This window comes from Peromyscus eremicus, chromosome 9 (assembly GCF_949786415.1).
Source record: "Peromyscus eremicus chromosome 9, PerEre_H2_v1, whole genome shotgun sequence".
NCBI classification, from domain to species: Eukaryota; Metazoa; Chordata; class Mammalia; order Rodentia; family Cricetidae; genus Peromyscus; species Peromyscus eremicus.
The window spans coordinates 110,897,232-110,969,320 of record NC_081425.1 but is presented as its reverse complement, the minus strand read 5'-3'; positions in this window follow the sequence as shown (position 1 = coordinate 110,969,320).

Genomic DNA, 72,089 nt, shown 5'->3' with positions numbered 1-72,089 from the left:
CACTAGGAAGGTTGCAGTTTTCCCTATCCTTTAAGATCAAATTGCTCCCCGAGGCATATGACTGCATTGCACAGCAGTCTCCACCCTGGCTACTAAATTTCTCTGTATTTCACTCTTGAGAGTTATATCCTAAGGATGAAGGGATGCTTCTAAGGGAACATCCCATGTGTGTGCAGAGTTCAGCTTTGTACGGTCTGGCAGCTACCAGCAAGGAAGGAAGCCAACCTGTCACTTTGCAGTTAACCTGTCTCATTACATCATTTGCTGGCAGCCTTGGATGACATTTATTCTGGGAACTGGCCATATGTTTCTGAAAAGATAAGGCTTTTTCCTCCAGATATATTGGTGGCAATGAGATCATGACACGAGAGGCTAGGGTTGTAAGAATGAAACATGGTATATAGAGTTTAGGTCACAAGGAAGACACTCCAATTCCTTCAGAGCCATATTGACAATATGACAGTGTCTAGCTTCTTTCTATGAAGGCAACCAGTGAGCTTCTTGAACACTGTATGAGAAGATGTCCCTCAAAATGCTTAAGCCATTTTAGATGACAGTTACAATTAACCCAAACAAGTAGCGCCCTGTGCCTCCAGTGTATAAGCTGTGGGGTGCATTTGTTTAATCTCTTTTATCTTGAGCATATTTTTAGGATTGCTACTGCTCACAGTATTTTCTGTCATTCAGAGTAAACCTACAGTTTTCCTGATTAGGTTCTCACCATTCATGTTGATTCTTTTTAATTATAAATAAACTATTCTCCAAATCTTTGGTTGACCTCCATAAAAAGCCATGATGGCAGAGGTAATCGAGCATTTTCTATTCAAGAACTAGACTCACTGCTTTATATTAACCTTATCCTCGATTATTTTCTTCCTCATGATATAAACTACCATATTGTATTTTTAACTGAGAAGGCAACTGAGTCAGAGAGGTTAAGTAACTCACTGTAATCACACAGCCGTATTTTGTCATGTGATACTCTCTACTACTTTAAGATGAGTAAGAAGGCCGTCTTGTTACCCAGGGCTCTTCACTCATACCTATCAATTTAGGTTCCTTATATTCTATAATAACTAGGAACTAGAGCTGGGTGTAGTAGTGTGTTCCTTTAATCTGCCTCAGGAGAAAGAGATATTTGGATCTCTGAGTTTGAAGCCAGCCTGGTCTACATAGTAAGTTTGAGGCCAGCCTGGTCTACATAGTTAAGTTTCAGGACAGCCAGAGCTACATAGTGAGAACCTGTCTTGGAAAATAAATAAATAAATAAATAAATAAATAAATAAATAAATAAATAAATAAATAAATAAATAGTAAATAAATAAATTTTTTAAAGGAAATAAAACAAAAATAGATTTATTTATAGTTTGCCCAAAGCATGGAGAGAAAGACATTCAATTCTTCTTTACTGTGTCTATACAACTCCAGTGTCTAGAGAGGCCTGGGCTATCATAGTCTGTTGGCTAAAATCAGGAGAAAAGCCACAAGACAAATGTAGAAAATGAGTAGATTCAAACGTGGCCGTCATCTCAGTTCTCAGTCACAGACACAGTTTTTATTCAAGCCCTGAGGTAAATGGTCTAAACATTTTGTCTTACAGATTCCCTGTTGTGAATGAGAAAGAGTATGAAGGTAGAGTGGGGTGTTATGGAATTGGGGTGGAGGCTCCTTTCCTACTCAGGTCCTGGTAGAGTTCTGTGTTCCTGGTCCATTCCTTTGAGAATGGGGAAGACACCTTTTATATCTTCCTTTGGAGTAAGTTCAAGTTCAGACTCCCACCTATTAAATATGCTTATTTTGTCAGTAAACAAAAGGTAATAGTTTGATAGCCAAAGGGAAAGGTCCACATGTCTACTTTTAGAGTTGAGAATACCTCTCAATCTCATAAGGCTCTGTATTGTCGTTTTTGTTTTTTTTTGGGGGGGGGGGGGCAGCGCCATCAAGCTGCAAAATAAATCATACATGGAGGCTTATTCTTAATTATAAATGTGTAGCCTCAGCTTGGCATATTTCTTGCCACCTTTTCTTAACTTTAATTAACCTGTCTACCTTTTTGTCTCTGGGCTTTTTCCTTTTCTTACATCTGTATACCTTACTTTCACTCTTACTCCATGGGTGGCTGGGTGGCTGGGTGGCTGGGTGGCTGGGTGGCTGGGTGGCTGGGTGGCTGGGTGGCTGGGTGGCTGGGTGGCTGGGTGGCTGGGTGACTGGGTGGCTGGGTGGCTGGGTGGCTGGCCTCCTAGGGTCCTCTGCTCCTTGTTCTTCTGCTCTTTCTTTTCCTCCAAGATTTCTCCTTCTATTTATTTTCTCTGCCTGCCAGCCCCATCTATCTTTTTTCCTTCCTTGCTATTGGCTGTTCAGCTCTTTATTAGACCATCAGGTATTTTAGACAGGCACAGTAACACAGCTTCACAGAGTTAAACAAATACAACATAAAGGAATTCAAAACATCTCTGCATCATTAAACAAATGTCCCAGAGCATAAACAAATGTAACATAACTTAAAATAATAGCCTACAACAGCTCTAGGACATCTCAGCACAGGGCCATGGTTATATCACCAGATGCCAACCCAGTGCACCAAGTAATATCTTCCACAGGAAAAGCATCATTTAATGAACACCTAAGATTTGATCGTAGCTTCTTTTGTGGTTTTACAATGTGTTATAAGGACTTACATAAAATTCAGTATAGGGTCTGTGAGATGGTTCAGCTGAGTGCCGATGATGCCACCAAGACTGATGACCTGAGTTCTATCCCCAGGACAGTTGTGGTGGAAGGAGAGAACTGGTTCCTGAAAGCTGCCCTCTGACTTCACATGTGTACTGTGTCATGCCCTCCATGCAGACATTAATTAAATGTAAAGATAGTATTTTAAAATGTTAAAATTCAGTTTAAATTTTCAGGTATGTGCATAGATAAATATGCTTTTAGGGGACATCAGGGATGGTAAAACTGTTGCTATAACTGAATAGCAGAGAATGGGTGAAATATAAGAAATAGAATCTGGTCTGGAATCTGGGAAGTCCTAGAGCATGATGCTCATGACTCTCTTGCTCTTTGAAGATGACATTACATAGCAACACAGGACAAACATTCTAGTATCTTAAAATCCATTATTGATATTGTGGTATAAGATACAAGCTTTCACTGGAAGGGGAGTAAGAGAGTCACCATGGCCTGGAAACACAGATTTAGGTTACCCCAAATAACATCGTCCAGTGTGGTAACAGTTTCATGAGGTTTTTATAGTGACAGAATAGAACAAAGCCTACATGAAAGCATTTTTCAAGTATACTAGGGGAAATATCAGATAGGCCAGTTGCAACCAAGTGAGAAAGTCTCTGCTAGCTTTCTGATGTTATTCTTAGCTCTAGGGTTGGTGGGAGTGAAGGGTCCCATATAAATCCTGAGAAACACTCAAGGATTAAAGGCTAGAATAAAGAGTCTATCACCAGGCCTAAGCCTGAGTCTTCTATATACCAGTCTAAAGAAAGACCAGGAGGTGATTGCACACATCCTATGCTCTCGCCAATAGAGCATTAAGGATGCTCAGCTATTCTGTGTTAGCTACAGTGACTTTGTACTACAATACTGCATTGAACATCTATCCAAGATGTATACTCCCCAATCTTCATGATACCCAGAGTCCAGTCCTTTATAGAAAAACAAAAGCAAAAACAAAACAAAACAAAAAAGACTTTCGGTCTACAAAAATTAATACAGTAAATGTAATATATGTATAATTTCCACAAATTATACAATCCCTTCTGCTGCAGTTTCTCAGGTTTTGAATATGAAGCAAGCCATGGAAGCAGATGCATGCTTTAATGGAATTCCTACCTTGCCCTTGAGATGAACAAACTTCCTTTTCTTTGAACTAGTGGGTGAATCAATGTTTATAGGGAGCAAGCCATTGCCTGTTGTACAGATGTTAAAAGACATCATGAATGGTGATGCTAGTAGCTATAAAATGGTTTTCATTTATTGAGAGCTTAAACACTGTGCACAAGGCTTTGCGAGCAGACTTCTGGCCACATTTACAAACACTTTCTGTAGTAAATTCTGTTATTGCTGCCAGTTAACAGATGAGGACACTGAGACATCCAGCAAAATCCAGTGTCCCAGCTAGACATCAAAGCCAGGTTCTAAATTGGAGTGTGCTTCCCAATGTGATCATTATGTAAATAGATGCCTGGGAACCATTGGGTGGAGCAAGCACTGGCCTTAGCCATCCATCGGAGGAGAGTCTGCAATGAGGCTGACTTTCTGAGAGCAGAAAAGAGGATGAAGGAAGCCTGATGTTTTTACAGCACAGAATGGAAGTGTCAGGAGGAGGTAGGGGAAAAGAGAGGCAGTTTTCAGTGTCATGTTTCTTTTTCCATCTTTAAAAGCAGCCCTGCTATATGAGCAGGCTTGTAGGTGGTAGGCAGAGTAACACATTCACCCCTGAAAACAATGATACCCATGGCCTAATAACTGGAACCTGTGTTACCACATATGACAAATGTTTTGCCCACGTGGTCAGCTTAGATATAAAAATGGAGCCAGGTGGTGGTGGCGCATGCCTTTAATCCCAGCACTTGGGAGGCAGAGCCAGGCAGATCTCTGTGAGTTCGAGGCCAGCCTGGGCTAACAAGTGAGTTCCAGGAAAGGCACAAAACTACACAGGTAAACCCGGTCTCGAAAAACAAAACAACAAAAAAAAGAAGAAGACAGAGAGAGAGAAAAGTTTTTAAGCAGCCATGAATGTCTGTTTGTGTTGGCTCATGTGTTAAGATAAATTTATAAAGACAGATGGTCTTTCCTGGTTGGAACAGGAAGATTCACAAAGCAGGGAGAGATGAGAGAGAAAGGTGGAGCATGAAAAGGACTTACCGCTCTTGCTGGCTTTTAGAAGTGAAAAGAGTTAAGATAGGTGGCCTTTAGAAGCTCAGAACAGCCCTGAGCTAACAGCCAGCATGAAAAGGGCACCCAAATTTCAAGAAAGTGGATGCATCACGTTACCCAGGGATTGGGCTTCTCTTTTGTAGGTTTTTAATCTCACAGGTGAAAGAATTTAAAGTAGATATGGAAGGAAGCTCGAGGACCATGTTGCTAGTTTGATGGAAAAACAGCAGTGCAAGCAAGACGGAGTCGCAGAAGCACCTGAGAGCTGGGAGACGGAGGAAAGGAAGAGAGAGTGTCATGCCTTCTGAGTTAGGGTCAGCCTGAGAGGCCTGTGCACAGCTGCACAGGGAAAGAGGACCAGCGTGTCTTCACAGTGAGCAAATCTAGTGTCAGGGTTAGCATGCTTAAGGTTTGAGGACGAGACAGAAAGGAAAAGGAAAAGTTTGTTTTTAAAGTTAGAACTCAGGAAAGTAGGCTGGCAGAGCAGTGCAGCTCTGAAAGCATCTGCCTCCAGGGAGGGGCTACTAGCTCACTAAGCACTTACCTTGTTAAGGAATAACTATTCCTCCCATCTCTCTAACACGGCTTCAGCTGTCCTGAGTCGGGCTTTTCTGTCCAGCTGGTTGGCAGGCACATTTGGATGAACTCTTAAGGAAAGGGCAACAATAGGTTTATAATCTTATCTTGGGGGAAGAGGTAGTTTAGAATATCAAGTCTCCACCCAGGACCAGAGGTAGAACTCAAATTCTATTCTTTTTACCACATGAAAGCAGTCTTCACATAGCGGGGCTTAACAAAGCAGTATAGCTTCACCTCCCTCCCTTTCATATGGTGTTTAAATCTTTAGAAGAGACAATTGTAATGCCACCCCCCCCTCAGAGTATGTGTGTGTCCCCGTCCGTGCTTGTATATATATACATATATATATATATATATATATATATATATATATATGTATATATATACATATATACACACATATACATGTGTGTGTGTGTGTGTGTGTGTGTGTGTGTGTGTGTGTGTGTGTGTGTGTATACCTTATCGACCATGCACAGGTATTTAGAGATCGAGGAGGACTTGCTCTATCATGTCATCATCTGCCTCAGTCCCCTTACACTGGGCCTCTCAGAGAACTGGAGCTCACTTTTTTTTTTCATTTCGTCAGCTAGGCCAGTGAGCCTCAGTGATCCTCCTGTCTCTGCCCCAATACAATCCTGAGATTATAGGGGTTCCTGTATCCAAATCCATCTTTTTACACAGTTGCTGGGGATCCTAACTCATGCCATAGGCCTTAAGCTATAAGTGTTCTTATGCACTAATCCCAGCTCCAAATGTTTATCTTTCTTAAAACTGATATATTAGAAAGGAAATGGAAAGTGGTATCTATCCTCAGTGGCTCCCAAGGTTCCTAATGCCTGTATAGGCAGCTTATACTGCAACAACCAGAACCAGCAAGGACCAGAATTTCCCCCTATAGTCTCCAGAACTGAGTACAGACAACCCTGCTAACACCCAGATTTTAGCCTTGGGAGACCCGCATGGTGCCTCCCACCTACATAACTATAAGATAATATGTTTTAACTACTGACTTTGTAGCAGTGTGTTGACTATAATTGATAAGCAGTGTCTCAGGATGCAAATACACTGGTTAGAAAGGATTCTAGCTTGGAAGAGTTGTGAGAGGAAGGAAGCTAAAGTCCAGTTTTGTGTCAACCCCCCAGGAAGGTCATGGCCATCCATTGCTTTGTTATCAAATCTTGAAAAGGTACCATTATTCTTGAGACATGTTCCCTGTTAGCATTACTTTTTCCTTCTTAATCTCTGCCTAACCAACCCCTAAGTTAGCAAACAGAAAAGAAACATGGAGTGGGGGCTACTGCTCAGGAACGTTCTTTGACTTGCTCTCAAAATGATCTCTCTGTCTATGGGGGCCAGGGCGCTGAGCATCTTCAGTTTTTCTTTCATAGTCTTGAAAGACTAGAACCAAAAAGTAGACTGTTTTGCCCTATGATACAATTCAGGTGTCTGCAACTCTCAGAAACATGACTGGAGCAATTAGTGGTCAAGTAGGCTTTCCTCTCTGCCCAGATGTTTTTTAGCCATGCTGGAGGGCAGAAGAAATGATGCACATGACTGTGCCTTGAACATTGGTTCTCCCTAACTCTCAAAACCTTGACTTTTGTTTTCCCTCTGCCCTGTGTTTATCATGCACTGTCCCATTTCAAAGAGGGGGATGAATGTATTGTTTAATTTATGAGGATATAATACCATGATAGTATATTCCTTTGCCTGAAATGTATTCTTAAGCATTACCTTGGTCTGTACTTTAATTGAATTGGATAGAGATGGCACATTGAAATTGTTAAGGTTAACGACCCAATGATTTACAAGACAAGGCACATTTACTGGCAAATAGATTTTAGTAATTGTTCCGCTCCTTGGTGAGAATAACAGTGAATGCATCGATTCTCCACATCCTGGAGCTAGGGTATACACTGAGAAATGGGTCCCAGGATCCTCTGGATGCTGCAGAGGAACCTGCTTAGGATCAATAAAATTAGCAGACCCCCATAAGCCCTTCTTACTAAAAGTGATTTGACCCAGGAAAGACTCCAGGTGCCCTCAGGCAGAGTGAATAACATCTTCAAAGTAAAAATGATTCAGACCACTGCACACTCAAAACAGCTTTGTTTATTTTCCCCAATTTTATAAAGGTATGATTGACTAAAAATGGTATATATCCATGGTGTGACATTTAGAGTGTTAGAGTGCAATATGACATTTTGATGTATGTCTACATAGTGAAATAATTACCATAGTCAGGCTAATTAAGATATCTACATACGGTGTGTGTGTGTGTGTGTGTGTGTGTGTGTGTGTGTGTGTGTGTGTGTAGGTATGCATTTGAATTCCAAGAGTGACTCACAGCTGGATGTTTTGCCCTGTTGAATATATCTGACATGTGGTTATGAGAAACCATGTAATGTTTTCATATATGTATACATTATGCAATGTTTAAATCAAGGTAAGAAATTCTGTCTCCTCAAATGTTTATATTTATATTTCCTTATAATGAAGCATTAAGCATCTTTCCCAACATTTTTGCTGTATAAAATACACTGTTTATAATCTCCCAGTTGTGCATAGAAAGAGTATTTATCTTATCTAACTATGAAAACTTATATCTCTTTCCCCAATACCTCCAGTTCCTGGTATCTGTCACTCTTCTGTGTGCCTATGAATTTGATTCTAAGAGTTTCTGTGCATCAACAAGATTATGCAGTTTTTCTTTCTGTATCTGCTCCTTCACCTAAAGTTCCTGAGTTTCATCAATGTCACAGACAGAAATTCCTTTCTAAAGCTGAATAATATCCCACTGTATCAGAGGACCATATTTTGTAGTCTATTCATCTGTCATTAGACATTTGGGTCATTTCCCTAACTTGACATTCATGCACAATGCTGTACTGAACAAATGTCAGTATGAGTTTATGTTTTGTTCTAATTGAAAGAAAATAAACCATACCCAATAGCTCTGACATTTCCTTTTGGAGATTTAGTTAGGCATTTTACAGGGAAATAGTTACGTAATATGGTTTGTAGGGAATAATTTGATGTCTTTTAAAAAAAATCTTTTCATTGTATTGTATTGTATTTTGGATCAAAAAGTAGTTCAGTTCTGAGGTCCACTAGATTGACTCCCAATTCCCTTGCATCTATGAGCGTAGCACTACAAGGATTATCTGTGGCAATCTGGCCCCTGAAAATATATCTCAAAGTCTGAGCATTCTTTTTTGCTTGTATATCTTCAAGAATATTGACAGGTGACTTCAAATTTTCTTTCAATGACATCTCCAATTACCACTTATTAACTGTGACAAGACCATGAATAAAGATTAGATAGGGAACACTGGAGAGTTAGCCAGCATATCTCAATATCACACACCTTCAAGGCTCCTCACTCTAGGCTTGCATGGGAATGAGAGTCCTGCTTTCCTTCAGTTGGACCCTCTTTGTGACTGAGTGAAGTCAAGATGTAAGTGAAGTCAAGTTTATTGATTTTCTGTGGATGTTACTTATAGTGTGTGTGTCTGTGTGGATGCATATACATATATATGTGTGTGCGTATACATATACTTACACACACACACACACACACACTTCTTGAGACTACATATGGTAGGCTATAGGAAAGATAGGGTAGAAGCCAAGTTGTTAAGACCAATAGGACATAGAGTCATTGAGAGATGACATTAAAAGATGTCATTAAAAATAACTTGTGGGTCAGTGTGGTGTTGCATGTCTTTAATCCCAGCACTCAGGAGGCAGAGGCAGGCAGATTTCTATGTGCTCAAAGCCACCCTGGTCTACAAAGCAAGTCCCAGGCTAGCCAAGGAGACCTTGTCTCAAAAAACCTACTATAAAATAATATGGAAGGCAAGTTATCTGGTCAAATGTAATCTTTCCCCATGAAACCTCTCTCTGGGGATTATGGTTTTTTTTAATTCTTTAAACTGTGAAATAACACATTTAAAGTCTGGCATATGTAGTCTATTTACAGTTTCAATCAGAGGAAAGCAAGTCCCTGTGGACCCACCACCCACTAAAGAAATGGAGTACGCCTGAGGCCCCATTGTCTAGGAATTCCTCCGTAGACTTGCAGTCTCATTACCTCACACCTACAGAGTTCTCTGAATTTTGTGCAATCTTTCCATTTTAAAGAGACACAAGTCTCCTTCTGTCTCTAAATTGTAGAACAGTTCATAGTATCCACTTATTTTATTGAAGTATTCTGCATAGGGTTTAAACATATAAAATATGCCACAGTTGGTTTGACCACTGGCTGGTTTGGTAGAAATTTGTGTCATCTCCAGCTTGGGGCATCACTGATAATACTATAAGCATTTTGATATGTACCTCACATCACACAATAGCAGCATCCCTCTTAAACTGATACACAAGAGTGAGTCTGCCAGTTCACAGGCTATGCACACATTCAGTTTTATAGCCTATTGCCAAGTTGTTTTCTAAAGTGCTGGTTCCAATTTTTACTCTCAATGGCAGTGAATAAGGGTTCCTATAGCTCCATGCCATGTCTGATATCAGACAGGGTTACTATTCCTGGTGCTCCTCTGATGATGGCACTTCAGAGCAATGTTAGAGTGCAATTAATTTGGATTTGTCATGATATTGAGCACCTTCTTGTGGTGGCTCAGCTTCTTCTGTGAAAATCCTTTCTCATTCCTTATGCTGAGTTTTGTTCTTGGTTTTTAACTCAGAGGAGTTTTCCAATAGCAATGCAATGATAGGCTCATATGTGGTATAAATTTTATAGTAGACACATTAAGAAAGTAAAATAAAGCTGGAACTGTTGGCTTACATTATTTATATAGCTGCACATAAACTAGTACTGTTGAATATTAAATTAATATATTAATTAGAATTATTAGTATTAAAATTGTTAATGGGTTCTTTGAAATATAGTGAGGACTTCATGTTCATGGCAGGTCTCTATTTGTGCCAGCCACATTTCAATGCATCAAAGACCATGAGAGTTTCATGGCTACAATATTGAAGTTCAGAGACTCTATTTCGACAGTGTTGTTTTTAACTCCTATATACAGACTACTTTTTCAGAGATTATTTCTATAGTTTGTCACCAAAATGAGTTTATTAGGATGTACTTAGTGTGTGTGTGTGTGTGTGTGTGTGTGTGTGTGTGTGTGTCACACACACACATACACATATATATGTATGTAATATATGTATTATGCTTTGACCATCGTTAATCACCTATCCTGCTCCCCTCCCACAATTCCCCCTTTTTTTTAACCTCCAAGCCTTCCTTCTATTCTCATGAATTATTGCAATCTTTCCAATAGTTATTATTGTTATGTGTATATAATTGTAAATATATAAATACAATCTACTGTGGCCATTTAGTGTTGCTCATAAATATATATATTTAAGGCTGACCACTTGATGTTAATAACCAGTTAGGGTCCTCATCTCTGGGAAAGACTGATTCTCCCTCTCTCAGTAGTCATTAGTCATCTATAGCTCTTCATCTAGAAGTGAGGCCTTGTGAGATTTCCGCCATTCATGTTGGCATGTCTACTGATACTGTCATTGTTTCAGCTACTACATTGTTAAGATTTCACAGGTGCATTTCCCTGCCACCTCTAGAGACACAGTCTCATGACAAATGTCCTTGTTCTTTGGCTCTTACAATCTCTCCACCAACTCTTCCAAGATGTTCCCGGAGCTTTAGGTGTAGGGGCTGTATTGTTGATCTGTCAGTAGGGATGGGGCACTCAATGTTCACTTGTTCTCTACATTTGGACCAGCTGTGGATTTCTTTGCTGAGGTTAAGAGATACGTTTATCTGTGGATGTAAGGATTAGTATTTAGAATGCATTTAGGAATTACACTGGCTTAGGAAAGTGGCAATAATAGATTCTCCTTTAAACTCATGACCTCACCAGTCATGGGTAGTTGACTAGGTTTATAGTACTTGTAATGATACAGCGCATGGGAGGCCTTGGCAGGTTGGGCCAAGGTACCCCTGGTGGGTAAGGGAGACACATCATGCAGACATAGCAGTGGGCTGCAGCATGGAGTGGTGGGAATTCACTCATACCGTATAGACACATGTCCACATGGAAAGTTTATTTTGAGGGGAGGGGAGAGGGAATGGAGTGAAGAAGAAAGGAAAAAGAGGGAGAGAGGGAGAGAGAGAGAGAAAGAAGGAGAGAAGGAGAGAAAGGAAAGTACAAGTGTGTGTGGAGAAGAGAGGCAAAAGGGAAGAAGGAGAGGGAAGGGTTTTTTCCTCTTAAAGGAGGCTTTTCATCAGGACTCAGGACAGGTCCCCAAAGGGTCAAATAGAATGTCAACAGTACTAGGCATAAGTTCCTTCCTATTGAGTGATCCTTAAGTCCAGTTAGCCAATTGCTGGTTACTCCCAAGATAGAAGTGCCACTATTGAACCTTTGAGGATATGTTGTTGTGCTGGTCATCATTGTATTTTATTGGTATCACAACTAGGTAGTGAGGTTGATTGCTTTTCTCTCTTTGCAACTTTGATAGCACCTTCCAATACTACGAGAGCTGGTCCTTAGAGAGGACACTTCCAGGTCAGTTCCAGTTCAGTTCCTCCATGTTCTGGGTACAAAGTACATAGCATCTTTGATTTACCTTCAATTTCTGGTAGACAACCAAGGGCAATAGCAATAGCTTATATTGATTGGGAATTCTTTTGGACTACACTGACCAACAGCTGAAAAGGAGGCTTCTAATGTATGAATTTGAGATTTGACTATGGCTCTTTGGAGGGACATTATCACTCTAATTACCTAACTTGATTTAAAACTCTATTTATCTGTCTATCTATCTATCTATCTATCTATCTATCTATCTATCTATCTATCTATCTATCATCTATGTCAGCAACATTATTTATTACAGATATATATTTATGTGTATATGTATAACATATAACAGAAATATATATTTATTACAAATATATATATGAATGTGTATATGTATAATATATTTTTGTTCCATTTGCCTACATGTCTGCCTCTATTGAATGCCATACTGTCTTTAGTATTTTATCTTTGAAATAAGCTTTATCATAATGTAACTTGCAGTTTCTCGGTCCCACCCAGCCCCATGGTCCCACAGTTGTTTATAAAATATTACTCAGAGGCTTATATTAATTATAACTATCTAGTCTTCAATTCCATCAAAGACCCTAGAAGGATATATTCCCCGAGGAAAGAGGAAGTGCATTGCAAGCAATTTCCATAATTCTAGAAATGACAGAGACACCTGGCTCCCTAGACAGTCATCCAAAGTTCCTCTGTAACATCAGGGCATCAGTCTTCAGCCTACAGGCCTAGAGTCTCTGGCATAGCTTTCAGTGAAGCAGGAAATTTTAAGGATTTTTCTGCCCACTCTGGCAAATTTCATCAGTCACTTCTCCCCGTGTCCTGTAGAATGTCTAGCAGTTTCTTCTACAAAGCAGGAACCTGAAGGACCATCTCGCCTTGCAAAGTTCAGTGGTCACCTTCCTATGGGTGCCACATATCCAGTTTATACAGCATCCTGTCAAGAAGTTGAGGCAAGGGCACTTTTTTGCCCAGTGGTTAACTTTTGCCACAAAGAAAGTGAACTCCATAATGAGTTTCTTTGATGCACATCATTCTCTTTGAAGTAATTGGTGCTGCCAGGAGTAGACGTGTCTCACTGTCCAGAAAAGTCTAAGTTTTTAGAACATTTTAAATGCCATATTCTGTAGTCTTTGAAGTGTTTGAAGATTACCTACCTAATTGAAATATGTATACCTAGAAAACTTAACTAACGTGACTATAAATTTGATTATCCTAGATGACTAATTATTAATCTGTATTTAATTATACATCACAATTTTAAATGAGTTGCATAAACATAATACCTTAAACACGAGTAGAAATATACATACAGTATAACAAAATTGACCTTAAATTTGTATTAATAAATCAAAGTGTAAAGTATTTTGAAATTAACAGTTGGTTTTTGGATTAAAGTAGATTCAATAATCTACATTTTTCTCATCATTTCTATATCATATCCCCCTTTCTTCCATTAGAAAGAGATTGACTATGATCAATAACAATTTGTAACCAGCCTCCTAAACTAAGACAAACATCCATAATCCATTTTTGGGGAAATGTTGATGTAGTCCTCTATGCTACTTCCTGCTAATTGGGGATGCTGGCAATCTTATGGGGATCCGGACAAAATTTGAGATAATTGTCAAGTCCTGGGAAGAGCAGCTATAACCTTTGTGACAGATACCATCTATCAAGGTTCAGAAGGTCTCACTTGATCAAATCTGATCCATCTTAACCTTAACCTGGAACAAATCCACAGCCTCTTGCTTCCTGTGGAAACAAAACAGAGCCTCCTATCCAAAGCAACATATCCTTGGGCCCAAATTTTGAACTCAAGATACCTTTAAAATATATATATTGGTTTAACACAGCAGCTTCTACAATCAAATGTCTCTCTCTAGTTAAAAATCCCAAAGACAACATAATCCAGACTCTCTGTGTAATTTCTATCTTTATGTGGCTTATTATATTTTTATATATGATTTTATTTTTTAAGACTTTATTTTGTTTTTATAACTATATCCTTTCTCTTCTCTCTCTCAAGCCTGTGTATATTTTTATATACACTGTAAACTGTTTAGAGGGGTTTTTTTTTACATCTGAATCTGTTTTATTGTGTATCTAATCATCTTCTGATGGTTGCTTTAAACTGCAGCATGGCTAGGACCGAAGCAGCAGCCCTGGCTTCTGACTCCTCCCCGTTTCTCAGCTTCCTGACATGGCGGAGGCACATTTACTGCCAGCTCTGGGACCCATGCTCACCACCAACTCTGAGAAGCAGTTATGTGGCTTGGAGACACCTCTGTGTACGTTGGCAGGAATCTGCCATGCTGTAGATCAAGCTTGAATGCTGCAGCGTCTCTGTCCCTTGGCCTGCATGAGAGACCCGAACTAGGAACTGCTCTTGGCTCCATTTTAGAACACTTTTTCAAAGCTTTCTCAGGTATTAGGTAGAAATTCATCCCCCACATTGAGCACCAGATATAACCAGAAGTTTCTCAGGCCCACCTGGCCCCACAGTCCCACAGCCATTTATAAAATAATCACTCAGAGGCTTATATTAATTACAAACTGTATGGCCTGTGGCTTCAGCTTCTCATTAGCTAGCTTTTTCATCTTAAATTAACCCATTCCTATTCATCTATATATTGCACGTGGCCATGGCATAACTGGTCTGTTGGCATCTTTTTGCTCCTTTGTCGGTGGCTGGTGTTTCTTTTGACTCCTCCCTTCTTCTCTCTGTATCTGTGCTTAGATAATCATAAGTGCCTAGATCCCTTATTTTTCAGGATTTCTTAGTTTACTTTCAGAAATGAAATTGAAAATTGGTTTTTTATGATCTCAAAAAAATCCTCCATTTTAATGGATAAATTGTGAGAGTTCACATGGGGTAATTTGTCTCTCTGGCCTACATTTTTAAGAGACATTTTTAAGAGAGGAGAAAGTCCTACTACTCTACAAGTGACAGTTACATTATGCAATGCATATGAAGTCCTCAGCATAGTGCCAGGCACAAGCAAAATTTCCAGCAACTTAGAAAGTAGCTTTGTTGCCCTGTTACTGTATGTGGCCCCTGCATGTGTCTGCCCACTGTGGACAGTCCTGGAAGGTGTATAGTGTTACAGCCTGGGCACCTTAGACTTTACATTTTGTTGTAGACTTTGTGTGTGATGGTAATAATGACTGAAGAGTGCAATTTCTCACTGGGCAATAGTTCGAATGTTGTCAGACCTTAAGAGGAAAACACATATGCTTGTATTTGGAAATATGTGAGACTGGCATTTCACCCTAGTTTTTCACATCACCCTAGTTTTTTTCATTTCATCCTAGTTTTCCACATCATTTGATTATACTGTTCACACACGTGAATGTGTATGTACAAATATATATGTATGTATAATGCATATATATTTGCCCCTGCTGATTCTGTTGTTATTTGTGTATATATATGGTTTCAAGGCTAACTTGCCTTCATTGGACAACCAGTAAGGGGACCCATCGCCAAGGGAAGCTAATTCTCCTCCTCCATATCAGGTCATTTGAATTGTGACATTAGGAAGATTAGCCATCCACTCAGCCATATAGATGCCAACCATCAGCAAATAAGGTAACATTTCAAAGTAGGAAAGAATTGTGATTGCCAAATAAAAACAGGGCATATCAGCTTATTTCCTCCCTTTTCCTCCTCTTCCTTTCTCTTTACTCCTTCCGTCTTTTCATTTCCTCTCTTCTCTTCCCTGCTTTCCTCTCTTCCTCATCCTTCTTGCCTTACTGCCTCCTCTGTGTGTGTGTGTGTGTGTGTGTGTGTGTGTGTGTGTGTGTGTGAGAGAGAGAGAGAGAGAGAGAGAGAGAGAGAGAGAGAGAGAGAGAGTATATGTGTGAGTATGTGTATTTCTCCTTTTCTACATTTCTTTCTTAAGGCAAAAATCTCTCTCCGTGTTGGTAAGGCCAGCCTCAAACTACTGGGCTCAAGTAACACTAACATTTAGTCTCCTAAGTATCAGGGAATATAGTAAGAAAGCATTAGGCTCAGCTTAGCAATCAAATTTCTGCCTCAGAGAAAAAATAAGAGTTTCGAGGGGGTGGGGGTGACTATATTCCAATTATTGGATGGGATAAAGTTATACTACAAATTACTAATTTATTTGCAATCCCAATGCAGCTGACATCTTGTATTTTCATTGGATAAATCTGGCAACCCCACACAGGGTCTTCACTATTTCTTCTTTAAGTTGGAGTTGTGCACTTACATCTCTGATTGTATGATGACATTCAGCCAACTCTTCCTCATGTAACATTTACCTCCCAGACACCAAAGATATACTGAGTGATTAACTAGTGCAGGTGATTACACAGGTACTCATAGACTTGATCATGTCTTGAATGCTCAAAATTATAGAAAATCTTCTGTCCTGGAGCTGAAGGCCATAAGGACAAGCAGGAGCCTTCAAGGGCTTCTGATGAAATGGTGTGCTTGTCAAAGCCTTCAGTTACTATGGTGACATAAACCAGAGAAGCAGAGAAAAGCATGGGAATCTTCAGATTAACGAAGAATAAAAAGCAATGAGGGGAAAGAAGAGAATAATTGATGAGGAAAGCTATTGCCATTCCCTGGTGTCAGTAGGGGCTGAAGGGCATAAATGCAGGGAAGAAGAAAGGGCCCATTGGGAGAGGCAAGTGGTGTAACAAGACTTCATATCAGAATATGTTTTCTAAAATGAGGATTCTGAGGCTGAGCAAAGGCTCCCATGGGCCTCTTAGATTGATGAAGAGTCCCATTGCTGGAGTCATTTAAAATGAGACATGAACAAAGCAATTGAAAGTGAACTGCAGGGAACACTCCTTAGATATTTGTTGGGATGGACTTGGTAATCTGATAGGTCTCTTCCTTCTCTGGATGCCTATGAACCACTGGTTCATTTGAAGGCACGATGATTAAAACTCTCAGGGAAGCAGAACTTGAGAATTTAATTGAAAATAATTTCTATATAAGTGAAGCATGGTCTAGAAATTCATTGTGTAGGGGGTGGGAGTGGTACACCCACACACAACCCAGAATAAGGTGAGCACCTAGCCTCAAATCCTTGCCAGCATAAGATTTGTTACAACTATGATAAGCTGTTGTTATTCCTAAACTGTAGTTTCAGATTATTTTTCTGACACTTGGATAATTATGTGTATTTGGTTTTATTTTTCTAACTAAATAGTCTGTTCAGGACAATAGATCTCCTGGCTTACTCCAAAGCTCTAAACAAATATACTAAGTACCTGTGTTCTGAAAATACCTCCACTATGGTGTCTATCTGAGGCATGAAAATTACCCTCCTGATACTCCACACCAAGCCTACATGACCATCCCAATTTTTTTACTGAAAATCTGAAACTCAAATGCAGCTATCCTGGAGAAACACTAGGGGGTGGGGTGGGGTACATTAGATAAATGTTCAGTTTTCCTCCATCACTGACAGCCTCATGGGAGATGAATTACATAAGTGCTCTACCTGTTAACAGGCCTTGATTCCTGTCGCATTATTTTGCTACATCAGTTTTAATATTCCTGGTAATTGATGGTTTTTAAAGGCAATTTTGGTGCAGCTGTTATCTTCTGCTCTGCATCGTACTTGCCCTTGAATCAGTGAATTCAACTCTTTTCACTCTGTCCCTGCCTCTCCAGTCCTAGAGGCTCTGCCTGCTGGCCTCCACCTCCCACCTCTATCTGTTCTTTACACTGAAAGTACATTAAACTGCTCACTCGTTTGTTCAAAACCTGTCAGCTGCAGCCTGTTCTCCATAAGGCTTTCCCGAACATTAGTCATCACACCCCTATTACCTTTGCTATCTCCCTTCCGTCTGTGCTGTTGTTTACTTCATATTTTTCTTTAAACGAACTCACTCTTAAAACTTAAATGTATTCTGAAAGGGAACTTTATCTTTAAGTGAATGGAAAACCAGTACCATCTATCATAATAGAAGCTCAATATGAAAACACATGCACTGAAAACAAAACAATGTATGTTTTCCAGGCTAGATAAGCATTGCCCCTGGCTCTACACCTGAGATTGTATCTCTCCATGTTTACAAAGGTGTGAAATGATTTCCTTTTCTTCCATTTGTCTCTCCTGATTCATGGCCCTCTTCTCTTTTGCTCAAGCCCAAGAAGCCAAACCCTATGAATAAAGCAGTTTTCCTTAACTCCTGATTTTCAGTTGAGTTCTGTCTATGGCAACCCAGCAGTGTTCACAAGAGGGAAAAGTGATGACTCTAGGGTTTTGCTCCTAAATTTTCTACTGGAGGATCACCATAGATTGTCAGTGTCCCTAAGCCAAATATTACTGCTTACTTCAAGGTAACTTATGATATGTAGCTCTCCCCTCATTTCTTAACACCTGAGAGTGATGACAGTGGCTCCTTTAATCTTCGAAGGCAGGTGTATTTGTCTTTGTGATTGTCCTATGCCTATGTTTTTGTTATTACTTCCTCTATGACAACCTCCTTTGACTGTCCAGTTTGTATACACCATGACAAATACAGTGCTCATGGGTTGGATTCATATCAGATGACACTCTATTTGGCTTCATCCAAGATTAAAGAGAACTTGATGTATAGACAGTTCCTCTAGTGCTTGCTTTGTGCAAATACTAAAAGTTGTGTCCAGTATATAACTTTGTGAAAGGACATTGTCATCTATAGAGTTCATTCTTGAAAACCATGCACTTGAATTATAAAAAGAAAATCTCAAAAAACTTATAATGTTTTAAGTAAGAACCCAATTCTGTATTTGGCCACATACATAGCAATCCTTGGCATTGCACAGCTAATGACCATGGGTTGGACATGTCTGCAAGAGTAACAAATGTGTTCCTCACTCTGAATAACACCTTCTTATGCAATAAACATCAACATCACATGGGTAATTTCAGGCTGGATGGAGTCTTAGCCATCCTTTGAGCTCAGTTTCTTTCCAAATGAACCTCGTTCTCCTTGTACTTCCCCTTAATGCCTTATACCTGCATTTAGAACATTTCTTTTGCTCAGATAGACAACCTGTCACCATAGTAGATTTGGTCACAGTTCTAATGCTGACTTCTCCACAATGCCTGGAATGATGTATTTGGCTCTGTTAATAATGTCCCCAAATCCTGCATCATTTGCCAAGTACAGAGAGTTGTATTCACTTAGATCCCTGGCAGAATCTTACCTTGCATGCAGGCCTATTGGCCTTTTGGTCCTCTTCCTTGTGGCTTTTTCTCTAAGGCATTCAACTTGTTTCAGCTGGTATAATGATTATGCCTTCCTTTACTGTTCTGAAAACTTTTCTCATTCATGCATTTAACAAAAAGAATGAAACCAATAAAGTGCCAAGTACACGGTTGGTGTTAAAAATACTGTTATTTGTAAAACAATGGAATTTCTGGCCCTTCGAGTTAATAGCCTAAATAAAACTACAAAATCTTTAGTAACAAAAACCTTTGTAAGAGAGTCCCAAGCTCTGGTGTTCTTATCAGTAATTTATATATGCAACACAATTATGTAGTAGCCACTATCTACCATTTTGGATGAAACTGCCTTAGGTTTGGGGACTACCTTTCTCTGGGAGATAGCTTCCATGAGGGGAAGTAGCAGACAATGGGTAAGAGGTAACCTAAGCTCATGTGATCCTTAATCTTGATTGTCAGATGACCAGATTAAGAGTTATCTAGAAGATTTGTAAAGCACACCTGGGAGTTCATCTGTAGTGCATTTACAGACATGATTAGATCATGATGTCTCTGACATAGTCAATGCTTTCACCAGTTAGTGGATTCAAATTACAAGTAGACCATTGAGATGTAGTGAAAGCCATGGCAAGTGAACACAGCTAGAGCAAGTAGGTCATTGGCTGTCTTTGAAGGTTGTCCTGCTTTGGTTTTATGTTATTATGATAAAACACTCACCAAAAGCACCTTTGGAGAAAAGGATTTACTTGGCTTACACATCCTGATCAGAGTCCATCATTGAGGGAAGTCATGGCAGAAATTCAAGTAGGTGCCGAGGCAGGAAGCATCGATGGATACTGCTTATTGACTTGATTCCATGGCTTGCTTAGCCTACTTTCTTATAAAACTTATGACCACCTTCTCTGGAGTGGCACCACTCACAGTGGGCTGGACCCTCCCACTTCAATCATTAATTAAGAAAATGCCTTAAGACTTGCCCACAGGCCAGTCCTATGACACATGGATATAATGCTAACCAGCACAAAGGTCCATATCTGGCCTTGACTCCTTCCTTTATTCACTGTGCTTCTTTCCTGCCATAGTTGAAGAGCTTTGACCCATCATTCTTTCCCCACTATGATAACGAAACCTGTGGAGCTGTAAACAAAACAAACCCTGACTCTTTTAAATCATTTGAGTAGGTATATTATTCATGATGACACTAATGTAACTGACACTCTCACTTTCAGTTTTATAGTTATGTTGAAAATAGCACCTCTAAGCATCAGTCTCCTCATCTCCAAAATTGATTATCTCTATGTATTTTCCTCATATAGTTGTCATAATAAGTTAAGATAATACATACAAATGCTCATAATAAATCCCGGTGCCAATCAAGTATTCAGTCTGTCATTAGTGGCTGAGAATAGAATATTCATTAGCTAATGAAAGACTAGATATTTATTTTCCAGGAAAAGGCAAGGGTCATATTTGCTTAGGATCATCTGGATTGAAATTTATGTGAAATTCAAGTACCAGGGCTGTAATTGCACATAAACTTGGAGGAAACACATTACAGGAGGAGCCATGGAAAGAACCAGAAGGCATTCTGAGGAAATAGGAAATACTATAGGATGATCCAAATTAGAAAAATCATGTCCATGTTCCACTAAGATTCTGTACATGAAACACTTTCTTGGACATTTTACAGATGAGCTAGGGACATAGTATTAAGCATTTTGTCAACAAATATTTACTGTATTGAGTGCATTCTGTTTGCATGACACCTCAGACCCAGTGCGAATGATGAAAGTGTATGTAATTTATTTTTAAAAAGTTACTATCATACTTGCCCTGAGATAATTTACAAAAGATACATTAACATGATGGCTTACCTTTTTCTCTTGATTAAAGGAATGTAACTGATAAACTGGCAGTATTCTAGCTGTAGCTCCACCTACTCTATTGTTTTTTAAGTACTGAAGGGTAAAGGATGTTAGCTGGTAGGGTTGTTTGCCTCATTTATCTTTGGTAACAGGACAGACCTCCATTTCAAGGGGAGAAAGAGGAGGACAAAGAAAATCCCTGGTTTACCAGAAAGAGACCACCTCCAAGGAATCCCATGGGGTACTTTAGAATAAGAGGCAAATTCCTCTGGTAAGTATCATAGGTACCACTTTGAACATCCACTTGATATGAGCAACACTGGACTGATGGTATATATTTACTAGCATATTCCAACAAGAACTCAGAAGTAAGAACAGCTCTCCCTTAAGTCATGTGAGGAAACAGAGAGCCAATGAGAACAAGTTCCTGGTTCAAAGATAGCCAACGGATAAATAGTGGAGCCAGAATTCAGGTTCGAATTGACCCACACCCTACCTACTTTTCTGCAACCTTATGTTGTCTCTTAAGACAATCCTCCTCTAGGTATTTAATGAAGTTGGTCTGACATGCAAGGAGCTGAGCATTTATCCTGGAATTCTCTGCTTAATGCCACTTCAGTGCAGTGGGTGGAGTTCTTAGGATACCTCAGGCTCATTGTTCTATCCTGAGAAGTATGACACTTAGTTGTTGAGAAAAGTTTGTGTCTTAGCTTCTCCTTTCTGGAATGTTCAGTAGGCAATATTGTATTTGGACCCTGATGGATTCTGGATTACAAAATGGGCAGGAAATAACAAAAGAGAAAAGGTAAAAGTGACATTTCAAGTGCCCAAAGGTAAATTTGGTGTAGATTCTAACAAGTGCAAACCCATTGTTTGATTATTGGTCTAAATGCTACGATCACCCTGATTCTGAATTCATACCTGCTCAGGCAGAAGAATTCAGCCCAGCATCTTGCTATGCCCATGAAACCGGAGGAACACTTATTTCTGGTTTTGGACACTAATAAATTTGAGGCTTCTACCATACTTGACAGTCTCCTTTTAGCCAGAGAGGCACAGAAGACAAAATAGAAAAAAGGCAATTGGAGGACTTCATCCTTACTCAACTTCTTTGGCGTCTGCTACCCACTTTACAGGAGTTCTCAGATGAATTCATTACCTCAGTGGGGTGAAGAAACTGCAGGTTAATCAGAATGAGCTATGCCACCCAGCCACATCCTAGCTCAGGTGATGTTGCATTAGAAGCCTTCTATTGCTTTTAATATTGATATTAAAAATATTTAAATATCTTCTAACACAAAAAAATTTAAAGTAAAATTAAGTCCAGAAGAGTACCTATTTTGTTTATAGTTTTGTTGACTGTATGATTATGATAGAAGAAATAAGAAACCTTAAATTCTTAATTATCTTTTTTACTCATTTTTAAATTAGACTGGGTATGACTAAGAACAGACAGGAAGGCTTTAAGTGCAGTTTTTAGGGACATAGAAGCATGCCTCACAAGTATTACTGATAAAATGTATTATGTCATAGGACAGCTAATCTGTCTAGGGAAGGGCCTTATGTTTGTTTAAAAAAGAGCAGGAGAGCATTCAAGCTTTAGCTATGATTTATTTAAAGATAGCCCTGTCTGTCATAGCCTTGTCTTAACTCTGACATCTCAGACACTAAAGGATTTGGATGATGTTTATGAAGTGTATTCTCTGGGACTAGAAGAGAAGCATTTGTGTTCAGAGGTGCTTTTCTAATTCTTTTATGGTAAATAGGGTGAAGCAGCCTTAATTCTGCACAAAGCAACTATACTCATTGTATGTAAACACAATTATGTGTACACATGCACACACATTTAATAACAGTTTTATGTAATACAGATATACTCGCAGTCTTACATATGTGCACATAAACATACTCACAACATATATATACACACAAACACAGACACTCTAATGTGTACTCACACACATTCACAGTCTTATGCACACATACATATACACATATACTTACAGTCTTGTGTATTCACACACACTCAGAGTCTTATGTACACACACACTAGGAGTCTTATGTACACGTGCACACACATTGACAATACTGGGTAAGAGTAAGCTAGTACACAGATAAACACATAAAGTAATCTCAGGAATCAATGTGTGGAATAAAAGAGAATAAATCCTAAGAATGTGCTCACTTGTCCCCACTTGTCATTGGGTGTCAATGACAGATTCCCTGTGGACATGACAGTGGAATTGATGTTGATCTTATGACTTCAAAATAGGAAGAAGCTCTCCATGTGAAATTCAGAGAAAAGATTTCTATGTGAAGTGTTGACATAGGAAGTGGCAACTTCACTTAAGAAAACATATTTCATTACTTAATATTAACTTTACTTTGATAGTTCTTTTTTCCATTTCTAATTTAGTGTATATATGTGTGTGTGGTTATAATTATATTTTTATATAGCTCAACATCTACAGAATGAGAAATCAGATATTAGGGGTCTATAGAAAACTTTTTCTTTTGAAAGGGGTCATGAAATCCATTAGTAAGACTAAATATCGTTGAGAGTGGTAGCTTCTAGAACCTGTGGGTAAGTGTCCATGAAAACTCCCACAGCTTTCTGACCCAAGATTGTCAGCAGCACCTTTGTTGGCATAACTAAATGTCAAATTTATAACTTGGGCAATTAACTGAGACTTCTGGAAGGCTTCAGTTTTTGAAGACTTATTATTCTGGATACATTGGTATTTATTTTTGCCTCTGATTTTAATTATTTAGTATCATCTACAAAAAGAAAATTCTTCTTACTTCATAACAAGATACATTATCAATGCTTTATTTTGTCTGCCTCAAGGAATTTAGAAATGTTCTTTGAAATCCATGTGAAAATCTATGTTCAAAGGGTATTTCTATGGGAATATATTTCTAAGTTCCAGATCATGGATTTTTAAACTTACTGATATGTGGGAGCCCACAGAGGATTCCTAGTGAGATCTGAGCCTGCTTTACCAGCAGGGCTGCATAAGAGGATGATTGGACCACTGGCCTGGGTACCAGGTGTTTAGAAGGGTCTACACTTGGCTGTATCTATTAAGGTGGAGGTCTTTTGCCTTGCCCTATGGCATTATTATAAAAAGCCCCTTGAATAAAGTTCTGGGCCATTGGATATTGACTAAGGCCCTCCTAAAGCTTTTCTGTGTTTTTGTCCTTCCTCTCTTCAACTTGGTCTGTTTTTCTATTTGATATTTTCTTACCCCTCTCTCCTCAAGAGTACCCTGGAAAAAGTAGGGGAAGGTCCCCCACACTGATATTTAAAAACCCAGATCCCCAAAGATAACAGAATTTGTAATATCTCTAACTAGTATGTATCATTTAATAGTCTCTACAATCTGTCTAAAAGAATGTGTGGATTAAAATTACGTCTACAGCAAATATGGTCCAAACTAGGTCTCCATATTACAAGTCATTGGCTCATATAATTTAGATACATTAGGATACTGGTAGAACTGACTAGGAATTCAGATCTCAAGGATCAATTACTCTGAAAATCTGTGGTTAACTCCCTTCCTTAAGTGAGATATTCTATCAAGATTGGTTCATCTCCATGCTCTGTGCCAGAGAGCCTGCTTTTCATCATAAGACCAAGCATCATCAGCGGGCTTCCAGTGGAGCAGATGCAACTCTGCATTAACACATGAAATCCTTGCTAGCTCATTACACAGCTAGTTTTCATTTTATATATGCCACAGTTAAGAAAACTAAGGTTCTAAGGAAGAAATCCTTTACCCATTGTGAAATATGTAGTGATGGGCAGAGCTGAAACTTAAAAACTGTCTAACTCTGAAGACTGTTACTCCATCAGATGGCTTGCTACATAAGCACCAAGGAACTTGAACTCCTGGCTGAATCAACAGGGCTCACCTAAATAGCACTTTGATTACAGGGTTTGTTCCCTTGGCACCCTTGGTGGGATGCCTAGTCATGTGGTGCAAGACCCAATTGGCTCTGACTTGCCAATAGGCTCATTTTTAAGTGTCTCCTTCCTCTTCCCCCTCTTCTTGCCATTCACCCATGATCATCATTGCCATCCTCATATGTCTAAACTAGACCTGTCTTCAAATCTCAAGTTTGGACACTTTGTTGATTTCTGAGACTTTTGATAAATGTTTGCATTTGAAAACTCAAGCTGCTTTTGTGAGGTTGGTAATATGAGCTTAAATAACTAACACTTCTATATTTGGCTTATATCATTTGTACCAGAGCTGCTGGTCTAAGGAAAGGACTTATTGAGATTCTACAAGGTTAAAATTGGGACTCAGGAAATAGACTCCCCATCTCACAGGTCAAAAGACAGGCAGGCATGTGTGTAGTATGCACAGGGATAGATTGCTGCTGCACCTGTGTTTGATCTGACTGAAGACCTGTAGGAAATCCTCAGTGGGCATCACTGTAGTACTTCTGGTAACCAGCTTATTTGGCTTTGGCAATCCATGCTGGGTAATCAGTAGATGGGTCTCAGAGAACTCCTCTGGTAATAAGATGAAAACCGATTTGGGGAGAGTGAGAGGTAAATTGACAAAAACCAAACAAACACAAAATTCCCCAAAACAAAACCTCATGTAAAGTTAAAATGGTGTAAGGAAATACCTTGGTTATTGTGTCTCACATTTAATGGACTACAGAGTGCCCAGATTAAGCATTATGATGTGTTTATGAAGAAGTTTCCAGATGAGGGCCTGAGATAGCTCAGTAAGTAAAGTCATTTTCTGCCAAACATGATGACCCAAGTTTTACCCCTGTAACCTACACAGAGAAAAGAGAGAACCAAATCTTGAGAGTGCCCTCTGACCTCCATATATATAAAAAGAATTCTTAAATATAAAGAGTATGTGATCACTTTGGGTGGATATTTGCTACCCAGGTGCAAGCCACACCAGTCAGAATAGAAAAGAACCCTACCTATCCTTGGAACCCTCTCACATCCTGGGTTCAGAGCCTAAACTGATACAACCTCCCACCCACTACCCACCCCCACTGCCATGCCAACTCCTATGCTGATAGATATCTGCTGCTCAGGTGCAGGCAACACCAGTCAGCCAGTCAGAAGACCAGAGAAACCCCGTTGGACCAAAGGCCCTGCTAGCTGCTGGCAGAAATCCAACCCTCAACTCTGATGTAGACTGTCTGCTGGACCAGAAGTCACACCAGCAGTCAGAAATACAGACCACGAAGACTAGAAGACCAAAGAGGAAACAGAAAACAAGAAACAAAATACCTATCCAACAAAGACAAACCAAGAAATTGGCACCTAGACCTAAATTCATCCCAAACCCAGATGCCTGGACACCAGTATAAGAACAAAATCAACAACAGCCAGGGCAATATGATACCACCAGAGCTCAACAATCCTACTACAGCAATCCCTGAATTTTCCAACACAGCTGAAGCAAAAGAAAGTGGCCTTAAAACCAACTTTATGATGATAATAGAGGTCCTTAAAGAGAAAATGAGTAAATCCCCTAAAGAAATCTAGGAAAAATACAAACAATGGGAAGAAATGAATAAATTGCTTTAAAAAAGCAAAACAAACAAACAAAAAACAGGTGAAGGAAATGAATAAAATTATTTCAAGACCTGAAAATCAAAATGGAAGAAGTGATTAAAAAAAACACAAATGGAAGGAATCCTGCAGATGGAAAATCTAGGTAAACAGAAGCCGCAGAAGCAAGCACCACTAACAAATACAAGAGATGGAAGAGAGGATCTCAGGCATATAAGACACAATAGAAGAAATTGTTACATCAGTCAAAGAAAATGTTAAATCTAAAAAATTCCTGACATAAATATCCAGAAAATCTGGGACACTATGAAAAAAAATCAAACCTAGGTATAATAGGAATAAAAGAAGGAGAATTTTAAGCTCAAAGGCTCAGAAAATATTTTTAACAAAATCATAGGAGAAAATTTTCCTAACCTAAAGAAGGACATGCCTTTAAATGTACAAGAAGCTTACAGAACACCAAATAGATTGGATCAGAAAAGAAAGTCACCCCCACACACACATAATAATCAAAGTGCTAAACATACAGAATAAAGAAAGATTGTTAAAAGCTGCAAGGAGAAAAGGCCAAGTAACACATAAAGGTAGACCTATTAGAATTACACCTGACTTCTTAAAAGCCAGAAGGGCCTGGACAGATGTATTGCAGACTCTAAAGAGACCACAGATACCAGCGCAGACTATTATACCCAGCAAAACTCAATCACCATAGATGGAGAAAACAAGATATTCCATGACAAAGTCATTTTTAAACAATATCTAGCCACAAATCCAGCCCTCCAAAAGGTACTAATAGAAAAACTCCAACCCAAGGAGGTTAACTACACCTTTGAAAACACAGGCAACAGATAATCTCACACCAACAATATCTGAAGAAGGAAGAACACACACACACACACACACACACACACACACACACACAGAGAGAGAGAGGGGAAGAGAGAGAGAGAGAGAGAGAGAGAGAGAGAGAGAGAGAGAGCCACCACCACCACCACCACCACCAAAATAACAGGAATTAGCAATCATTGGTCATTGATATCTCTCATATCAATGGAATTAGTTTCCCGATAAAAAGACACTGGATAACAGAATGGATACAAAAATAGGATCTATGCTTCTGCATATAAGAAACATACTTCAACATCAATGATAAACATTACCTCAGAGTGAAAATTTGTGAAAAGGTTTTGCAAGCAAATGGATCCAAGAAACAAGTTGGTGTAGCTATTCTAATATATAACAAAATAGACCTCAAACCAAAATTAATCAAAACAGATAAGGAAGGATACTTTATACTCATGAAAGGAAAAATCCACCAAGATGACATCTCAACTCTTAAAAATCTATGTCCCAAACACAAGGGCAGCAAGAATTCTGAAAGTAACATCACTAAAGCTTAAATCACGTATTGAACTTCACATATTAATACTTCAGTACCCACTGTCACCAATGGACAGATCATCTACATAAAAAAAACTCAAGAGAAAAATAATGAAACCAACAGATATCTACAGAATATTTCACTGAAATATAAACAAAATACCTTTTTCTTAACACCTCATAGAACTTTCTCCAAAACTGACCATGTACTTGGTTACAAAGCAAGTCTCAGTAGATATAGGAAAATTGAAATAAACTCCTGCATCTATCAGGATTAAAGTTGGATTTCAACAATGACAGAGAGCCTACAAACTCATGGAAACTGAAAAAAATCTCTACTGAATGACTACTAGGTCAAGAAAGTCAGACAGAAAGAAATTAAAGACTTCCTAGAATTCAATGAAAATGAAGGCACAACATACTCAAACTAAGGGGACACAATGAAAACTGTGCTAAGAGGAAAGTTCATAGCACTAAATGACTTCATAAAGAAATTAGATCTCATATTAGCAACTTCACAGCACATCTAAAAGCACAGAAAGAAGCAAGCAGACCCAAGAGACAGGAGGCTAAAATCAGCAAAATAGAAACAAAGAGAACAATCCAAGGAATCAGTGAAAGAAAGAGTTGGTTCTTTGAGAAAATCAATAAGATAGACAAACCCTTATTCAAACTAACTGAAAGATAGAGAATATCCAAACTAACAAAACCAGAAACAAAAGGGGACATAACAACAAAAGTCAGAGAAATCCAATGAATCATCAGGTCATTCTTCAAAAAACCCTATACTCCACAAAATGGGGAAACCTATAAATAAACAAACAAACAAACAAACAAACAAACAAACAAATAAATAAATAAATCTAAAAACAATTTTTTTGATGGATACCACTTCCCAAAGTTAAATCAAGACCAGATAAACAATTTAAATAAACCTAACCTCCACAGAAGTAAAAGCAGTCAATAAAAGTCTTCCAACAAAAAACAAAACAAAACAAACAAAAACAGCCAAATGGTTTTAGCAAAGAATTATTTTTTATTAAGAATTTTTTTTTCATTTTACATACCAATCACAGATCCCTCTCTCTTCCCTTCTCCCATGCTACCCAGCCTTAACCCCCAAATCACAGCAGTTTCTCCTTAGAAAAGGTAAAGCTTCCCATGGAGAGTTATCAGAGGCTGGTACATTTAGTTGAGGCAAGTCCAAGCCCCTCTCCCTGCATCAAGGCTCTGCAAGGTGTATCCCCCATAGGTAATGGGCTCCCAAAAGCCAGATCATGCACCAAGGATGGATCCTGCTTCTAATGCTATGGGGGGCCTTAAGCAGATCAAGCTACACAACTATCTCTCTTATGCAGAGGGCCTAGTCCAGTCCCATGGAGGTTCCACAGTTGTTGGTCTAAAGTTCATGAGTTCCCATTAGCTTGCTTTGGTTGTCTCTGTAAGTTTCCCCATCATAATCTTGATGCTCCCTTGCTCTTCACTCTCTTCAAGTGGACTCCTGGAGCTCAGCCTGGTGCTTGGCTATGGATCTCTTCATCTGTTTCCTTCAATTACTGGAAGAAGGTAATCAATTTGATTACCTGGGTAAGACAGCTCAGACACCCTCTCCACTATTGCTAGTAGTCTAAGCTGGGGTCATCCTTATGGATTCCTAGGAACTTTTATAGCACCAGATTTCTCCCTATCCCCATGATGTCTCCCTCTATCATGGTGTCTCTTTCACTGCTCTCTCACTCCGTCCCTGTTCCAGCTCAACCGTTCCATTCCCTTAAGTTCTCATCCCCCATCCCCTACCCTCTATTGTCCCCTCACCCCCAGTTTACTCATGGAGATCTCATCTATTTTCCCTTCCCAGGACAATCCATGCATCCCTCTTAGGGTCCTCTTAGGGACTCTTAAGGTTATAGTCTGGTTATCCTTTGCTTTACATCTAGTATCCACTTATGAGTAAGTACATACCGTGTTTGTCTTTCTGAGCCTGACTTACATCACTCAGGATATTTTCTAGTTCCATCCACTTGCCTGCAAATTTTGTGATATCATTGCTTTTTTACTGCTGAGTAGTACTCTGCTGTGTGTATGAACTACATTTTCTTTATCCATTCTTTGGTTGAGGGGCATCTAGGTTGTTTACAGGTTCTGGCTATTATGAATAATGCTGCTATGAACATAGTTGAGCAAGTGTCCTTGTGGTATGATTGAGCATTCCTTGAGCATATGCCCGAGTGGTATCACTGGGTCTTGAGGTAGATTGATTCTCAAATTTCTGAGAAACTGCCATATTGATTTCTGAAGTGGCTGTACACGTTTACACTCCTACCAACAGTGTAGGAGTGTTCTCCTTGCCCCACATCCTCTTCAACATAAGCTGTCATTAGTATTTTTATCTTAGCCATTCTGACAGGTGTAAGATGGTATCTCCAAGTTGTTTTGATTTACATTTTCCTGATGATTAAGGATATTGAGAAATTCCTTAAATGTCTTTTGCCATTTGAGATTCTTCCATTGATAATTCTCTGTTTAGCTCTGTAGCCCATTTTTTAATTGAATTGTTTGGTATTTTGATGTCTAGTTTCTTGAATTCTTTATGTATTTTGGAGATCAGCCCTTTGTCAAATGTGGGATTAGTGAAGATCTTTTCCCACTCTGTAGGCTGTCATTTTGTCTTATTTACTGTGTCCTTTGCCTTATAGAAGCTTCTTAGTTTCAGGAGGTTCCATTTATTAATTACTGCTCTCAGTGTCTGTGCTACTGGTGTTATATTTAAGAAGTGATCTCCTGTGCCAATGCATTCAAGGCTACTTCCTACTTTTTGTTCTATCAGCATCAGTGTAACTGGATTTATGTTGAGGTCTTTGATCCATTTGTACTTGATCTTTGTGCATGGTGATAGATGTGGATCTATTTGCAATCTTCTATATGTTGACATCCAGTTATGCCAGCACCATGTATTGAAGATGCTTTCTTTTTTCTACTGTATAGTTTTGGCTTCTTAATCAAAAATCAGGTGTTCATAGGTGTGTGAATTAAAGCCAGGGACTTCAATTTTATTCCATTGGTCCACATGTCAGTTTTTATGCCAATAACCAAGCTGTTTTTATTACTGTAGCACTAAAATAGAGCTTGAGGTCAGGGATGGTGATGCCTACAGAAATTACTCTATTGTACAGGATTCTTTTAGTTATCCTGGGTTTTTTGATTTTTCATATGAAGTTGAGTATTGTTCTTTCCAGATCTGTGAAGAGTTGTGTTGGGATTTTGATGGGGATTACATTGAATCTGTAGATTGCTTTTAGAAAGATTGCTACTTTTACTATGTTAATCTTACCTATCCATGAGCATGGGAGATCTTTCCATTTTCTGATACTTCTTGATAATTTCTTTCTTCAGAGGCTTAAAGCTCTTGTAATTTAGGTCTTTCACTTGCTTAATTAGAGTTACCCCAAGGTATTTTATATTATTTGTGGCTATTGTAAAGGATAATGTTTCTCTGACTTCTTTCTCAGCCCATTTATCATTTGTATATAAGAGAACTCCTGATTTTTTTTAGTTAATCTTATATCCTGCTACATTACTGAAGGTGTTTATCAGCTGTAGAATTTTTGGTGTCACTTATGTATACTATCATATCATCTGCAAATAGTGAAAGTTTCACTTCTTTTATCCAATTTGTATCCCTTTGATCTCCTTTTGTTTTCTTATTGCTCTGACTATAACTTCAAATATTATATTGAATAGATATAACCAGAGCAAACAGCCTTGTCTTGTTCCTAATTTAGTGCAATCACTTTGAGTTTCTCTCCATTTAATTTGATGTTGGCTGTTAACTTGTTGTAAATTGTCTTTATTATGTTTAGGTACTTTCCTTGTATTCCTGATCTCTCCAAGACCTTTATAATGAAGGGTTGTTGGATTTTGTCAAAGGCTTTTCAGGATCTAATTAGATGATCATGTTTGTTTTTTTTTTTTTTTTTTTTGGTATGTTGAACCATACCTGCATCTCTGGGGTAAAGCCTACTTGATCACAGTAGATAAGTTTTTTGATATGTTCTTTTATTTGGTTTGCCAGTATTTTATTGAGTATTTTTGCATCAATGCTTGTGAGGGAGATTGGTCTGTAATTCTCTTTCTTTGTTGTATCTTTGTGTGGTTTGGGTATCAGAGTAACTATAGCCTCATAGAAAAGTGTAGCTGAAGTTTTCTCTAGTCCTGCCCAGCCTCACAGACCCTGCAACCACTTATAAAATAATCACTCAGAAGCTTATATTAATTAAAATTGCTTGGTCATTAGCTCAGGCTTATTATTAACTTGATCTTACACTTAAATTAACCATAATTCTTATTTATGTTTAGCCACCTGGCTTGGTACCTTTTTTCAGTTCTACCTTCACATCTTGCTTCCTCTGTGTCTGGTTGGTGACTCCTGACTCAGCCTTCCTGTTCCCAGAATTCTCCTCTCTGCTTATCCTGCATATACTATACTTCCTGCCTGGCTACTGGCCAATCATCATTTTATTTATCAATCAATGGGAACAATACATTCACCATCATCCATCAGTCCCCCAATATACTGTGTCTCTCAATAAAATTTGCCTGCAGATCAGAGGAAAAAGCCAGCCACTATATAGAAGTCAGGCAATGGTAGCACATGCCTTTAATCCTATCACCTGGCAGGCAGGGATCTGTCTGAATCTCTGTGAGAGTTCAAGGCCACATGGTGACACACACCTTTAATCCCAGCACCAACCATAGAAGTCTGGAGGTTTGTACAGAGCAGTTAAATAACCAAAAGTCTATTGGATTAAACCAGCCTGTTCTGGGTGATAGAAGAGCTGCAACAGAGAGAACAGGAAATTCAGGAGAAACCATAAAGCAAATTATTTGGCAAACTCCTATAAATGAACAAAGACCCAAATTAAAAATACAAATAAATGATGTTCTCTTGGAATGTCTTCTAGACACTAGTGCTGACATCACAATAATTGCAGCAGAATTTTGAAATCCACATTGGCCTCTTCAGGAGATAAATGTTCACCTGTTAGGGACTGGAACATTATCTCAAGTGAAACAGAGTGTAAGATGGGTTGAATGTATAGGGCCAGAAGGACAGAGAGGAAAATTAAAGCCATATGTGGCTAATATAGCTATGAATTTATGGGGCTGTGATCTGTTACAACAAAGGGTTACCCAGACTAACATTTCTCCAACCTCAGAAACAAATCATAAACTAACACATGTTTCTGAGAGAAATATTAGGAGATATTATAAAGAACAGTCATCAGGCATCCAGATTGTACAAGAACAAGGCACAACTGCTGATCTTTCAAATACACCAACAGCTCTACCTTTAAAATGGTTAAAAGACAAGCCTGTATGGGTTCAGCAATGGCCTTTAACAACAGAGAAACTGCAAGCTTTAGAAGAGCAGGTACAAGAGCACTTAAATGCTCAGCATTTTGAAGAATCAACCAACCCTTGAAATTCTCCTGTATTTGTTATTAAAAAGAAATCTGGTGAGTGGAGACTGGTAACAGACCTAAAAGCAATTAACAAGGTAGTTCAACCAATGGGCTCTCTACAGTCTGGAATTCCTTTACCTTCTCTGTTACCTAAAGGATGGCCTCTTATAGTTATCAATTTAAAAAATGTTTCTTCTCAATACGCTTACAAGAAAAGGACAGAGAAAGATTTGCCTTCACAGTGCCTACTTATAATAATTCTCAGCTGGTTAAGAGATATCAATAGAGAGTTCTTCCACAGGTAATGTTAAATAGTTCAACCCTGTGCAAATATTTTATATGACAGTCATTGGAAGAAATACATAATCATTTTCCTAAATCTATAATTTATCACTACATGGATAATATCTTACTAGCTGATTCAAGTGTAGATAATTTAGAAAGAAGGTTTGAAGAAGTAAAGAAAATTTTACCTTGTTAGGGATTATAAATTGCTCCTGAAAAGATACAAAGAGGAGATTCTATTAATTATTTAGGATATAAAATAGGTCTACAAAAAATTAGATACCAAAAGGTACAAATTAGGAGAGATACATTACCAACTATTAATGACTTTCAAAGATCATTCAGAGATATTTCCCATCTATGAACTGTAATTGGGGTAAAAATTTATAAACTGAGTAATTTGTTCAAAACCTTAGAAGGTGACAAGGACTTGAATAGTCCAAGCAAATTATCAGCTGAAGATGAGAGAGAATTGGCCTTGGTGGAAAAGAAAGTACAAGAAGGACATGTGGATCATGTGGATCCAAAGCTTGACTGCATTATGGTTATTTTACCCTCTAAGCATTCTCCTACAGGAATTTTAATTCAGAGGGAAGATAGTAAATTGGGATGGTTATTTCTACCAAATAAACAGAGTAAAATATTAAAAACTTATGTGGGAAAGAGATCTGTATTGGTTTTCAAAGGGAAATTAAGACTTTGTCAATTAGGAGGAATAGATCCAGCAGAAATTGTAGTACCTTTAACTAAGGATGACATTGAAAAATTATGGGCATAAAGTAAACCTTGGCAAAGAGCTTGCAGTAAATTTTTTGGGAGATATTAACAGCAAATATTCCAAAAGTGATAGAATTCAACTGATAAGGAGAGCTGATTGGATTCTGCCTCTCATTATATGGGAAACACCCATATCTGGAGCCCGTACATTTTATACAGATGCAAATAAACAATGAAAGGCAGGTTACAAGTCACAAACTTTAAGTAAAGTGGTTCAAAGTCCTTATAATTTGGTTCAAAAATCAGAATTATATGTTATTCTGATGGTACTAAAGGACTTTCCTGAACCTTTCAACATAGTTACTGAATCTCAGTATGCTGAAAGAGTGGTCTTACATATTGAGACTGCAGAAATTATTCCTGATGAGTTAGAATTAACTTTGTTATTTATTCAGGTATAAGATATAATCAGGAATAGGAAGCATTCCTTATATATAACTCACATCAGATCCCATATGGGTCTGCCAGGCCCTCTAGCACAAGGTAATGATGAGATTGATAAACTATTGATAGGAAGGATGCTAGAGGCCTCAGAATTTCATATAAATATCATGTCAATAGTAAGGGTTTAAAAAAGATTTTTCCATAACCTGGCAACAAGCCAAGGAAATTATAAGGAAGTGTTTTACTTGTTCCTTCTACAATCAGAATCCACTACCAGCAGGATATAACCCAAACAGTACTTAGAGGAATGAAATCTGGCAGATGGATGTGTTTCACTTTGCAGAATTTGGAAAATTGAAATATGTACACCACACTATTGATACTTATTCAGGATTTCAATGGGCAACTGCTCTGAGTTCTGACAAAGCTGATACATTTGCTAGAAGTTAGGTACATCATGGGTATACCTGCACAAATTAAAGCTGAGAATGCTCCAGCATATGTCTCTGGTAAAAATAAATAGTTTTTTGCTTATTAAAATATAAAACCTATTATAGAGATACCACACAAGTCTACAGGTCAAGCAGTTATAGAAAGATCAAATCAAACTCTCAAGGATATGCTAAATAAACAGAAAGGGGTAACAAAAAATCCCCAGAAACATTACATTAAACTATTAACTTTAAAATTTTTCAATGTCAATGAGACAGGAACAACAACTGCAGAGAAACATTGGATAATAGAAAAAACTACAGAATTAAATCACCTTATATACTTGAACGATGTGCTGACCTCAGAATGGAAACCAGGATATGTATTACATTGGGGTCAAAGTTTTGCTTTTGTTTCTACAGGAGAAGAAAAGCTATGGATACCATCAAAATTGATAAAGGTTTTATTTAAACAAGAAAGACCTCTTAATTAGAAGAGGTGATATTTCATCAACCAGCATAACCATCCAATTAAAAATTAACTTATACCACTAACAAATGCTTTTTATTTAATCAGATATAACTTGCCTAAAGGGAACCTCCCCAAAGTTAGGCTTGGGTAAAGGTTTTTGATTTTGTCTTTTAGGAGAATAAAGGCTAAGGAATCTGAAGAACACTGGAGAAATGAGACATCTGAAGGAAAGGGACAAATTATCTGGAAGAAATGACCCAGTAAAAGAGTAAATTGACCTACTGGTTTGTCACGTATAAAATTTTGTAAGTCTTCCTAAATGTTTTTTTCTGCTCTCCTCTACAGATACTTAACACAAATGGTCTTTTGTAGTCCCAGTTCAATTAAAAATTAAAGCTAGCTTTGGAGTTGGAGAATGGTTGTCTCTTTCTCTAAACGCAAGCATATTTGTTAAAAGGAAAACATAAAATCTCTGTATCATGTCAGAATAGCTATGTGATACGTGACAGAAGAAAACCAAAATTAAGGGACTATTCTATTGCCATTAATATCATAATTCTCTGGTTCTAATTTGATTCTCTAAAACTTTTCTTAAGGTATGAATCTCATATCAAAATTTATAAGATATATACATTAAACTTTTGTTATGATATTAATGGTCATATAGAGTACTAACTAATTCTAGAAAAAGGGCTTCATTTAGCTGCTTATACATGCTTTTATGTTGGAATCTCTATCAGTTTCCTGCAGGGAATCATGACCAAGCCTAACAGCAAATTTGAAGTCTCCAAAAAGATGATGGGTCCCCACAATGATGATACTACATGGACTATAATAATACCACTAAGCTGGCAAACATCACCCAAATATCAGCTTTGGACTACAAACTGCTCAGGACAATTTCAAGATGGCTATGGCTAGCTGAGATGATCCAGCTTCACAGATTATTTGAGCATTATGTAGAGACTGGGCAACAAATTATACAGCTACCTCTCCCAGGACTTGACAATTAACCCCAATTTTTTTCAGTATCCCTTAAAGATGCTTTCATACCCAAACAGCAGGCAGCAATTTTAAGAGCATGATGCCCACATTACCAAGAGGTGGGGCAGGTGGCTTTTGTTCTTTCAATGGGTTTTGGATAATTGTCATTGTCTAGGATGTTTGGTTACAAGTTGTTATTGTTAATGGTCAGGAAAAGGACTAAACAAAGTAAATTAGATTTAAGGTTCTTGTTTGTAAAGAAAAGAGGATATAGATAAAAGGTAGATTATTGAATCTACTCTGAAAAAATATAGAAATGTCAAAATAAAGGGGTGATTATTGAATCTACTCTGAAAAGAAAAAAGAAAGGATATAGATATGATATAGATAAAAAGGTAGATTATTGAATCTACTTTTAAAAAGGCAACTACTAGTTTCAAGTATTTTACATTGAATTGGATTTTTTATATTGTATACAAATTATGTATATTGATACAAATTTGAGATTGATTTTGTTAGAAAATGCTGTACATATATTTCTAATCTTGTTCAAGATATTGTACTTATACAGTTCATTTAACAATGTAATGTAATTTGCTAATCCTTGAATGTTATTATTACCAACTATTAGATATAAAGAAATGAAACTTAGTAGTTAGACATTACAATCAAACTTGTAGTCATATTAGGTATGTTTTCAAGGTCAAACAGAGATATATTTTATATAGATAGGTCATCTTCAAACCCTTCAGAAATCCACAGAATATGGCATTTAAATGTTTTAATAACATAGACTTTTTTTCTTTTTTATGATTATGAGACATGTCTTCTCCTGGCAGCACCAATCTACTTCAGAGAAGAAGATATGGGCATTGAAGACCCCCCACATGGCATTACTTTCTCTGTGGCAAAAGTTAGCCACTGGGCAAGAAAGTACCTTCACATTGACTGCTGACAGTGTGCTGTCCAAAATGGGCAAGCAGGACACAAAACAAAGGACTACTGCTCTTTGCCAAAACAATTGAGATTGCAGGTTTGGCAACAGGCATCCTCTGAGGCCAGGACAATATGGCATCATCACTGAAGTGTCTTTGCAATCCAGAAAAGGTACAGTTCCCCTTCTTTTGAAGGCAGCTGAGCAGGCAGTGGGCTGATGGCTCCTGGTGTACAGTGGAACAGTAGCTGGAACAGTTATTCTTGGAGTACTAACTAAGCTGATTGTGTCTGGCTTTTCAATGGTAGACTGGCATTTAACAAAGGAGATTATGCCACCCATAAGCAGAGAAAAATGGGAAACCAAATTCCAAAAACACCAGAAATTTCCAGAATTTAAAATTCTGTATCATGACATGACACTGGCTGAATTCAAGTTTATCTGGTAAATGGAATTCTCATGCCAAATGTGGGTTCGAGCTGTAAGCCTTGCATACATCCTGCTTCACAAATGAGTCTGTCAGATATGCTAAGCCTGTAGGCCAAAGATGATGCCCCAACATTGCAGAGAAATCTCAGGTGATTGTCCAGGAAGCTGGCTGTTTCTGTCATAACTCACATTTTTTTTTGGAAGTCACTTGTTTGCACTTCTTTTACTAGGTAATATTATTTCCTAGTCTGTGAGGGAGTTGAATATTAGATAGTTGTAGTAACAATATTTTTTGTTAAGAAATTCAGAAAAGAAACTCAGTAAGAGGTGTTAAGTATATAAGTTTGAAAGACATTAGAAGACAGTTTTCTGTTGGTAATACAAGATAGGAGAGAAAGTGAATTAGATACATTTTGGATTCACATAAATAGGATAGTTAATGTAATATTTTCTCTGAATTTGACAAATGAAAGTGGACTAGACATTGTTGGTGTATTTATTGCTTGTATGTATAGTATATAGTTATTGTACTTATTGTATATAGTTTTCTTATTAATTATTACTTTTTATTTTACTTTTTATTTTAGACAAAAAAGGGGAAATGTAGTCATGTATTGTGTCTCCCAGTATACTGTGTCTCCCAATAAAATTTGCCTGAAAATCAGAGGAAAAAGCCAGCTACTATGTAGAAGTCAGGCAATGGTAGCACATGACTTTAATCCTATCACCTAGTTGGCATGGATCTGTCTGAATCTCTGTGAGTTCAAGGCCACACTAGGAAACAGAGCCAGGCATAGTGACACACACCTTTAATCCCAGCATCAACCATAAATGTCTAGAGGTCTGAACAGACAAACAAGAAGTGACAGAGGTCGGCAGGAAGAGGAAGTGATGTAGCTGAGCTGAGAGAGCAAATGAGAGAACAGAACAGAAAGGCATATAGGTTTGGGTAGACAGGAAATAGCTTGCTTTTGGAAGCTGTGGAGGTGGTGAGGTGAGGTTAGCTGTGGCTTTTCCTATTCCTCTAATCTCTCTCAGGCTTTAACCCCAATTTCTGGCTCTGAGGTTTTTTTTTTTTATATTAACAAGACTGTTTAGTAATTTGTCTACAAAAAAGAGTTTGGCAGTGTTGCTCCTGTTTCTATTGTGTGCAACAATTTGAAAGTATTGGTAATAGCTCTTCTTTGAAATTCTGGTAGAATTTTGCACTGAAGCCATCTGGTCATGGGCTGTTTTTGGTCGAGAAATTTTCAATGACTGTTTCTATTTCCTTGAACCAAACAGAGAAAAACCCAAAGCCATTGCACTAAAATCATGAACAAGACAGGCTGTTCACTTTCTCCATATCTATTCAATGTAGTACTTGAAGTTCTCAATAATATGATTAAAGAAGATCAAACAGATTCAAATTAGAAAGGAAAAAGTCAAAGTATCTCTATTTGCAGATGATATGATAGTATACATAAGCAACCCAAAATATTCTACTAGGGAATTCTTATAACTAATAAACGTCTTCAACAAAGTGGCTGGTATGAAATTAACTCATAAAAAAAAACCTAATAGCCCTTATTGCAATTAAATTGCTAACAATCCACAGAAGTAGCTTAATGATTATAGGAATTTATTGGAGGGTTAACTTATAATACAGGAAACTCACAATACAGGAAATAGGGATTGAGGCCTGGTCCAGCACTGTTCTCTACAGAGCTCTGATCTGATCTGCACCAGCATCCAAGACCAAAAGGCAGTGAAGAGGGGCAAGCAACTATGCATCTTGGGTCTTAAAGGGATCTGTCTCAGCCATGCCCCAGGGGCAGGTCATAGACAGGTGTGGCAGTTACTTGTTGCCGCACTTTGAGGTCAAAGCTGGAACAGCTACCCACTACAAGCCCTCCTATATACAAATGATAAACAGGCTGAGAAAGGAATCAGGGAAACCACACCCTTCACAATAGTCACAAATAACATAAAATATTTTGGGGTAACTCTAACTGAGCAAGTGAAACTGAAACACCTGTATGACAAAAATTTTAAGTCTTCGAGGAAAGAAATTGAAGAAGACATCAGAAGATGGAAAGATCTCCCATGCTCATGGATCAGTAGCAAGCTACAGATTCAAGGCAATCCCCATAATAATTCCAATACAGTTCTTTTCAGAAGAACAATACTCAACTTCATATGGATAAACCCCCAAAACCAACCAAACAAACAGGATAGATAACACAATCATGTACAATAAAAGAACTTTTAGAGGTATCACTATCCCTGATTTCAACCTGCACTACAGAGCTATATTAATATAAACCTCATTGTATTGGCATAAAAACAGACAGGTTGATCAATGGAATTGAATAAAAGATTCAGGTGTAAATACACACACCTATGGACACCTGATTTTTGATAAAGAAACCAGAAATATACAATGGATAAAGACAACATTTTCAACACATGGTGCTGGTCTAACTGGATGACGGCATGTCAAAGAATGCAAATAGATCCATGTCTATCATTCTGCAAAAACCGCAAGTTCAAGTGGATCAAAGATCTCAACACTAAACCAGATACACTGAACTGGGTAAAAGAGAACATGGTGAATGGCCTTGAACACATTGGCACAAGAGACAATTCCTGAACAGAACACTGATAGTACAGGCAATAAGATCAAAAATTAATAAATGGGACCTCATGAAACTGGAAACCTGTAAGGCAAAGGGAACCGTTAATAGGACAAAATGGCAGCCTACAGAATGGGAAAAGATTTTCACCAACTCCACATTTGACAGAATGCTGATATCCAAAATATATAAAGAACTCAAGAAACTAGACATCAGCAAATGAAATAATCCAATTAAGTTGAGGTACATATCTAAATACAGAATTCTCAACAGAGGAATTTTAAATGGTCGAGAATCACTTAAGGACTGTTCAACATCTTCAGCTACCAAGGAAATGGAAATCAAAACTACTTTGAAATTTCATCTTATACCTGTCAGAATGGCTAAGATCAAAAACACAAGTGACAGTTTATGCTGGTGAAGATATGGAGCAAGGGGAGCATTCCTCCATTGTTGGTAGGAGTGCAAACTTCTATAGTCACTATGGGATTCAATATGATAGCTTCTCAGAAAATTGGGAATTTATCTACCTCAGGAAACAGCTATAGCACTCTTGGGTATAAAAGATAGTCTGCCCTATCACAAGGACTCTTCCTCAACTATGTTCATCAGTGCTCCGTTCATAATAGTCAGAAACTGGAATCAAGCAAGATGTGCCTCAACTAAAGAATGTATAAAGAAAATGTGGGACATTTACACAATGGAATATTCCTTAGTAGTTAAAAAAAATAACACCATGAAATTTGCAGGTAAATGAATGGAACTAGAAAAAAATCATCCTGAATGAGGTAATTCAGACCCAGAAAGACAAACATTTTGTGTACTCACTTATAAGTGGATATTAGCTGTAAAGGATAACAATGCCACAATCCATAGATACAGAGGCTATGTAATGAGCACTGAAGGGGAGACACATGGATCTCTCTTGGAAGAGAAAACAGATTTTTCAGGTGGACTGGGGGTGGGGTAAGGATGGGAACAGGAGAAATCAGGTTAGGGAATGGAGAGAGAGTGCTGGCAGAGATGACTATAATTGGGGGCATTTCAGGGGTAAGGTAGAAACAGTGCAATGGAAACTTCCCGGAATCTAAGAGGGTTATTCTAGCAAAGAATTCTAGTAATAGGAGATATGGGGCCTGAACAGACCATCTTCTGTAACCAGGCAAGGCTTCCAGGGAGATAATGGGGTAAGAACCCAAGTACAATACTTTCCACCTACAATTTGTCCTGCCTAAAAGATGTACTGGGGTAAAAGGTGGCACAGAACTCATGGAAGTGGCTAACCAATTTGAGACCATGCCACGAGAGGAAGCCCATGCCTGACACTGCCTGGATGGCCAGGAACCAGAGTCTAGATAGCCCAGAGGCCTAGGATAGGGCCTAACATGGCTGGGGGGAAAAGTTAATGAAATGAGTACTAATGATATTCTGATATACTTCCTGGAACCTTGCATAATCAGCATCGAAGAGGATTCATCCAGCAGCTGATGGGAACAGGTACAGACACCCATAGACAAACATTAGGTGGAACACAAGGAATCCTTAGAAGAGGGAGAGGAAGGATTGTAGGAGCCAGAGGGGTCAAGGACACCATGGGAAAAGACCTACAGAACAACTAACCTGGGGCTCATAGGGAATCACAGAGACTGAACCGACAATCATTGAGCCTGTATGAGTCTGACCTAGGCACTCTGCATACATATTATGGTGGTGTAGCTTGGTGTTCCTGTGGGACACCTAACAGTGGGAGCAGGGGCTGTCTCTGACTCTTTGCCCAGCTTTTCAACCCCTTTCCTCCTACTGGGTTGCCTTGACCAGACTTAATATGAAGGGATGTGTCTAATCTTATTGCAACTTCATATGCCATGTTTGGTTTATATCCCTAGGAGGCCTGTCCTTTTCTGAAGGGAAATGGAGGAGGAGTGGATCTGGGTGAGAGGGTAGGTCTGTGGGGGGTGGGGACTTGGGGGAGTGGAGGAAAGGGAGATGTAATATATAAGAGTGGAATAAATAAAAACAAATAAATCAAAAGTATCCTGATGAGGTCAGCATTTGGGCTACTGGGTAACATGAATTTCCCTCCCCTCCTCTGCCACCCCAAGTAGGTATGGACATTTCCAGTCCTCCATAGAGCAAAGGATAGAGGAAAGAGCACTGTACCCTTGTGCCTTTCCTTTTCCATTTTCTTCTTCCTGCCCCATTATTTAAGCTGGAACATCTTGTCTAATCTTATCAATGAACTGAGATTTACAACATTAGATTCTTAGCTTCTCCAGTCCTTGAAACTGTGCTCAATGATATCCTTGGCTTTCCTTGACCTTTGCTTTGCTGATGGCAGATCCTGGAATATCTTAAACTCAATAGAAATGTAAGCCAATTCTCTTTAATAAATCTGTATGCTTATAGACAAATGTGTACACAAATGTATTACTGGTTTTGTTCTTTGAAGAACACCAATTGCTATACATTTGTTATAGAAAACTCAGCACATGAAGAAAACCCATATATGGCTGATTTGATCACATGGCAATACTTCTGCATGGCTGTTTTAGTCTGATATCAATCAATCTATCAAACTGGTTCTGCTGGACTAAGAGGATGGAATGATGGTTTGTTATAAGTCAAGTGCTATAATAATGTGATGTTCAACCCATTAGTTAATTATATTTAAGCCAAGGTGAAACCCAAGCTTCAACTAGATGATGTTTCTTTAAATTTGTAGACTTAAGACTATTAAGGTATAAAATTGAAAGCATCACACAGTATTTGCCTTTAGGCAAGAATCATAGATCTTAACTAGTATCATAAATTTGAGTATTTGCCGAAGAACCTGGGGAATTTGAGACAACATACTTTTCTCTACTTTGTATAGCAGGCTGTTTGCTGAATTGCTGAATGAATTCACAGGGGACATGAATTTGTCCTTATGTTTCAGATAAATCTAGATAGCTTCCAAATTGGACTCGACTTCTACTTTTTTCTTCCCTTCCTCTGTCAGTTACTCCTCTGCTGAGATTCTCCTTGTCTCAATCCAGGCTGACTGTTAGCCTCCAAATTTCCTGGTAAGTTTTCTCAATTAATTGGCACCTTTTCTTTGAGTCTTGACATCATGTCAAGTGCTCTCTTGCAGGCATAGTAAACACGGTATTGGAGAATTCAGAAGAATACTCAGTTTTCTTCCCCCTGCCTTTCTTCCATTTCTCCTTACACTAAAATACATCACTTAGTCTTTCTAGGGAGATACTAGCAATCTGGCTTCCTCCCTCATAAAACCTACTCTGTCAATTAACACCTTACTACTCAAGGAGTGGCCTAAGAATCAGTATCATTATTACCCATGAGCCAGGTTGCACACTCTTAGGCTTTAGAGTTACTAACCAGGTGAGATATACATGATTAATTTTACAAGCACTGCTCTAGAGAACTTAAACAGATGTTATGATGATATTAAAATTAATTGAAGGAAAATTCTTTATATCTTTCTGTGCTCTGAGACTATTCCATGAGCTAAATAGATGAGTGGACTGGACAGTGTCAATAGTAATTAAAGAAGAAGGGGTCATTCATGATAGGAGGGAGTTGGAAGCATGGGAAATACTTTCTGTGTGATTATTTCAAAGCTCATGATGACTTAAATTAAGGCTTGGAGAGCTATTGCATGTGTGGTCTGAGGTCTACCACATGTCCAAATGGATTCCTAGTGTAAGGTTCTCAAACACTCTCTCATACCCTGTATCATACTTCTCTGAGTATAGTGTTTTCTTGCTGCCTAGATAAGGAAGCCAATTACAATTAATAATGGAGACATAGCAAAAGATTTTAAAACTTTGGTAAAATGTTGGTTTTCAAAATGGCAGTCTTTCAACTTTTACCAAACAAGTCCTATAGGAAATCCTCAGTGAGCATCACTCTGGCGCTTCTTGTGACCAGCTTGTCTGGCTTTGGCAATTTGTGTGAAAGTCAAAATGTTTATGAATTTAATGGTCTTGTACCAACTATCTAGGATATAAAAAATATGTAGACATCCACCTATGGGTAAAACTCTGCTTATGAACTTTATTAGTGCGTACAAAAAAGAAAATTAGCCCCAGAGTTGCCCCTGATTTTAGAAAAATGACATACTCTGTTCATTTTTAGATGACTCTAGTTTCAGTAATTTGGAATACAATGCTTACTGCCCAGAAAATTGCCAACTCCACTTTCCTTGTGAACAGGAGAACTTCTCATGAAATGACATGATGACTTTGTGAGAGACGAGCTAAGGTGATAATTCAGAGTGCACCAGAAAGCAGTGGAAAGAGAAGCTGATGTGGTGAGGCTCTAGATCCTGCACAGAAAGGGGAAAGTAACTATGAACAGCAAGGACACAATCACATCAATGAAGCAGATGGGTTTTGTTTACTTGTTTTTATTAAAAGCAGCCCTGCAAAGGAACATTTGTCTATGCTGACTCAGTTTCCCTTCTCTCCAGCTTCTGAGATGAACTTTGTGCTGATTCCATTTTTATAGACTTTTTTGTGATGTAGTACTTGAAGACTGAATGTGTCTATGTACACATTCATGTACCTGAGTGTAGATACACATTTGCTGTGGGTATTGCTCTGTATAAATAAAATGCTGATTGGCCAGTAGCCAGGCAGGAAGTATAGATAGGACAAGCAAAGAAGAGAATTCTGGGAAGTGGAAGGCTGAGTCAGAAAGATGCTGCCAGCCACCATGACAAGCAACATGTAAAGATGCCTGTGAGCCACGAGCCATGTGGCAAGGTATAGATTAATAGAAATGGGTTAATTTAAGATAAAATAACTATATAACAAGAAGCCTGCCATGGCCATACAGTTTATAAGTAATGTAAGTCTCTGTGTGTTTACTTGGTTGGGTCTTAGCAGCTGTGGGACTGGTGGGTGAGAGAGATTTGTCCTGACCGTGGGCCAGGCAGGACCAAGAAAACTCCAGCTACACATGCGCACATGCCTAACATGCATTCTCCATGACTATGTTTACATATATGCATGCATCTCCTGTTCTACTCCCCCCATGTAGCTTTCAGATTAGAATTTCTCATAGACATTTGATGAGAGATACTTTAAAGTATATGTATTGGGAGATACATTTATGAATTAGGGAAAAAGGGAAGAGGTTTTTGGGAAATATTCTGTTTTTCACTGAACTCAGGGATGTGCCTTGAAAGATAAGCAGCTCCAGTTTTTCAGGTTGTCAAGCCTTTGTTTCTTTTGCCTGTGGCAGTGCAAAGATTGAATGCACAGAGCCACACATTATATTTGGTTCACACAAACATGAGTGACTTCTCCCTTGTATAGCTTGATAGATACATTGTATTTCAATAGCTAAGGTGACCAGTGTATAGGACGCTAGGGAAAAGAAAATTTGCCCCTTTAAACTAAGACAAGTTGCATGGCTCAGCAATCAGGAATAATGGCTACTTTTTTAGAGGATCCAGGTTTGAATCCCAGTACCTGGATGACAGCTCACAATTGTCTGTAATTCCAGTTTTCTAGAGAATCCAATACCCTCTTCAGGCCGCTGTGTGGGCATCAAGCATACATGTGGCACATAGACATTCATGCAGGTAAAACACCCATACATATAAAATAGTTTTTTAAAAAATATATTAAAAGTTCCATATCTCTCACCATGCACAAAACTTAAGTCCTAGTGGATCAAAGATCTCAACATAAATCCAGTCACTCTGAACTTGATAGAAGAGAAAGTAGGAAGTAGTCTTGAATGCATTGGCATAGGAGATCACTTCCTAAATATAACACCAGTAGCACAGACACTGAGAGCAACAATTAATAAATGGGACCTCTTGAAACTGAGAAGCTTTTGCAGGGCAAAGGACATGGTCAGTAAGACAAAATGACAGCCTACAGAATGGGAAAAGATCTTCACCAACCCCACATCTCACAGAGGGCTGATATCCAGAATATATATATATATATATATATATATATATATATATATATATATATATATATATATATAAAACTCAAGAAACTAGACATCAAAATACCTAATCGTCCAATTGAAAAATGGGCCATAGAGCTAAACAGAGAATTCTCAACAGAAGAAGCTCAAATGGTAGAAAGACATTTAAGGAATTGCTCAACATCCTTAGTCATTAGGGAAATGCAAATCATAATGACTCTGAGGTATCATCTTACACCTGTCAGAATGGCTAAGATAAAAAACACTGATGACAGCTTATGTTGGAGAGGATGTGGAGCAAGGGGAACACTTTTACACTGTTCATGGGAGTGCAAATTGGTACAGCCACTTTGGAAATCAGTATGGCAGTTTCTCAGAAAATTGGGAATCAATCTACCTCAAGACCCAGCTATACCACTCTTGGGCATATACTCAAGGAATGCTTAATTATACCACAAGGACACATGCTCAACTATGTTCATAGCAGCATTATTTGTAGTAGCCAGAACCTGTAAACAACCTAGATGCCCTTCAACTGAAGAATAGATAAAGAAAATGTGGTACATATACACAATGGAGTACTACTCAGCAGAGAAAAACAATGACATCATGAGGTTTACAGGCAAATGGATGGATCTAGAAAATGTCATCCTGAGTGAGGTAAACCAGACTCAGAAAGACAAACAAGGTATGTACTCACTCATAAGTGGATACTCGATGTAAAGCAAAGGATAACCAGACTGCAACTCACAGCTCCAGGGAGGCTAGCTAGTAAAGAGGACCCTAGGAAAGATACAGGGATCTCCCAGCAGTGGAGAAATGGATAAGATCTACATGAGCAAACTGGGGATGGGGGGTGGGGTAATGGAGGGCAAGGGTTGTGGTAAAGAGAGCTTAGGGGAGCGGGAGGTCCTAGCTGGATCAAGAACAGAGTAGGAGAACAAGGAAAGAGATACCACGATAAATGAAGACACCATGGGGATAGGAAGAATCAGAGTGTTAGAGAGATCCCCAGGAATCCACAAAGATGACTCCACTATAGACTGCTGGCGATGGTGGAGAGGGTACCTGAGCTGACCTACTCTGGTGATTGGATGGATGAACACCCTAACTGCCATGATAGAACCCTCATCCAGTGACTAATGAAAGCAGATGCAGAGATCCATGGCCAAGCCCCAGGCAGAGCTCCAGGAGTCCAATCAAAGAGAGAGAGGAGGGATCATATAAGCAAGAGATATCGAGACTATGATTGGAAAAAATACAGAGACAACTAGCCAAACTAGTGGAAACACATAAACTGTGAACCAATAGCTGAGGAACCCCCATGGAACTAGACTAGGCCCTCTGGATAAGTGAAACAGTTGTTTAGCTTGAACTGATTAGGGGGCCCCCAGGCAGGGAGACCAGGACCTGCCCTTAGTACGTGAGCTGACTTTTTGGAACCTAGTGCCTATGGTGAGACACTTTGCTCAGCCTTGGTGCAGGGAGGAAGGGCTTGGACCTGCCTCAACTGAATATACCAGGCTCTGCTGAATCCCCAGGGGAGATCTTGCCTTGGAGGAGGTGGGGATGGGTAGGGGGAAGGCTGGGGGATGGGAGGAGGGAGGACAGGGGAATCAGTGGTTAATATGTAAAACGAATAGAAAATCTCTTAATAGAAAGAAAAAAATATATTAAAAAAGTCAATTTAATCCAAAGATAAATTTTCTCATGGGCTTTCCCAAAGATTAATCAAATGGAAACACTATTTGATGGAGAGGAAAGTAGAGTAATTTGCCAGGCATTACTGGTTATGAGCACTTCTGAATTCTTTTCTAAAACACAAGGCAAGAGAGAAACTGACTTACGGCAAGGCATTCATTTTGGAAGTATGTATGAGAGCATACATTAGGAATATCTCTGGGGTTTTTTTTTGTCATATGTGTGTATGCTCATGCATACACAATCATGAGTGTAAGCCTGAATGCACCACAGTGTGCATATAGAGGTCAAAGGACAGCTTTCAGTGACAGTCCTCACTTCCTACCTGGCACAGTGTTTCTGTGGTTCACAGTGGCATATAGGGCAGGCTAGCTGCCCTGTGAACTTCCAATGTTCTCCTTTCTCTGGTTGCATTTTGCAGTAACATATTGGGTGTGTATGTGAAACAGTGCTAAGATTTACATGGGTTTGGGGGATTCAAACTCTAATACAGCAAGTGTTTGGCCCACTGAGACCTCTCCTCAGTCCATATTTCAGGAAATACCTTTTGATGGGTTGTACTTTCGGTTCGGATTCTGATTTAAATGTAGCCAGTAGAAGAAGCAAAGTTCTTATTCATTCTCTCTCCCCATGTCCCCACTCCTAGGTTCTATTTTCTCAACACCCACTCTTGGGTAGTGTATCTCTTATCATAGACCATTATACTGAGAACTCTGCTAAGTTCCTAAGCTAGAGTTTACGCATCTGTAAGAATCATTTGTGAAATAAATCTGAAGCAGATTAGAAAATATATTGCCTTCTTGTTTATGGTGGACCATTTCAAGTTAGAAGAAAATGGCTGCAGTTCAACTCTGTTTAGATTTCCCTTAAACAAAATCTATCAGTTATCCACTTCAGATTTTCTTAAGTGCAAATTTGATCTTTAAAAAACAATGGATGCACTATAAATATTTAACAAACTGGAAAATGAAAACATTGAAGGGGTTCTTTTTTGTGTCAGAGAAGGCGTAAAAAGTGAGCCAGAACGCATGCCCATGTGTGTCTGCACATAAGCAGCTTCAGCTAGATTCAGAGCTTTACCAAAACTGTTTATATACATATTTCAGGCAGAAATAGTCCATAACTGCAAGATAGGAAACCCAGTTAATTGATACCTGGTGTCTAAAAAGAGTGAAAGATTGCTTTGTCAAAAAGGAGGAGATGAAAATTAAGCAGATATCAAAATTGCATACCCACCAGATGAGAACTTACTGCAGGAAATTGACTGTCAAGAAGAGGCACCAAAACAAACTGCCATCTGTGATTTCACCATTACCAGGTAGCTACAGTGACAGTCAACATACCAGCAGCAACGAAGGGGTCTGTCTGATGCAGCCTTGTCAGAAGCCAGCTGACATGTCTGAGCTCCTGAGGGAAGCATCAAGGTAGCTCCCAGCTTTTAGAATTTGAAGGATAGCTATTTGTTAGGAGCAGCCAAGTTCTTTATATATACTGATGTCAGTTACTAAAATCATCATTGTCATCATCATCACCATCATCATCTCTGGGAAACATTGTACAAAAAAGATTTCATTTGGCTCTTACCTCAGTTTCTGCCACAGAGCTCCTGAAATATATCGGCATTTCCTGGGCTAGCAGGAATGTCTTCAGTTACTTCTCCCTTTTAAGAGTTTACACTAATGAGGTGACTCTTGCTGGATCCTGGGAAGCTCAGTGAGAAAAGATGGCATTTAGGGGACAAAGGGCAGGAACTTTGAGCCACAAAGGAAGTGAACAGAAGGCTGGAAGTCCAGTTTCACCAATGATGTAACATAACCTTTAAAATCCCTCCTTTTATAATTTTTGGAGAGAGAATCTTGCATTATAGCTCAGACTAGCCTCAAATTCACTGCAATCCTCCTGCCTCAGCCTCTAAAATGCTAGGGCAGGTATAAACCAACATGCCTGGCCTCTTTGAAAATTAAGTCTTTTTCTTTTGTATTTGGTGTATGTCTCTCTGTCTCTCTGTGTTATGCATGTGGTGTGCAGGTTTTTGGTCATGTAAGAATTAGAAACAGCAGACAGCGGAAGACAATAGGATCCTCCTTTGTCTCTCCATTATATTGCTTTTTTTTGTTTTGTTTTGTTTTGTTTTTTTTTGTTTTGTTTTTTTTTGTTGTTTGTTTTTTTGAGACAGGGTTTCTCTGTGTAGCTTTGCACCTTTTCCTGGAACTCACTTGGTAGCCCAGGCTGGCCTCGAACTCACAGAGATCTGCCTGGCTCTGCCTCTCGAGTGCTGGGATTAAAGGCGTGCGCCACCACCGCCCTGCTTATATTGCTTTAATACGCGGTCTCTCACGGTTTTGAGTAGGCTGGTTGGGAAGTGAGTTCCAAGGATCTGTCTGACTCTGGCCCCCAACACAAATTAATTAATTTTATGTGTATTGTTGTTTTGCCTGCATGTGCCATGTCCCCTGGAACTGGAGTTACAGACAGTTGTAGGCAGCCATGTGGGTGCTGGGAATTGACCTGGGTCCTCTGGAAGAATAGCCAGTGCTCTTAACCCCTGAGCCATTTCTCCAGCCCTCAACTTACCTTTGGCTATCTCTGAGTTACTTGCTTTATACAAACAGTGATGGCAGTAAAATGCTTTCATGAGTTCTTTGAGTGGTTTGATAGGTATTAATGGGAACTCCTGAATTTGTAGTTAGCCAAGCAGATTGTGGAAGGCTTGGGACCCCCATTTGTGGCTGTCTTCTGAAATGGGGACAGTCTGGTGGAAATGAGTCCTTAACCTGTGGAGTTAATGATCTTCCAAGACAGCCTTTAACCAGGGATAGCATCAGGATTGAATTGCCAGATAGAGCTGGTGCCATAGAAGTAGCTGGTGTTGGAAAAAAAAATACATGTACAAAGAATGAAAGTAACCCAAATAAAGGGAAACTCACAAAAAGATTTCTAGAAAGCAAGACACTATAATTAAATTCACACTTACTACACTGAATCATGACATCGGCAAAGGTATCTGGGGCAGCACTGTGGTAGAGATATGTCCTCTGTACAGCTGCAAAACTTCAGCTGCCAAGACCCCCTTTCTTCCTGGTCCCCTGGAGGAAGCTTGTTTCTTTTATTTTTTATTTTTTTTTTATTTTTTATTTTTTATTTTTTAATTTTTTTTATTTTATTTTTTTTTTGGAAGCTTGTTTCTTAATGCCACTGCTAGAACATTAGATCACCCTACACCTAACCACTGTTCATTATCAACAGATTATAGCATATTTCTCAGTTGGCTTTTGGTACCCACAAGGCTGAGACCATGTTCATTTTTTCAAGATGAGAAGGAATCAGTTTTTGCAAGCATCTCCCTCAATTTAGTCTCCAAGATTTCAGATCCAGTTTTTTTATTTGTAATTTAGGTGTGGAAAGATGCACATAAGCTGAGGGTTACATGGAACAAAGCAACCAATGTCCGTAGTTGGCACTGGAAAACTCTGGAATTGTGACAGCCTCACTGAGCAAAAGTTCAGAGTTGCCAGGTGCCATTCTAAAGATACCCAGCAATTACAACATGGGACAGATAACTGCCCCATGCTCTAAGCCTCATGCTTTGAATCTTGTCATCAGTCCTTATGTGGAAGTCACTGTCTTTCTCCTTGAAGTTAGTATCTTAGTAGCCAGTTCATATCCTGTGTTATTACTTCCTAAAACATCTTTGTCCCCAAAGAAGTCTTTTTTACACAGGAGGTTATTCTTAGAGCTGTAGCTGACAAATCCTAGTAACTCATGATTATCTCATACTCACATAAATGCATCTGTAGTTTAGTGGCTCTGATAGCTCTGTTCTCAGCAACATATAGTCTATAAAGACTTAGTGGTTGGGAAAGAGACGGGGAAAGTATATTAGCTCAGAGTATATTCACTCAACTATTGATGTGGCCTTCAGGTCAGCATGTGGGAGAGTAGGCAGCACAGGGTGGGGCATGGATGCCTGGGGACTGATAGTGGTTGGGGGATAGGCTATTCCAAATTGCTAGCAGTGCAATCATAGATCATCCCTTAGAGACAGCAAATCAACACTGACTAATTCTGCTGTATCAGTCTCTTTAATGCCTGGATTCTGTAGGCAGTTCCTTTATTTTGGACACAGAGGCATGCCATCCTTCCTAAGAGTGACACCAATGCTGTATCATATCCATCTGTGAAACTCAGAATGCCCTAAAGTAGGCTCTCAGGTCTCCATATGCCTTTTCTTGATTAGAAGTCTAGATACAAAAAGACCTATTGTCTGCTGTCCCTTATTATAACACACTATAGTCCAGAGAGAGAGGGGAGAGGGAGGAGGGAGGGAGAGAGAGAGAGAGAGAGAGAGAGAGAGAGAGTTTTGTGTGTTTACAGAAATGAGCCAGACTTCGCTTTTTCTACACAGGTACTGGGAATAGTAACTCAGAACCTTGTGTTTGTGCAGCATGTGCTCTCTACCCATTGAGCAATCTTCGCAACCCCTTGAGTGATTTCCAGTTGTTTAGAGAGTGGAAAGTAAGTGGAATGGCGAGTCTGCTTGGCTTTTACTGGAGTAGGAATGGACAATCACCCTGCCTCCAAGGTCGCTCAGTTTGCTTGGCGCTCCCTGATTGTGAGTAGTAGACATCTGACAGTCATTGTTAGTCTTGGGCAGAGGCTTTTAGCTCCTAGCTTCCGGTTGCTTTGGGCAATGTATTTTCTTTAAGGAATAACTAAACTTCTGTTGATTACTGCCAGTGTGTTCCATGAGTCAAAGCCATCCTTGAAAACTTTGGGGGGACAAAGTTTACTTTCCAATCTTTTCTATGTCCCAATTGTTGAACGGTGAATGAGAAACCCATATTGTTGTAGTTTAAAGGTGGTGGGAAGGGAAGTAACACCATACAACAGAACACACTGGGGGGAGGGGGAGGGGCACAGAGACCTGTCTCTGTGGGTGAGAGTGGCAAGAGAGAGAGAGAGACAACAGCAGGGGCTTGCCTTTTATGAGGTGATGTATGTAGCACATGCACACAGGGAGTGACTTTAGCTGATGATGTATTCTGTCAGGACCCTTGAGCGCAGGCCAGTGTAAGTGCCTAAATACTAACATTTCTCCCTTTTGCTTATTATAAAAAAGGTGACTCCACAACTGTTGGTCCACAGTTCATGAGTTCCACTAGTTGGAACTCTTTGGTTCCACTAGTTCGGTTTTGTTGTCTCTGTAGGTTTCCCCATCATGATCTTGATGGCCTTGCTCATAGAATCCCTATTCTCTCTCTTCAACTAGACTCCTAAAGCTTCGTCTGGCTGTGGATCTTTGCATTTGCTTCTATCAGTTACTGGATGAGGCTCTATGATGACAGTTATAGGGCAAGACAGTTGTTTAGCTTGAAGTGTTTAGGGGGCTCCCTGGCAGTGGGATCAGGATCTGTCCCTAGTGCATGAGTGGGCTTTTTGGAGCCCAGTGCCTATGGTGGGACACCTTTTGAAGCCTTGGTGCAGGGGGAGAGGTTTGGACCTGCCTCAACTGAATGTACCAGGCTCTGCTGATTCCCTGCCTTGCCTTGGAGATGGTGGGAATGGGGGGGGGGAAATGGGGGAGAAAACTGGGGGGAGTGGAAGGAGGGAGGAAAGGGTGATCTGTGGTTGGTATGTAAAATGAATAGAAAAAATTTAATAAGAAAAAAAGAAAAGAAATCCTCACACATAGTAAAACAAGGTGAGGAAATAGAAAGGGGTGGCAGATGAGGCAGGAATGAGGGTGCTGTGTTCTCAAGACTGCTTCCTGATGGTCTAGGGGAGTTGGCATCTTTGAGGGACCTGAGAAAGCTGGGATGCTGACCAAGTCCTGGGATAGCTGGCTGTTTCACTTCACTATCCTGGTCTGTGGGATCATCCAGTGCCCCTTGGACCTGGCAAGATCCTGGCAGAGCAGAAAATAAAGTTTAGTTTAGGGAGAAATTTTTTTTCTTAGGTCTGATAATTGAGGGAGGGGAGTCCCAAGACCAGGGAAAGGTGGAGAAACTTAAATGTTGTGGTTTATCTGGAGTGCAGCTGACCTGTTTGAGGTGGATCCAAGTTGTCTCCTTGGAGCTTACAGGAATTTTTTGAGTTTGCAAAAAGATAAGTTTTAGATACATTAGCATTCCCAGTTTATAATCTGTACTGAAATTTACATTTTAGAAACAGCAGTGCACTCATCATGCCTTTGAGTCACTAGAAAATTACCAAAGGGAATTTAAAATCCAGAGCTTGTGGCTATGATAATAGTGGCATAGTGAGAGAGAGAAATCTGGGACTTGTTTCATTCTTTTATACATCTCAAATCACTTTCTCCTTATCAGCACTTAAGCTTTCCCATCTTCACATAAACAAACCTAAAAGCACCTGGTCCTTTCCCATCACCACAGCATCACCTTGACACCTTCTTTCTTTTCAATTCACCAGGAGACACAGATGTTTGATTACTAAGGGCAGTCATTGTAGAGAGTCTTTTTTTGAGTCCAGGGTGGTGTTGGTATCTCTGGGATGCTGTTGGTTCTCACCACTCAGGCATGTTTGGTGGTCTTTGTGCCTCCAGCTCTGTGGCTAATGGTTGGCAGTCCCATAACAATAGCTAAGTAGTTGTTTGATTAGAGATTTTTGAGTGTGTCATTGGAGATACATAGAGAAGAAACTGATGAAGCAGGATGTGATTAGTAAAGACAGGAGAATGAGGAGAAGGGTCAGGAATGAAAGCATCCACTTCCATCTAGGGTTCTAAATCCAGTAGAGTTGAACACAGCTGCAAGGTGAAGCCTCATTCTTCTGAAATTGAGGACAAATAGTTGATCTCAGTAATGGTATAGGATAGAGCTGAAATGACAGAGGAAGGGAGTGAGTATGTGATCAGGGAGAGGTGTAGGTTTGGGTGAGAGACTGGGGGTTAGAGCTGGACACCCATATATGTGCTCAAATGGAAAGGGGTTGCTTGGGGAGAGCCCAGAGCCTGAGAAGAGTCAGAGGTAGGAGCCTTACCCAATTGAGGTGGAGTTCCTATGACATTTTAACAAGGATGTGTTTTTAAGGAGTGGTCAGTTCGTTCTGTCTTTCTTGAGGACTGGGGATGGTATGGGATATGGAAGTGCCATGGAATGCTGAGGGTTTTAGACAGGGTTTGGGAAACCTGGGAGGTGAATTCAGGACCATTGTCTGACTGGAGGGAAGCAGGGATTCAAAATTGGGGAATGATCTCCCAGACAAAGAGGTCAGAGACTGAGCTCTTTTCTTAGTGGTTGGGAATTCCTCTACCCAGCCTGAGGATGTGTCCACTAAGACCAGGTGATACCTAACTCGTCTGACTGTAGGCAAGTGGGTAAAGTCAAGTTGCCAGTCAGTCCCTGGGAGGGAACCTCTGGCCTGGTGGGTAGGAAAAGGAAGGCTATGGTATCTGGAGTTTGAGTCTAACATTTGACATATTTTACAAGAGGTGAGTCTGGGCCTTGGAAGGCTGCAGCTCTAGTTGCCTTGTCAACTCAGTTATTTCCCTTAGAGATGATGGAGTTGTCAATCTGGTGAGATCAGCAGTAGGGAGATGGGAGGCTTTTATTATGGCCATATTTGATCTGAGTTGATTATGGATCCTCTTTTTGTTATAAGTAGTCCACACTCTTTCCAGATGGCAGCATGGGGCAGGAGGATATGAAAAGCATATTTGGAGTCTGTGCAAATGTTTAGGGATTGTTCTTGTGCCAGTTGGAAGGTATGGGTCTGTTAGTTCACCCTGTTGATTAGTGGTATGGGCAGGGAAGGTCTGTGCCTCAACTACCTCAATATCTGACACTATGGCATAGCCTGCTTTTCAAGCCCCCTCATGTAAAAAGAAGCTGCCATCTGTGCACCAGGTATAGATAGCTTGAGGCATTGTGCCCTTCTGTATGTGTGAGGGTTGGGGTAATAATTCCTCTAGGGTTTCAATATAAGAATGAGATGGGAGTAATTGGTATTTGATTGGGTAAAAAGTTTTGAGATATTGAGGTGTGGGAAAGATGGAAAGTAAGTATGGCATCCTCTACCAGTGCCACCTGGACAGAAAAATAACAGGAAAGGAGGTAGAATTTGTAAGCCTTCATACATTAAGAGATAGGACATGTTGTGAGAGGAGAAGATGGTGGTGGGTGACCCAGAGGTTAGTTTTTTGATTCATGAATTAGGAGCTCAGCAGCTGCTAAAGCACATGTGCAGGGTGCCCATCCCTGGGTGGTAAGGTCTAGGTTTTGACAGGTATGCTACAAATGCAAAGGAAGGTCCCAGTTGGTGCCCTAGAACCCCAAGGGCCTAGCCCTCTTTTTCTGTTACATAGAGGGAGAAGGGACAGGTTAGGTCTGGGAGATGAAGTGCTGGGACCTGAAGCAGAGTCTTTTACAGTTTTCTTAAAGGGCTTAGTAATGGGAGTGAGAAGGGGTCAGTGTGGGGGGCTGCCCCGGCCAGTGGGGTGTCAACGAGGGCAACCCACCTGTGGGAGAGAATGAAAGGGATGGGGAGACACAAAAGGAAGATGGCAAGACAGGGTTCTGATCAAGCTGCAAATTTTATTCTCCTCAGCAAGGCTTATATAGCATGGGAGGGGGAGGGGGCAGGAAGGAGGGAAGGGGTGCACAGACATGCAGTTGAGGGGAGACATGCAAGTGAAGGAGGACATGCAAGTCATGAGGCTGCAGGATGTTGTGCTAGGTGATAAGGTCACTGGTCAGGGCCCATTGTTCTGTTGCTATGCTACCTGACCTACCTGACCAAGAAATGTTCTTTATCTTTGAAGGCATCTGGTTTAGGGACTGTGGCTTGTTCTCTGGCCTAGCTAGTACTTTTCCATGGTTCATGTTTGGTCCCTGACAGGGGGCCAAGGGCTGCCTCATGTAAGGGATGGGCAAGGAGGGGAAAAGAGGGGATCCAGGAATGTAAGAAGCCAGCTATTCCTAGAAATGACAAAATCTCCTCTTCAGTAGAGTGAACTGCAAGAGACTGGATTAAGTGCTTTACATCCAAGCTAATGGCTTTGTGGGTTGGGTTAATGTTTAATCCCAAGTAGGTGACCTGAGGAGTGAATAGTTGGACCTTGGAATGTGAGACTTTATAGCTCCCAGTTGGACAAAAATTTAGAAGAGCAGAGGTGTTAGTTTGGCTAATTTGTAGAGATGGACTGAAAAGAAGGTCATCTACATACTGTGAGTTTAGATTTGAGGAGAGACAAAGATAACAGATCAGAAGCCAGAGCCTGGCCAAATAGGTGTGGGCTGTCCTAGAACCCCTGGTGTAGGACAGTCCAAGTGAGCTGGGTAGAGAGGTGGGTGTCAGGGTCAGTCCAGGTGAAAGAAAAAATATTTTGTGACTGATGCTAACAGGGATAGAGAAGAAAGCATCCTTGAGATCTAGAATTGAGAAATGGGAGGTCCCTGAGGGGATAGTGGAAAGGAGTGTGTAAGGGTTAGGCATAACAGGGTAGAGCAGGACCACTGCAGAATTAATGAGATGAGGGTTTTGTACTAGGCAGTAGGTCCCGTTGGCCTTTTTAACTGTGGGTATAGAGGTGCTAAAAGGAGAAGACGTGGGATAAAGCAGTTTTTTTCCTTAGGAGGTCAGAGATGATAGGTTTAAGTCCCCTGAGGCTTTAGAGTGAGAGTAGTTACTGGGCTTGGGTCATGTACTGGGTAGGGTTCTGTAATTGGACAACGATGAGGGGAATGGTGTTTAGCAACAGAGGGGTTTGGGATATCCAGACTTGGAGGTCCACCTGGGAGGCTGGCAGAGGAAATGATGTGTTAGAACCAGTAGGTTGGGTAGCCAAGAGAAGGAGAGAGGTTTCAGGGGTCAGGTGAATGGGGGGCAAAAGAAATAGATGCTCCCACTTTGCCTAAAAGATCCCTTTCCAGTAAGGGTCAGGACAAGTTGGCATCATCAGGAAAGAATGAGAGGAATACTCCTGAAAATGCAATTGTGTGATGGCATCTGGTGATGTATGTAAGGCTGTCTCCCTACCCTGACAATAGGGAAAAGAAGAGAGATGAATCCCCAAAGCTCCATCAAAGCTAGGTGGCCCCAGTGTCCAGAAGGAAGGAAATGGACCACTCTGATACTATAATTACTACCCAGGGATCCCTGTCAGAGATGACAGTGGTCAGGTCAAGGGAATCTGGGCCCCTTCAGTCATCCATGGCCAGGCCTAAAAGGTTAGCTGGAAGGTGGTGTCCATCTGATGTCTCCATGCCACAAGGGGCACAAAGGCAGTCATCATCTCAATGTCCCTCTTGGTGACACCTTGGACATGGAATGGGTAGCCTGTGGGGATTAGGGTAGGCCCAGGCCATGTGACCCATCTAACCATATTTGAAGCAGGGACCCAGTGGTCTTGAGTCCTAGGAGGCAAGGGAGCGTGGGCAGTCACCAAAACCAGTTGAATGGCCTTGGCCAGTACTTGGTATTCCTGTTTACATGCTTTTTCATTCTCTCATGAGATACCTTAATGGCCAGCACTAAGACTTCTGCCTGTGGGGTTAGGAGTCCTCTCTCCAGATGCTTAAGCTTGGCTGTAATGTCAGAAAAGCTCTGGGAAAAGAAATAGGTCATAAGGAGTTGCCTGCCCTCTAGGTTTTCAGAGTTTAGATTGGTATGCTGTAAGGGGGCCTTTATGAAGCATTCTAGGAACTAAAACAGATTTTTCCTGTTTGTTCTGGATGATTTCTTGGTGTTTTTCATAATTAACTGGCTTAAGGGCAGCGTTATGGAGACCAGCCAGGAGGCAAGTTGTAAACTGATTTCTATCTGGAATGCCCCCTAGGGTATTATAGTCCCATCAGGGATATTGGTCATGGACTGCCTCATCCATGGCTGGGTGTGCTTCCTTAGTTTGGTGAATTTCTTCTGCATGTGCTCTGGCCCACTCCCAACCTCACCTGCATTCCTCAGGAAGTAGACTGTTAGCTAGAATCATGTGTATATCATGGAAGGTAAGACTATATGATTGAGTCATATATTGAAATTCTTTAATGAAAGAAGCACAGTTAGACATATAAGACCCCAGTTTTTTCCCCTATTTTGAGACATATTAACAAAAAGGGGACATATACCTTAACCAGTCCATCCACCCTGACAAGCTCTCACAAAGGAAGAACTGTGGCTGGGTTGAACTAGGTAGCAAGAAATGGAAGGGGTCCTGTAGCTACAGTTTTCTTGCCTGGCCCACGGTCAGGGCAAATCTCTCTCACCTGCCAGTCCCACAGCCACTCAGACCCGACCAAGGAAACGCAGAGACTTATATTGGTTACAAACTGTATGGCCGTGGCAGGCTTCTTGCTAACTGTTCTTATATCTTAAATTAATCCATTTCCATTAATCTATACCTTGCCACATGGCTCGTGGCTTACCGGCATCTTCACATGCTGTTTGTCATCATGGCGGCTGGCAGTGTCTCTCTGACTTAGCCTTCCACTTCCCAGCTTTATTCTCCTCCTTGTCCCGCCTATACTTTCTGCCTAGCCAATGGCCAATCAGTGTTTTATTTATTGACTAATCAGCCACACATTTGCCATACAGACCATCCCACAGCAGGGTCCCATAGCAGAGGAGGAGCGAGTAACAGGGGGAGTGAAAGTGGGTGCCAGAGTTGGACATTTAGAATGGTCTGTTATTAGAGAGGTGGAGGGGCTGGAGGAGCTGAGGAAGGAACAGATGTGTGTTGAGGTCAGTAGAGTGGGAGCTCATAGCAGGGTCCAGAGTAGTGGAGGGTTCCTCTAGTTCAGACTTCATAGCTGGGAGGAGTTGAGTAGGGGAACAGGAAGAACAGAGGAAAGATTTGGAGCTATGATAAGAAAAGGTTTGGCCATAGGGTGTTGTGCCCAGGTCGCAAGACCTCCACGCAAGACCACCACAGAGCCATTATCCAATGCAAGCACACAGAGGTTTTTATTAACAAAACAAGCAAGCTTGATCCACCATCCAACATCCAACACAGTGGGTGGAGGAGAACGGGTCCTGAACACTCACTTTAAGGGGTTTATATAGGAAAAGTTTACATGCAGCTTGGAATTGGATGAGGGGGCTAAGGGTGAGACAGTTCTTTGAAGTTACTGGCTGAACTATAAGCATGAGGTTACTGACGACTAACAGGATTCAGGGTATCTTAGAGACATAAATTTTTTACTCCCTATGTCCTGCTTTTGTTGAACCCAGCATACATACATTCAGATTTATTGTTCCAGTCCTACTCTGCTCTAAAGTCAACTTCTGGTCATTTGAGTCCTTTACTCCCTATATCTTGTTTTGCCAAGTCTAGGTTACATAGATCTATTGTCCCAGCCTTAAGTTCAACTTCTGATCACTTCTAAAACTACTGGTCAGTAAATAACTTTGGAGGAGGGGAAGGGGAAGCATCTCTCAAGATGGCTACTGATTTTTCCCTTTCAAGGGTACCTCCTTCCACTTACCCAATCACTGATAAAAGTTGCAAAGGTCCCGTATAATATTGGGATCCAGGCTGCCAGTAGGTGGTCACTTTGATTGATTATCTAAGGGGTATTTAGGCCAGATCTGACTTCAAAGGTTAATAAGTTTAGAAGCCCTTAATTTGGGTGCTAAGTGTAGAGGTCTGAGGTTTTCCAAGAGGCATCCCAGGGAAGAGTGGGATATGGTGGAAGGTGAAGTTTCCATGAGTGAGTCAGAGAAACAAGATCCAAAAGCCTGAAATTCCTAGAGTCTCAGGAATCCAGGGAGGATTGGATTGAAAAGGCACAAGCTGTTCAGTACCTCATCATGCAAAGAATAGGGGCTAAGGGCTTAAAGCCTGGAAGAGACATAATTGTCTGGTACCAAGGCTTGCAGATGGGGCCAACAGGAGAGAAATCATGCTTGAGAAACTAAACTTAACTTGTGGGAAATGCCCAGGGGTGAGTTGTCAGTGAAACGAGTCAACCATAGCGTTAAAAACTGTGGTTGAGTGTTCCTCTGCTTCCAAGAACATCAGAGGGGTGCTGGATGCTCAACAGTCACTCCCGTGGGTCCAGGGAAGCATTTATGCTGACCAGGACGAGGAGAAGGGGTTCTTACCAATCATTGCTGGTGTTGGGTGGAGGGCCCAATAATCGATTAGGTAGAAAGCGAGCCTGTTGTAGATAGACTGGAAACAGGATCCCGGAGTGCCTCAGATCATCTGTGGGTTGGAGTAACAGCCAGGAGAGCCTGCCAGAGTCTTGGCACCAATGTTGTAGTTTAAAGGCATTGGGAAGGAAAGGAACACCATACAACAGAACTTACGTGGGAGGGTTACTAGGAGAGGGGAAGGGGCACAGAGACTGGCCTCGGGGGGCCAAGTGGTGAGAGAGAGAGAGAGAGAGAGAGAGAGAGAGAGAGAGAGAGAGAGAGAGGGAGGGAGGGAGGGAGGGAGGGAGGGAGGGAGGGAGGGAGGGAGGGAGGGAGATGGGATGGACTTGCCTTTTATAAGGGGATGTAGCACATGCACAAAGAGAGTGGCTGTAGCTGATGACATTCTGTCAGGACCCTTGAGAGCAGGCCAGTGTAAGTGCCTGAATGCTAACACATATCCTACATTTTGTTTTTGCTGTAGTTGTTGGATCCAGTAGAGAGAATGAGTTGGGCAATGGTATAAAGCCCTGAGCTTAGAAATCCCACCCATTTCATTATATTGTTTGTTATTGTAAGCTAGCTCATTCTTCCTGTAACTCATCTCTCTAGCAATACTTTACCACATGTATTGTAGCCATTGGTAACCAACACCTGTTTTCAGAACGGCTAACCAGGGTCAGCCTGCTAAGCTGCCCATAGGCACAGACAACCAGACCATCATTGTCTCTCCCCTGAAAGCAGCTCCATGTTGCCTGCTGCCCATCAGCTAGTGCAACTATGTATTGCTAGGTTTTTGTTGTGTTAACACCTGACTTTTGGGTTCCAACTTCTGTATTAGAATAATTAATGCAAAATCCCAGGGACTGAGAAACCCTGATCCTTTAGTAGATGTATTATTAGCAAATGTCTTAGTGTGAAAGAGACACAGGCCCTGGTTCTCCTAATCCATTTACCAAGATCTAATGTAGGAAAGAGTCCAACTGCAAAACACAGAGGGTAGTAAAGCTGAAAGCCTCAAGAGTTTCTAAGCCACACACACACTCGTGCACTTGGTCTACTGACTGCTCACTTGTTCACCCAGAACACCCAGGACTGGCTGATCCTGAAAGCCCTCTGACTCTCAATAAACTGGCTTTGTTAATGAGGGTCACAGCATGGTTCGGCTGTGGTCATCCTGCAGGCTCTGTGGAACCCTCCAGGAAGTCAGGAGGTGTCAGGTGTTCTGTAGAAGATCCTCTTTTCCTTCACTCTTTCTCAGAGATCAGCTCTCCTGTTTTCCCCTTCTCACAGCTGGCTTTTCCAGTCTGCCATGCTGGGGTAAAAGCAGACTCATGGTTGTATTTATTTAAACTATTAAGCTGCTTTTGCCATATTTTTTTTAAGTAATACATTTTGAGGCAAACTTGAAAAATACTAACTATATGAAGGATGAATCAGATCGTTCACTATTTTATAACCTAAGTATGATCTCATTAACATTTCATACTATTTCTTTCCTATTTTTCTCTCCCAGGCATATTTACTTACATGAAATCAAAATATTATACTCATTTTTGAGTCCTGGTTTTCTTAAGAATCATAAGCATGATGTACTAGTGCACACTTTAACTGAGGTAAAAATATACTGTACAATTGAAAATGCAAAGTGTATAATTCAGTGGTGGTTCATATATTCTCACTGCTGCCTAATTGTCTGTTGGGCTCCACTGTAGTCTGAATCTGTCCCTTGAAATTCATGTTGATTGTCCCTAGCAAAATAGGGATAGTAGATGTGGCCTTTTGGAAGATGTAAATTTAGGTCACTAGCACCCCTCATGGATAGACTGAGGTCACTCCACAAGGACTTCCAGAAATGGATCCTCTCTCTTCTGATATGGAGACACAACATTCAATCTCTCTTTACCTTCCTGCCTTCTACAGTGTGAAACACTGTAAAAAGGCCCTACACGGGTACCAGTAGCTTGAGCCAGACTTGTCAGTCACCAGAACACTGAGAAATCCATTTGTGTTCTGTATGAATTATCTTGTCTGTGGTATTCTGTAGCAGAAGCACAAAACCGACTAAGTGAGTTTCCAAACAGTGTTACCTCCCGAAGGACACCACACCCACTAGGTAGGTAGCCCTCATTCTCTCTAGTTTCCTGAGACCTAGAACCCAGCTGTCTGCCTTCTGTTTCTGTGGCTTTACTTACTCTGGATATTCTGGATATTTACTTACTCTGGATATTACTGAACTCATAATAACAGACTTTCTGTACATGTCACCTGTTACTTTGTATAATTTTCTCAAAGTTTATCTATATTATAACATGCAACCGTGTTTCACTATTTTTAGGTAAAATAACTGGAAATTTATTGGAGTTTTATTACATGAATAAAATAATTTTATTACACAGTCAAGTGATTTGTGTTATAGACAAAAGATGTTTGCCCAAATTGGGTCAAACATTCAGAGGATCATTTTGAAAATTATAGAAGAAATTAAAACTCATGAAATGGTTAGTGTGTATACAAACTACTTTTAAATTGTATTTGAGATATGAATAAAGTACTTGAGCCATGGAAGATATTTGTAGATATTTCTGAATAACTTTTAGTCTTTGGGATGTAAATGACTGATGATTTAAAAATTTATAATGGCTTTATAAAAAATTAAAGTTTAGTAGTTGGCTTTAAAAAGCAGTTCTTTTTACTAAGTTAGTTTTTCAACAGTTTTGTCCATGCACGGAGTGCATTCTGATTTTTTGTAAATGTAGTGCTGTGTATTATCCAGAAAACAGAACTTCACAGCCCTTCTCCTATCCTATGACTTTTATAGTCCTTCTGCCTCCTCTCATACAATGTTCTCTGAGTCCTGGAAGGGAATGATTCTTTAGGGGTAAGCACTCAGCTGTCATTTGGTCTCAGCACCTTATGTAGCTCTAAGACTCTGTCTCCATCACCCTTCACTGGTAAAAAAGTTTTCACTGATTAAAGCTTAGAGTAGTAATTGTTTGTGAATATAAACACATATATTTTAGAAGGTGGCCAATTTACCTGAACAACAGAACCATTTTCCCTCTTTTATGTCTGGTATCCTTCCCAGCCATAGGCTTTTCAGTGGCTCTATCAGGATTGGATTCCCTCAGATCCAACCAGAGCAGTTAGTTATCCCCATAACAGCTGCGCCACTATTGCCCAAGTGTTCTGGTTTGTATAGATTACAGATGGGTAAAATTACTGATGCCTTTTCTTTCCCGAGTATTAGCTGGCATGGAGGACGCTTCCACCTCAGTCTTAACTTGATTTCTTTATCTGAAGCAACCCAGGTGTGTGATAACTTCAGCAATAGGGTCTTGTTTAAGTCTTGTAGGTAACTAGTAGCAATAGCACAAGACTGTATTGTTTTGTGGACCTCTAGGACCTCTTTGACCAAGAACTCATGAGAGTTTTCCCACACCTAACAGAGGATTGTGTTTGATAACTCACAGCTTCAAGGAAAAGCTTTGACAAGCCATGCGAGATGTGTCCTTTCCAATAATTTTATGTTTTAGTTTGGTTATAAGATTGTAGGTTTCCATTTAATGGATGAATAATATTCCTTCATAAGAATATCAGTTTTTACTCATTTATCATTTGGAGGATATTTGGATTGTTTGAACTTATTAGCTATTGTGAATTATATTGTTATGAATAATTTTTAACTTTATTTATTCTTTGTATCTTTCACATCATGTATCTCAATTCCATTCATATCTGCTTTCTGCCCTTGCAACACCCCCCCCAATAAAATAAAATAAAATAAAATTTAAGAGAAAAAAAGGAAAAAAAAGACAAGAAAATTCAATGTCATTATGGAAGCTGTAGTGTGACACAGTGAGTCACAAAGTAAACCCTTTTATTCAAATATCTTTATGTGCAAGTGTTCATTGCAAAGAATCATTGGTCTGGTTTGAGGCCTCTGTTTTCTACTACACTACTGATGCTGGGCCCTCAGTGTAACTCCTCTTGGATATTCTGTTGTTGCCCTGTGTCATGAAAATTCTGCAGCTTTGGATCTGCAGGACCAGCCCCTTCATGTGCTCCAGTAGATCACAAATGGGGGTGGTTGTTGGGATGGGCAAACTCACAACCCTGGTTCTGGGCCTTGGTAGTTGCAGGGTTGGTCAGCCAGCCAGCTCTCTCTTATCCTCACCACCAGAGTGTCTCCAGCATTGCCCTGGCTAGTTCATCCCTTGCAGAGATGAGCAAGGGGTGGGGCCAGTTCTCCAGTTTTCATGCCTTCAGGGTTAGCTCTCCCACACCTACACCATCAGGACCAGCTCTACTGTGTTGCCCAGGCGAGGTGCAGGGGCCACTCTCCGGAATGCTGCAGTTAGTGAGGGGCAGGGACAGCTCTCCCACTCCTATGACCTCAGGGCCAGCTCTCCCATCTGCCAAAGGTGTGGAAGGGCAGGAGGAGGGCACCTTTCCCCTGTCCACACCACTACATGGCAGATGAGGGACAGGGCCAGATTGTCCATACCCACATTTTCAGGGTGGTTCACCTGCACTCCGGTCAGCAGAGTCAGCACTACTGTGGTGCCCAGGTGAGATACAGTGCTACAGCTGGTAAAGGGGAGGGTCAGTTCCCTCATCTGTTGCAGGCAGCAAGGAGTGAGGGGTAAAGGGGCAACTCTCCCCCACCCACATAACAGATGAGTAGTGGGGACAGCTCTCATTCTCACAGCTTTAAAGATGGCTCACCAACCCCTCCACCAACAGAATCAGCACTACTGAGGTGCAGGGCCTGCTCTTCTGAGTGCTGCAGCTGGGGAAGGGCAGGAGCAGCTCTCTGGTTCTTATGACCTCATGCATAGTTTGTTAATCTTTCTTGTACATTACATTCTGACCTCAGTTTCCCTTCCCTCTACTCTTCCCTGTCGCCTCCCTCAGATTCACTCCTCCTCTGTTTCCCTTCAGAAAAAGAGCAGGCCTCCCAGTGATACTAACTGAACATGGCCTAACTAGTTACAATAAGAGTAGGCACAAACCCTTTGGAAACACTGTGTATACTTAGGAATAGAATTGCTAAGCCATGTGGCAATGCTAGGTTAAACCTTGAAAAAGCAATCTGAATATTTTCTACATTACTTTGCATGCGTTATTTTACATTCTCTGTAGTGAAGTTAAGGGTTCACTTTTGCAGTATCCTTGCTGATGCTATTTTCCTTACATAATGATCATGGTCTCCTTGGCTTTGTCTCTGCAGTTCTCAGTGACTTGATGTCAAGCATATTTTCATGTGCTTCTGGGGCATTTCTATAACTTCTTTGGTCAATGTCTCCTGAATTCATTTTTTATTGGGGTTACTTGACCTTTTTTGTTCAGTCTTGAGAGTTCTCTGTATATTCTGGATGCTACACAAAATCATCATTAATGATCATATACCACTAAGTACCAGCTAAATTATGTACTAAGACATTTTTTTTCCTTTTTGAAAGTACTCTGAGCTACAAAAGTTTTAAATTTTGATGAAATCTAGTCCATTTATTTTTCTTCAATATAGTTTTGTTGTCATAGCTAAGATTTCATTGCTACTTCCAAGGACATAAGAGCTTCCTTTGTGTTTTCCTGGGAGAACTTTATTGTTTTTATCTCTTTCATTTATACCTTTAACCCATCTTACATTCCTGTTTGAATATGACCTGAGGTGAGGCCCTGGCTTCAGTCTTTTGCATCTAGGTGTCCTAGTATCATCTGCTCACAAAACTCTTCCTTTCACATTAAATAGCCTTGGCACCCTGGTGAAAATCAATTGACTGTAAACATCTGAGCCCATTTCAAGACTTTCAATTTTACTGCATTGATCCACATGGTTCTCATTATGCCAAAACCATTCTGTTTTATTTATCTTACGTTTTCAAATTGGAAAATATGATTCCTATTTTTCTTTTCCTCAATACTATGTAAACATAATCCCCATATTTTCATGACATTGCATGGCATTATATTGACATACTTCCACTTATTAGCTTTTATTTTTAAGGTTGAACAATATATTAAATATCATCTCCTCATAGAGAAACCCAAAAAGTTGAGGTGAAATGGATGCAGTGGTAGGTAGGAAGCACAGTGATCACAAGCAAAGCTGCAGTGATAGAATAATGTGCAAATAAAATATAAAATAAAATTGAAAAATGTGAGTGCAGGCCATGAACATTTCTATTTTCTCTACCTAATAACGTGGGAAACCACCCTCAAACTAACATTTTAAAGGATACCCCTGTTCAGTCAGTATATTTCTTATAATTGGTGTAAATTAGAAAATGAATCATTTTCAAGGAAGACACCTGAATTAACCCAGCCGTTCAGTCAGATCCCCTCTGTATTCCGCATAGATGTCCACCATCTATCTGGCAAACAGGGAAAACAGACTGACATTCTGTCCGAATGATACCATAGTTGGTCTATACCCCTGCAAGCCCTGGTGTCTTGTATCAAGAATGGGGTCTTATTGTGCTTCCTAAAATGGAGACTAGAATGGGCTGCTATTGGCGAAATTATTAAGGCCATTCCATGTAGTTAAAAGAAAAGTTTATTAGTGGCATAATTTACAAATGAAGGGATAGGTAGGTCGCAGGGCCTGGGGAAGGTGTATTGCAGTCCAGCGGTGTTCTCTGGAGCTCTGCTCGGTCAACTTCCACCGTCCAGGGTCCAGGAACAGAGAGAGCTGGCCCATCCGGATCTCGGGTCTTCCGGGTCCTCCCTTGGCCCTGCCTTGTAGGCGTGACAGTTACCGAAGCCTCAATGGGGGTTGGAACTTCCAGATCAAAGCTGGAATGGTTACCCACTACAGGCTGCTAGGATTTTTCTGTAATGAAAAACACTTCCTTAGACTTCTAATTATTATAAGGAGCCTATCTCCAGTCTTTGACCAGTATTTGACACACAAGTACTTGATAATTATTGGTTATTTTGTAAGTTCTCCGTTTTCTACCCTGATACCCTTCACCTATGCTCTTCTGTGACTGGAAAGGGGAGAATCAGGCGCTGTTAAGGCAATGTAAGTTCTCACCCCAGAGAAGGGTGTTGATTTTTTATTTTTCAAGACAGGGTTTCTTTGTGTAGTTTTGGTGCCTATCCTGGATCTTGCTCTGTAGACCAGGCTGGCCTCAGACTCACAGAGATTGGCCTGGCTCTGCCTCCCGAGTGCTGGGATTAAAGGTGTACACCACTGGCACCCAGCAGGGGTGTTGGTTTTTTTGTGGGTTTTTCTGCACTTCCCATTACTCTGAGTTCCATAATCATAGCTGTCAGATAGCCCTGGACATTGTGACAATAAACAAGACCAACACTTCTGATATTAACTCTTTGGCCTCAACACAGGATGACTAAAAACACTTTAAAAGACCCCAGGGGGCTATGCCGTGGGTACATTCTAGCCATTTTTACAGAAGCTACAGCCAGTAGTTCATGATGCTCTGATCCTTAGTGACTCCTGTTTATTGAGACGTAACAAATCTTAAACGTCAACCACTCAGGTGGGATGGTATTAGCTGGAGACTTTTCCTTTCAATACAGAATGAAGTAAGACAGAAATAACCTTCCCTGCTGGACAACTTTGCAGAAGCACACCCTTCTCAGTACTGGAGCTGAGGGAGAGGACAGAGTCAACGCTTATCATCCATTTCCGGGGGCTTCAGATCACCTCCCATTGCTTTCCAGACACTGGTCATACTTGTGTTTTTCTATAGCATGTAATTTTTTTGAAATAATACCTTTACTACAGATGATAAAATTAAACACATGCACACCAATTAAAATTAAACACATTCACATGTGTGCAATCACGAGTGTGCACCCCCCACACATACACACATAAACACACACCAATTGGAGTAATACTGTAAACAAACATAAGGACTCAGAACAAATGTTCTTAAACCCCTCTAGAATGAGGTATGAGTGAAGACAAACCACATAGACTCCGTGACTGTCATCCCAAGCAGCAGCCCTTAGCTGGAAAAAGGCTTCTGTGTTCCTGTGGCTCTCCACCACCAACTTCTCATTCCCTTGGAGGAACAAATACAGTCAGCTTCCAGCAGCGCCTTTCCTGCTGAATTTCTCACGTGTACTGCAACCCGCGCTGGGCCTGGTCATTCAGATCTTCCTCCATCCACTGGGTAAGAACCAATAACTCAGCCTCAAAAGATAAAGGTACCTTCAGTTGGGCCAATGTCTGACGTGTTCTAGTTACCCTTTGGGAGAGAGAAAAGAGAGCACCTTTCAGCCTCAATGGAAAGTAATGATTCTAGTTTTCAAAATTTTAAGGCATGTTTTATGGGCATGCAGGGCAGCCGGTAGGGCCTCTCTTTTGCAGTTGCTCTCCTCACTGCGCTTGCCCAGAGCCTTGTGTATGGTACTGACACCAGACTGAAGAAGGAACCGAGCCGAAGCTGCATTTGTTCTCCTATTTCTCTCCTGGTCAAACGGATGGGATTTAGAAACCTTTGAACACGAATACCTCTTTCCACTAAAGACAAAGCAGAGAATGGAGGCAGGAAAGTGCTAGAAACTTGAAAAGTTCTCACGTTATAACCTGCTGCAGTTCCCTCCTTTATTGGTGAAATTATTAAGGCCACTCCATGTAGTTAAAAGGAGATTTATTTAATGGCGTAACTTACAAATTAAGGGATAGGTAGGTCGCGGGGTCTGGGGAAGGTGTATTGCAGTCCAGCGGTGTTCTCTGGAGCTCTGCTTGGCCCACCTCCACCGTCCAGGGTCCCGGAACAGAGGGCGCTCACCGATCCAGATCTCGGGTCTCCAGGCGCCTCCCTTGGCCCCGCCTTGTAGGCGTGACAGTTGCCGAAGTCTCAATGGGGGTTGGAACTTCCAGATCAAAGCTGGAATGGCTACCCACTACACTCCTTCATACCTTGGAAAACAATGAAAACTGGAAATACTGCCTGCTGCTCACTGACATCCTGAAGCTATGCCACTACTAGGCCCCTCCGCCTTCTTTCAGTGTGTATTTCCTTTTGCATGTAGTTCTTCTGTTTTCTCTATGACCTTTGCTCAGGTTCCTTGTGTGCTCCTTCCCTTGAAGTGCTCCTCTTTCTCAGCTCTGCCCAGTTACCCTGTTGTCATGAGATGATAGTTCCTGAGGGATTGTCTACTCCTATGTTTTGACTTTGTATTTTTTAAACATTTGCCTACCTAGCTCTCAAAATCCTTGCTGTGTATCATGGCCAACACAAGAAACCTTACAGTATGTCTTCCATATTAAGGGATTAGAGGTATGTACCACCACCAGCCAGCATGAATTATAACTTTATATGGATGCTTTAAACATTTAATAAGCCTTGTTATAGAGCCATTTCTGGTTACAGAAACATTAAGTAGGAAGTTCAGATTTCCTCCATGTCCTGATACAGGTCCCCAGGCTACCTCAAATGTCCCTTTAATCATCTCGTATTAATGAGGCACACACATTTGTTACCACTGATGAGTCAACATTGTCACAAGGTCATTACATAAGGTCCACAGTTAATATTGGATTTATTTTTTTTATTATATATTCTGTGACTGGCATCCACTGGTCAGACTGGACTCTTTCACTAACCATACCTACTTGTGTTTCTTCTATGTTTTTTCAAAGCTTGATGTACCCCTTCTGGGTAAATACCACAGAAAGGATGTACAGCAGTTACTTTGTTCATTGGAGCCCCTTTATAAACTACACAATCTTAGCAATTTTGCCTTCTTTTAGCTCTAACAAGAGATTTATTTTTCTATACAACAACTTATTCATCATGATGTCTTTGGGAAAAAATTCCCTACTTTTACATAAGTACTAATTCTCAGGGTGCTTGACTCATACCTGTAGTCCAAATGTATGACAGGCCAGGCAGAAGGACTTCGCACAGGTTAGAGGCCAGCCTGAGCTTGTAGTGGGTTGTAGGGCAGCCTAGGCTACTGAGTGGGAGACCCTGTCTTAAAAAATAAACAAACAAGCTGGGCGGCAGTAGTGCATGCCTTTAATCCCAGCACTCGGGGAGCAGAGCCAGGTGAGTTCAAGTACAGCCTGGTCTACAGAGTGAGTTCCAGGACAGGCACCAAAACTACACAGAGAAATCCTGCCTCAAAAAACAAATTAAATAAATAAATAAATACAGAATAAAACGAATGAAATTTGTTAAAGAAACAAAGGAAAACATTATTTTAATCAATCCACATGAGTCTATTAAATGGGTAATAGAATTTATTAAGAAATAAATTGAGGAAATACACTATGATTACAGAATGGAGTAGACAGTAGAAGTCATTCTCTGATATGACCAGGAGCAAATACACCTCAAACGCAGGAGCATGGAGAAAAGAGTCATGTGATCCTTCTCCAACTCCTTATAAGAAGAGGTCACGCACAATGGCAGGAAGCACCACATCCTTTGGGCAGTATAGCCCAAGGTCATGGGTGGAGCAAATACCACTACAGAACATATTACTGTATTTTATCTTCATTCTCCATCTGGTCTTCTTTAAGGAAC